The sequence below is a fragment of the Vigna unguiculata genome, chromosome 5 (genome assembly GCF_004118075.2).
Source record: "Vigna unguiculata cultivar IT97K-499-35 chromosome 5, ASM411807v1, whole genome shotgun sequence".
NCBI lineage: Eukaryota > Viridiplantae > Streptophyta > Magnoliopsida > Fabales > Fabaceae > Vigna > Vigna unguiculata.
In genome coordinates, this window is record NC_040283.1 from 14,832,516 (window position 1) to 14,904,604 (window position 72,089).

At 29.4% G+C, this 72,089-nt stretch overlaps 2 protein-coding genes and 1 pseudogene across 7 annotated transcripts; 2 read left to right on the forward strand and 1 right to left on the reverse strand.

The window, feature by feature from the left end:
• Positions 1–39,204: 39,204 nt before the first annotated feature.
• LOC114183603 (cyclin-dependent kinase inhibitor 4) lies at positions 39,205–42,283 on the forward strand. 2 transcript variants are annotated; one of them, XM_028070684.1, is made up of 3 exons: positions 39,205–39,779; positions 41,564–41,752; positions 41,860–42,283. In XM_028070684.1, exons 1-3 carry the CDS (start codon positions 39,403–39,405, stop codon positions 41,927–41,929), a joined length of 636 nt encoding a protein of 211 aa, XP_027926485.1. In that variant the 5' UTR covers positions 39,205–39,402; the 3' UTR covers positions 41,930–42,283. The 2 variants fall into 2 exon arrangements, with proteins under 2 accessions (XP_027926485.1, XP_027926484.1); XM_028070683.1 differs by having other exon boundaries at positions 39,209–39,779; positions 41,561–41,752.
• A 2,919-nt stretch (positions 42,284–45,202) lies between these two features.
• LOC114183132 lies at positions 45,203–48,699 on the reverse strand. 5 transcript variants are annotated; one of them, XM_028070030.1, is made up of 3 exons: positions 48,559–48,699; positions 46,202–46,600; positions 45,203–45,622 (listed from the first exon to the last, which is right to left on the reverse strand). In XM_028070030.1, the coding sequence occupies exon 2, from the start codon at positions 46,555–46,557 to the stop codon at positions 46,207–46,209; it is 351 nt and encodes a 116-aa protein (XP_027925831.1). In that variant the 5' UTR covers positions 46,558–46,600; positions 48,559–48,699; the 3' UTR covers positions 45,203–45,622; positions 46,202–46,206. The 5 variants fall into 5 exon arrangements, with proteins under 5 accessions (XP_027925831.1, XP_027925830.1, XP_027925832.1 ...); XM_028070029.1 differs by having other exon boundaries at positions 45,203–45,636; XM_028070031.1 differs by lacking the exon at positions 45,203–45,622 and adding an exon at positions 46,822–46,907 and having other exon boundaries at positions 45,871–46,600; positions 48,559–48,692.
• A 7,391-nt stretch (positions 48,700–56,090) lies between these two features.
• On the forward strand, positions 56,091–59,461 carry LOC114184389 (annotated as a pseudogene).
• Positions 59,462–72,089: the final 12,628 nt, after the last annotated feature.

A 72,089-nucleotide genomic window follows, 5' to 3' on the forward strand; every position in this document is an offset into this window, starting at 1 on the left:
TATTTTGAATTAAAAATAATATATTAAATTATAAATTATTAGTATCCATAAATGAAATTATTTTGCGATTTTAATGAATAACTTATAATTTAATTATGAGAACTTTGATTATATCGTTAAAATAAAAGTGATTAAAATACTATTATAATTGACTTTTAACAACGGTTAAAATGATATGACGATTTATAATCATCCTAATTTTAAGTATCCTCAAAAAGTGTAAAAATTTGATGATAACTGTATCATCATTGTTAAAAGCTCAAACAAACAATAACGATTGGATGAGAACCATTATCGAAAATATGTAGAAAAAAAAAACTAGCGTTTTTGTTATGTCAATTGTCGTTAAAAAATGTACAAACCACGAAGGTTTATTCAATAATCATTGTTATAAGTGTTTTTTTTTTTAAATTTAACATTTGTTTTTGCTAAAGTCACAATCCTACATAAATTTTCAGATACAAATTCGTTTTGCAACCATTTAGGACAACTTTTCAATATACTCTAAACAAAACATAATAAAAATAGTTCTAAACAAAGTTTAATACAAATAAAAGTTCTATGAACTAATTATCTACTATCCTATCCTAAATTGCTATATAAGTTAGCAAAATGCTTAGTGCATGTCTTTTTGATACAAACTAATGCATTTGAGTCCAATGATTGTGTGCTGTTAAAAATCTGCAACAAACGAATTGTTAGTATAAGTTTATGTGTATGTAATAAATTATTCTATAAATGTATTAGCGGATTATAGCATATACCTAATCTCTACCTCTTTCAATAACAGTTTGGACAATAATCATCATTCATTGCATGATATAGTAGTCACACTCATAGCCTTCAGTTTGTTTATTGCACTATGTCCATAGTAAAGATGGTTACATCAATTAGAGATAATACAAAAGTAAATAAATGAGACAATTTAAATACCTTGAGGTACATCCACATGAACTTTTGAGATGTTGTATTTGGTCTACCACTCAATGTGTTGTATTCATTGTAAGCACTAAAATAGGAACATTTGATGTTAGATAACATGACATTGTATATTTAAGGTCAATGTAGTTGTTGGCGTTTCTTGAAATAGATTTATCAATCTACTGCCTGTTTAAAGGAACTGGGGGCCTTTTCATGCAAGGAGCAAAATCATGCAACAATATGATATTGGACTTCTATAACTAGGAGTTGCCAATGATGACTGCGTTGAAAATTAGTTACAACATATTTAAATTGCCAAAAGTATAAGTTAACTTACTCAACTATATATGGAGCAAAGTAAATTTGTTTTCCTTGTTTCAGTATGGAATTGCTCACGTATGTATGTGTTTCTGTCTTTTTGTTATTTGATGGGTAATGAGTTTAGGGTCCATAAATGCATATGTGTCCACAAACTATGCAAGTACTTAAATTTGATATATTATTAATACATATATGTAATAAGGTAACGAATAAAAATGATTTTAAAATTGATCTTGCGTCAACATATATGTTTAACTTTTGATTACTTGATACAATATCTACCAAATTGGACATATACATGCAAGACAGTTAAAATAAAGATTATGAGTAAGATCAGAAGGGGTTCATATAGTCGTAAATCGTAATATCGTAACACGGATCGTAGATTTCACTTTTTATAATATATATATATATATAATATTGAATTTTATAAGAAATAGAAATTAATCTAATTTAGTCTTCAAAAATTTTAAATAACATGTATGAAAATAATTAATGTAATAAAATATGAAAATACGAAAAGAATTACAATAAAATAACATAGGAAAATAAATCAAAAGAAGCAATTTGTTATCATTCATAAATACCATTAATATAAATTTCTTTATACAAGAAATAATAAATAGTAATGTTATAATTAATAAATACGAGAAGTAATAAATATTAACGTTATAATTAATAAATATTAAATGTTATTATGCTTTTGAGTCTATACAAAGTTATGGCTGCATAATTGAGAAATTATATTAGTATTAAATTTTAATAGAAAAGTGTTGTGGTATGTTGCAGTTGGATTTTAATTGAATCAATTTTTTATTGAGAAATGAATTTTAATTGAATTAATGTTCAATTTAATTAGATGAAAGGTGGTTGTGTGACTTGAGAATGCATATAACAATGTAAAATTTTAATTATTCACCAAAGAAAGTAGTGCAACAGAAAATTTGACAAAAATAGATGATTTACACGATTTTACGATTTTGTTCGATGATCAAACCGATCCTACTGTATCACGATTATGTGTGGGATCTGACTAATAAATACTATGTAAATTGTAGGATCTTACAATTTTATGATTTAAATATCGATTTTGACTATCTTGTATACATGTACAAGGGAAGCTCACTCTTCTGCCAAAAATAGTTACATCCCATGGAATCTTTACTAGGTCTGTCCTTATAGTTGTAAAAAATTCCTTCAATGTAGCTATTGGATCCTCGTTAGCAATTTTCTTTTCATGAAAATTCGTTTGATGTTGCTACATACAAAGAAAAATTAACATTACTTAGAATATTATATACTACATATGTAACAATATTATTTGAGATACAAAGCGAAGTGTTTCATGTTATCCCCATGAGATGTTTGGGCCAAGCGACATACAATACTAACATTCAATATGGACATAGGAATTAGAGCATCACCATAATATATCTTCTCCACCATAACCTTTACCAAAAGAGAGGGGAGAGACTAACCATGTAACATGGTGGCATTTTCAAAGCACTTCCTATAGGCCACCAATTGGGGGTTAGAGTTACAATCAACTAGTATGTACAGCTCACATTGGCAACTAAAGCCAATGCCATCCCCGGATTGAGCTGCAGCTTAACAACTCTCTTGTGTTGACGTTGATAATATGAGGAAGGTCAAGTTGTACTATAGTGGGGAGTTGATGCGAGAGTAATAAGCTCTCTAGCCGCTTGTCAAACTCTTGCATTAACTCTTATATGAGGTCATCCTTCAGTTGTTTCCTTAGTTCCTACTCCTATATGAGGTCGTCTACCTATTGATTTAGAGGTTAAAAAAAGGAGTGGTTTTATTCTCTATGTGTTCTTTGTGTGGTAATAATGTTGTATTTTTCTCTCATTTGTTCTTTCATTTTTTTTATTGCTATACAGTTGTTGGAATGGTTGAATGAAAATTTTCAGGATTTGCAGTTTTCTTCTTTAAGTTTGGTTGTTCAGTTTATATGAAGTCTCTTTGTAGGGCTTTGCTTAAAGTGATTATAATGACTATTATTACTATAGTTATCTGGATCATTTAGTGGATGAGAACTCATAATAGATTTCAGGATCCAATTGTGTTTCCTTATGTTATTTTTCAAATTAAGGAGTTAGTGCGAATGACTGAGAATAAACCTAAGAAGCATATGAGTAATATTGTCTCTGATTTTATTTTTTTTTTGCTGAAAATTTTCAATATTCAAACTACAAAGGGTTCATTTATGGACGTAATATGGCAAGTTCCATATGATAATTGATTTAAGGTGAATATCGATGGTGCAACTAGAGGTTGTCTTGGTTTGACTTCATGTGCTGGTATTTTTAGAGGAATTGTCAAGTGAATATGTGGGTAGTTTTTTAGCTCTTTTAATAGACTTCTATTTATGTTGAGTTTATGGGGATCATTTATGCTTTGGAGCATGCTTGGAAGGAGGCCTTTCAGAGGCTTTGGGAGTGATTCTCTTTAGTCTGTCAAGAATTTTTGGATCAACGAGTGGTCCCTTGAAGTCTTAGAGGGAGATGACGTCGGTGCTTGCATTTTTTTACGCATATGTAGTTCAAAGTTTCTCATGTTTTTCATGAAGAGAATCATTATGCTTATAAGTTAGATAATTTAGCTTTCATTCATAGAGAACCATATAAGTGATTTAATGTTTTAGCTCCATGTAGTTAATATGTATAGTTGGCCTATGTTTTGTGAATGTAATTTTTATCATGTATTTAATATGACGTGGTCTCCATGCTTTGAAATTTTTATATTTTATCTTTTATTTTTAATAATTTTTATGTAATGACAAATGATTGATAGACTTTGGGGTGTCAACATAGTTGAGATGTCAAAAATCATATTATGCCTAACGTTACCTTATTTGAAAAATATAGTATAAGTGATAGGATATATGGGTGAACATTGATCGGGTTGGATTGAATTAAGAACCAACATGACCAATTCAGTATAATCCAAATTTAATATTTTAAAATTCATATTCGATCATTTAATCTATCTGGGTAGTTGAATCCAAGTTATTCGAGTTGCAGGTTAATTCAATTGAATTAATTTGAAGAAATGACATAAATATAGTTAATCTTTAACTAAAAAATTCACATGTATAATTTTAATAATAATTATTATAATAGAATATTATTTTACATAAGTTACTACTAAATTTTAAGAAAATAATATCATATTAAAAATAATTTAAAATTTAAAATATATTTAGAAATTTAGAAATATTAAAATATAAATTTAGGTTGAGTCAAATATCCAAAGTTTCAATTTACTATCCAAACCTAATCAAAATTATCCATTTTACCCAATTTTATTTAATCAACATTACTCACTTATCTAATCCAACCACCGCTCGTATGGTCAATTTTATTTAATTTTTTTTATCGAGACCTGATAATATATATATATATATATATATATATATATATATATATATTAAATATTTGTTTAAGTTCACATTTTAATCTTGAGAGTTTGATGTGAACTTAATTGGGATGCGCACTTATAAAATTTTAAGAGTCATATAATATAATTATAGTATGAAATATTATGAGTGTTGAAAAATTTTAAAAATTATGAAAATGAGAGATATAAGATATTTGACAGATATAAGAAATATGTTACAAAAGAAAAAAATTGTTATTTTATTTTATTCATATTATATATATATATATATATATATATATATATATATATATAGGGATGTCAACGAGGCGGGTAAGGTACGGGTAGTAGCTCTTCCGTACCTACCCGCTGGATAAATATTCGCCCTACACTCGTACCCATATCCGTCGGGTATCCGTTATGCGGGTACCCGCGTATTTTTTTCATATCTGTGGGTATCTACGGGTACCAACGGATATTTACAAAAAATATTTAAGAAAATAAATATTTAACCATAATTAGTTTTTGGATCAACAAGCTCACTTTCTGCAATTGATTCCTGAAAAACAAACAAATAAAAAATCACTAAGAATTTATATTATAGTTTATTTTTGAATGAATATTGAAGAAATTACTAACTTCATCAATGTCCACATTTTGCTTGCAACATTGTATAAAGTTTCATGGTGTCTAATTTTAATCTAGAAGAGTCTAACAACATAAGTTCATTAAAAATTCCTAACAATCACTTAATTAAAAAATATAAGTAAAAGTGTTAATGTTATTACCTTCCATATTGGTCCATAACCAGTCTTGGGGACACATCAATGCCTCCACAATATTTGGAAGTAATATACTCTGATGTGGAGTAAGAATCTGACCACCATTACTGAATGAAGACTCATAATATTTTTTACTAATATATATATATATATATATATATATATATATATATATATATATATATATGTGTGTGTGTGTGTGTATGTGTGTACTCATTTTTTAAATATGTGTGATATTATATTAAATGTAATGTTATTAAGTTAATATATAAATTAAAAATATATTTATTAAAAATAGAATGAAATATACCAGAACAGATAAAAGAATAACCATTGATAAATAAAGAACAAGAGAAGAAGCAAAGACATCCGATTTTATAAAAAACTTGTAAAAATAATGATCAATTTTTAAAAATTTAATAAATTATTATATTTAAAGGGTAAAATTGGTATTTTGAAATGTGGACATACAAAGGGAATCCCCTTTATATATTGTTATATATATATATATATATATATATATATATATATATATATATATATATATATATATAGGTATTTTTGTGAATTAAAGTTTAGCGGGTACGAGTATCCTCGGGTACGGATACTATGATACCCGTACCCGTCCCGTTAATATGCGGATATAAAAAATACTCGTACTTGCAGATAACGGGTATCCATTTTTAATATTCATTTCCTACCTGTTGCGGGTTTGATCCGCGGTTTCCATGGGTACGGATTTTTTTGACATCCCTATATATAAATATATATATATATATATATATATATATATATATATGTATGTATGTATATATGCGTGTGTATGTGTGTGTGTGTAACAAAATATAAAGTCAAATGACTTTATTGGATTTTTTCTGAAAATAAAGTTGATACGAGAATTTTCCCTTTCCAAATACGGATTTAAGTAAGATATGAACTTAAACGAGTGTGGACTTAAGTAAATGTTTGATGTACTTAATCATTATCCTTTTGTCAGGATAGAGGACGACTACAGGTGAAGTCATCCTCTATCCTATTGGTTTTTTTTTTTTTTTTCAAAAAACAGAATTGTCTTAACGGTGGTTTATGTTTATGAAATAGTAAAGTCGTTATGAGTATCGACAACTTCACTTTTCAGTTTATATTTCTTTCTAAATGTTGCAGTTTTGAATTACGTAATTATGTAATTTAGTAGTAATCATGTTTATATGAAAGTGCGAAGACTTTAATTTATATAGTAGTATAGAGTTTAATGTTACAACAGACCCATTTTTTACACTTTTAACTTTGAAAGGACCTGAAATACAAAAAAGACATTAAATTTTTGTTGTTACTATTTCTTACTGTATTTGTAACATTATTTTACATGTCACTGGTAAATTAGTCATCACATCGTAAATATATTGTGGTAATATTAAGAGTGAAAATGATGATGAATTAATTGTCATTATTATTAATGTCAAACTTTTAATGAAAATTAATTTATTATAAATATTCTTTTCTTCATATTATTAGACATCATTTTGATGTATAAATGTCACAAATTAGTTCCATGCCATAAATAAATATTAATTACAATAAATGAACATTAAAAGTAAAAATTATCTATTGAATTTTCAAAGGTAAAAAATAAATAAGAAAGCCAAAGTTATATTCAAAACGTCATAATATTTAAATTAAACAAGTATTTCAAAAATAACGGTAAATGATAGTATATTTAACAATTTTGATCCTGCAAAATAAAAAATAATAATATTAACAAAAACAGAAGTAACTAATAATATTTTAAAAATATAAAAATATGATAATAGAAATATCAATGAAAAATTTAAATAGTAAAATAAAGTGAGGTACTTCAAAAATAATAAATTTTATGTTAATTAACATTTCATCACTCTTCAAATATCTGGCTTCATTGTTTTAGTCTTGTTGAGCTTTTATATTAAGTTGTTAAACTTTAATTAATTAAGGTTGGGATTATAATTAATTTTGAAGTTTCTTTAGAGCTTCCTCAGTGAGTTGTATTAGATAGTGTTGATGTGTGAAATCTGTTTTTTTTTTTTATATAAGGGAAGTTGGAAAATTATAATAGAGCTAATTGAGTTTTACTTTTTTTATGATGCATGGTTTGATTGATAATATAGTTGATTATTGGAATGGTATATTGAGATTGTAACGTTCCATTTAATAAATAAGTTTAATTAAATGAAACATCACATAAATTATAATAAAAAGAAAAATGTCATTGAATATATGTGTCACTCCTTACAGTTATCCAAAAGATACTAGGAAAGGAATCAAGGCACACCACTATGTCATATATAGCAAAACAAGATTAAAACGTTTGACAGTTATTCAAAATACATGCTCAAAGGACAAAGTAGTACATAGGCCACAATGCCTTAAAAGAGTATTCGAAGCAAGGGAATCCAACCCAAGATTTAGCTACGCAGCAGAGTTTCAATCACCCTGATGACCACGAGGGATTCTCACATCTGCTCACCTAAATAAATTGATGATCACCGCAAAAGGTGAAAGTCACACACAAAACACAAAGAAAAAGGGTAAGCTAGAGTAAAAAGGTTTTATCATACAATTGAGCATGTAATTTAAAAGTTAATAATACATGAATCAACCAAGCATGTGATAACAACCAAGCAGGATTCTAAGACTCAATTATTTGGATACATATAATCAGTCGGATTCACTGGATGCTTGTTGTAACATCTCGTCAGGATATTACGGATTTAAAATAATAAAATAGATAAAATAATAAATACGTTGCATTTAATAATACCTCATTTCTCAAAAGTGCGAGAAATTTAAAATTTTATTAAGGCTTAATTATGCCTTTGGTCCCCATTTTGGAGTCAAAATCTCAAAATGGTACCCAAATTTTTAAAAGTCTCAAAATGGTCCCCTTTTTTGTTGAAACGTCTCACGTTTACCCTTACCGTTAAGTCAAGGTTGATGCCGTTAGAGGGAGTGCCACGTGTCAGTTCCTCGATTTTTTGAATTTTTTTATTAATTTTTTTTATTTTTAATTTTTTTTTGAATTTTTTTTAAAAAAATCGAAAAATTGCCACGTGTCAAGCTGTCATCGTGCCACGTGGCAGTGACAGTGATACATGTCAGTATTACGCCACGTGTCATTTTGTTAATCTCAATTTGGTCCCTTTATTTTAATTTGTCTCAATTTTGTCCCCCTTCAAATTGAAACAAAATTTAATTTTATATAAATGTTATACAAATATTTTTATTAAATTTGATATTTGTATTCAAATTGATATTTTTATTATATATTTTTAACATAGCTAAGTTTAGTTAAAATTATGTTTCACATTCAACTTTACTTAAAATTGTTTTAAAATTTTAAATTTATATGTGTTTTATTGGAACATGAACTAGGTAATTTATGAATTTTTTTCTATTAACATTATTTTCTATTAACAACTTTTAAACCATTTTAAATAAAGTTCAATGTAAAATATTAATTAAATGAACTTAATTTGGTTAAAAATATTTACTTGAAATATCAATTTTGTTGGAAATATTTGTGTATATTTATACAGAAATTAAATTTGATTTCAATTTGGAGAGGGACAAAATTGCTGATTTTTACAAAAATTGGGACTAAATTGAGACAAATTAAAATAAAGGGACCAAATTGAGACTAAGAAAATGACATGTGGCGTAATACTGACACGTGTCACTGTCACTACCACATGGCACGATGACAGCTTGACACGTGACAATTTTTTTAATTTTTTTAAAAAATTCAAAAAAAAAAATTAAAAATAAAAAAAAAATCAAAAAAAAATAATAAAAAAATTCAAAAAATCGAGGAACTGACACGTGGCACTCCCTCTAACAGTGTCAACGTTGACTTAACGGCAAGGGCAAACGTGAGATGTTTCAACAAAAAAGGGACCATTTTGAGACTTTTAAAAATTTGGGTACCATTTTGAGATTTTGACTCCAAAATGGGGACCAAAGGCATAATTAAACCTTTTATTAATGAAAGCCAATATCCATAGTTTATAAAAACTATGGAAAATAGTCTAAAATATCACACACAAAACACACAAATAAACAAAAAGGGTAAGCTAGAGTAACAAGGTTTTATCATACAATTGAGCATGTAATTTAAAAGTTAATAATACATGAATCAACCAAGCATGTGATAACAACCAAGCAAGATTCTAAGACTCAATTATTCGGATACATATAATCAATCGGATTCACTGGGTGCTTGTTGTAACATCCCGTCAGGATATTACAGATTTAAAATAATAAAAAAGATAAAATAATAAATACGCTGCATTTAATAATACCTCATTTTCCAAAAGCGCGAGAAATTTAAAATTTTATTAATGAAAGCCAATATCCATAGTTTATAAAAAGTATGGAAAATAGTCTAAAATATCCCATAAGAGTTTACATTTGATATCAAAATCATAAAATAAATAAAAGCATAAAAGTATCATCAAACATGCCATAAGCCTTTACAATTCATTACTAATCCAAGGTATAAAACTTAACATAAAACATAAAATTCCCAAGCTATCCCCACTCCGTGGCTAAGCATCGCCAACACCACCTGCACCAACATCATCTGCTCAGTGTACCGCATACACGATCATCGCCAAACATAAGCAGATGGGGTGAGCTTAACAGAATAAGCATATAAATATTTTTACATATATACAAAACACACTTATTTTCATATATATATATATATATATATATATATATATATATATATATATATATATATATATATATATATCATACAATCATCCCCAAATGAATTTCCTCATTTGATTCCATAACACATGGCCACAACCATGTTATTCGTGTTCTACATCTTATAGTAATTTCTTTAAAATGAGTTGCTGCCATACCTATCGGCCACAACCGATAGAGCACGTGCAGGAAACCATTGCTACGGATTATACACTATAACGCCAGGTGGAGTTCCCAAATACGAACATAGTTCGTAATGTCCCAAGATTATCAAACTCGTCAGTCAACCATTGAGGATGGCCATCTATCTGGACCCATCAGTACTGGCCACAACCAGCACACTCACACCGGTAACACTCGCCAACCCGAGCTCAACTCAAGGGTTCCTCGTGTTCATCCTCCATCCCGAGCTCAACTCGAGGGATGCCATTCCGAGCTCAACTCGAGGAATGCCACGTGCTTGACCCCTATCCCGAGCTCAACTCAAGGGATATGTTTCGAATTCAACTCAAGGAACACCAGCAATCTCACCTTTGAAGCATCACCAAAAGTCTTGTAGATCACGCCTACAGAAACAACAACCCAAAGTTGCAGCAGCAAAATCACCTGGTGGGGGACACGTACCGCCAGGCACTGTCCACTTCCAAACCGTCTGGCGGGTGACGCGTACCGCCAAGCGCCAAGCGCCTCAGGACCAACGATCACAACAGCCACCGCTTGGCGGGATAGCCCACACCGCTAGGTGCCAACACTCTAGTAGCCCATTGTTTCTGCTTCTATCGCTTGTCGGAACCTCCCTTCTCGCCAGGAGCCACCTGCACCAGGACCCCACTGTTTCCTAGCTATTGCCTGGCGGTTCCAATACCCCCGTCAGGCACTATACCAGCACTCGCACAATACAAAAATTCAAGCACTCAGAACAGTTTGCAGTCGTGAATTTGGCCTTATACATTACAACACTTTCACTCCAATCCAATTAGTTCGCCTCTATACCATTCTCACTCAAATGGATTCGGTTTAAAACCACAAAATCAGTTACTAAGCTATGTTTCCCTCTCTATTCCAATTTACTACTTTGGTTCACTATCTCAAAGAGTTCACAAGTTCACACTCACTATTTCACATTGTGTCATCCACTGTCATGCCACTTTTATGCCAGCATTTCCCACCATTTTATATAATTCCTCAGTCAATCGTTAATGCCAAGACCAGTCTACTCAACCTATGACTAATCCCTCAAGACTCTACTTCATTCACCTCTACTGTCATATAATTAATATCATCATCATTAGGGTTATCATCAATTTACCACTTCCAATTCCAAAAATAACACAAACCAACACTTTTCCAAGAACCAACATTTCCCAACAACTCTCGCAAAGCATAAAATTCTAGTTTCCTGAGATGGCGCCTGCGGCCAGCCCCGTGCCACCAGGCGGTGCATACAGTTCTGGGCAATTTTTCCAAAATTTTTGCACCTGCACCACTCTTCTCTCTCACAATTCCTCCAATGCAAATTCACCCCACACTTCTAATTATTTAACAACCCCAAGTATACTAATCTTTCCATTTGATAACAGCAAGTACCCAAATTAAAATTCCGCTAATTGATTCCATAAGCGACAATTCACAATTCATCAACCTTAAAGCCTCCATACACTGTTTCATTTGATTATGCACTCATTTACATGAAATTAATTACTATATGATCTCAAATTATCCTTTCACTATTAAATTTGGCTTCCACCTCTATCGGAATCATCCAAAAACCATCAGAATATCAAAATCAACTTGCATCAATTAGCGTTGCCTGGCAATTATTCCTCTCCAAGGCTTGAACCCATAACCATACCAATGGCAAGTCAATGACAAACCATCATGGCAATTCATGTTTCTTGCTAACTAATATAATTCAAGTATTATATCATTTCACAACAAGATCACACACATAATTGGCATACATAGGACTTGGACCTTAGTCCTTTCACATAATAAAGTACTCTTAACCACTTGAGCTAGTACTTTTCCATGTCATACAAATCAGAATTTAATGTCATAAAGGCTCCCACTTCCCGCGTTTATTAATTAAATTTCGCGGGTCTTACACTTGCACTTGTGGTGGTCTCCTCTGCAAAGCCATTGTCAATGGGTTTCACCCTACCACGCACCAGGTTAGCCTTCAAACATCTAAGGCCATTATCCTGCCAAAGACTAGGGTCTCTTGCTACTCTCACCACTTGAGTTAGTACGCTCTACGTGAGACTAACTGACTCTTTAGAGCTTCATGATGCAATCCTTACTTGAATCCTTACTTAAGTATATACTGAGGCACCACCATGAAACCTTACTAAGAGGTTCGTGGAATTACGTCCATTACTTGAGGCACCACTAGAGTCGTCAAAATGAGTTATAACCCGCGAGCCAACCCGGCTCATCATGGGTTCGGGTCAGGTTGGGTTAAAAAAAATTACAAATTTCAGTACGGGTTAAAATTGAACCCAACCCGTTAAGAACGACTCATTTCGATTGAACCCGTGATGAGCCGGGTTGGTGAGGCAACCCGTTAATAAATTTTAAATATTAAAATAATATATATATATATATATATATTATATATGTATATTATATATATATATTATATATTATATAATATATATATATTTATTTATTATATATATATATATAAAATATAAAATATATAATATATATATATAGAATATAATATATATATATATATGTTAGGGTATTGCGAAGCTTCTCACTGGAATATAATATATATAGAATATAATATATATATATATATATAGATTATATATTATATTATATATATATATATATTATAAATATATATATATATATATATATACTATATTATATATATTTATATATTATATATTATATATATTTATATATTATATATTATATATATTATATTATATATATATATATAATATATTATATATATTATATTAAATTAAAAAGGTAAAATTTAAACTTAAATTGTTAATCTCTTTAATTTATTATTGCATCTTTTAGTTTGTTGTATCGTTTTGAATCCGCTGCTTCTGGGCTTTACATTATTTGATTGCTCATTATTTTTACGGTTCTAATTTTTATCTCTTATCTCTTTCTTTCACTTTCACTTTATATTTTATTTTGTTTTAAAGTTATGTTATTTGACATTTTTGGTTGTTTGTTTATATAGTTAATGTTTGTGGTGATTACAGAAAAAAATGAATTTTGAAACAGTAGATGATCAACGTGTTAATGATAATTTGAATGGTTCGGTGCTCATTTTAACACAAAATTGGTTGCATGGTTTTGAACTAACAGATAACATTATTGTTAGTACTGTAAAATTAATTTAATTATTTAATACTTAATCTTTTAATATTATTAGTTAACATTATTTTTTTCTTGTTTTATTGTAGATGGGGATAAAGAAGATGCTTCAAGAGATGAAAATGTTGTGGATTTATCCATTGAAGACTCTAATACTATAGTTTGATAAGTGACAAGAATGATTTGATATTAGATAGTAATTTATGTTTTTGTGATTTTGGTTTGTATTTGGAGTTTAACATAATTTGAGATTTTATTTGGATTGTATTGAATTTTATTTAGATTTTAATCGAAATTATAATTTAGTTTTCTTGGGATTGAAGAAAAAAAATTGTGTGTGTTTTTTTTAATTAAGTGAGCCAGTTAGCCAACCCGTTTAACCCGCCAACCCGTGGTGGATCGGGTTGGGTTCTAATTTTGTTGGCTCGCTAATAAGTGAGCCGAGTTGGGTTGACCCACTAAGTGGCCAACTCGTCGCGGGCCGAGCCGGGTTGGGTCGGGTGACCCGTTTTGACAGCTCTAGGCACCACCATGAGCTCTAACCAAAGGGGTCATGGAATTACGTCCATTACATGAGACACCACCATGAATTCTCACCAAGAGGTTCATGGAATTACGTCCATTATATGAGGCACCACCATGAATTCTCACCAAGAGTTCATGGAATTATGTCCATTATATGAGGCACCACCATGAACTCTCACCAAGAGATTCATGGAATTATGTCTTACCCATACCATAGTCATGTCTCACCAACCAATTATAGATTTATCATGCATACCAATCTCATGTCAATATTTAACCAACCATCCAATCATATGTCATTCGCATAATCATACCAAGATCATCAATTCCAGTCCATAAATCATATAATACAGCCATATTCACACACTGGATACTTTAAATAGGATAATCCAATTAAACATACAACCAACAACTGAAAACAACCATAGAGCAAGTTCATGCACCAGTCTCGCTCAAGCCATGGAGCCTCGCTCAGGTGAAAGAGGTATTTCGCTCAAGCTACAGGCCCTCGCTTAGGCGAGACTGCCTACAACAACCCGGCTTTCAACATCAAACAACATTTAAGGTTTTCTAGGCAACCACAAGAGCACACAAGTCATATGAACATGAAATAAAGTTGAAACATGCAAATTATAGTAAAAACATGTGAATCCTAGCTTCCCTTACTTGGACAAAGGATAGCTAACAACACAAGCACTCTACAGAGGAGCACCACAGGCGCAAATTGGCGAGCTAAAAACACTGACACCAGAAGCAAAACTAGGTCAATAAGATAAACCTTAGTCGGAACCACGATAACAGAGCTAGAAAAGACGAAGTATCAGTTGGGGATTAACTTACATGGAATAAACAGAGTTCTTCTAGCTCAACGAAGAACTGAAACCAAACCCTAGCAGAGATCTGTTGGAGAGAGAAGAGAGTGAGTGAGGGATCTGTTTTTGGCAAAGTGTAGAATGAAAGGGAACAAGTGGTTGTAAGGGGGGTCTTAAATGCCCTATAGGTCAGCCTTAGGCCCAATAGATTAGAGCAGACCCTTAAACATTGAGGTAGAAAAAAATAACTAGGCCTTACAGAGATAGTTATAATGGTTGAATGTGAATTTATTGTTTTAAAACTGTTTTGTATGGTATAAAATACATAATTTAAAATAGTGGGTTTTGATCTATCCATGGAGCCACGTCGAACCATTTGAGGCATTTTCGAACTAAGAAATGGTCTTTTAAATAGAGAAAGTGAGAAAAATAATTTGAATGGCACCCTTGATTGCTTGATATATCATATCTACATATGCAAATTATGCTGACTTGTTGAGTGAATATACGAGTTATTAGGCGTTAGTGTGTGTTATGAAAGTCAGAGGAGCATGGGTGACCTCACTCACTAGGCAAGTTTGTGAAATAAGCTCTGAGTGACTTATTCATTGACCGAGTGAGACACTAAACGATAGGTTTTATTTTAAAATCCAGTGGGGTCAAGGTAACCATGGTTGTTGGATGAATTTTGAGGAATTACTCCCAATACTTCGCTGGATGAGCTAAGGCACCGTTGACTGAAAAAAATGTTAACTCAAAAACAACATGCTCTAGTGGTTTGATTTCTTTGGTCGAGTCATATTGCTCGTTGAGTGAGCTCCCTTACAGGAGGGTCTCGTTAGGCGAAAGTATGGAGCGTTGAGGGAAAAGTAAATTTTATAAGGATTATAATTTCAATTTGATTGCTTTTAATTTCATGTTTGTGTAAATGCTTGAGATGAAATATGGGATGAATGAACTATTGTGTGAAAGAATGAGGGTATAATGACTTTCATGTAAGAAGCACTATACTGAGTTGGGTTTAGGGTGTATTAGATTGTGTTTTGATGAGATTGTCTTGACTCTGCTAATATCCAACTCACTTAAAGGAATGTATCTAGTTGTGAGAATCGAAGAATGTTCCTAAATATTTTATTGGTTTATTATAATTGCACTAGCTTACCATGTGTTTGTTTTGGTTTGTGATTTGTTCATCTACTAGGATTGTATGTTATATGTGAGTAAATAATGGTGTAAGTGGAAGTGGTGGATAATATTGAGATTGCTAGTGGACTGTTTGAGAATAGTATATGCACATTTTATATAGTTGTGTTTTGTATATTCCTCTTGATATAGAAAGATTTTGAATTTTAAAATATTATATATATATATATATATATATATATATATATATATATATATATATATATATATATATATATATATATATATATAAATACTTAAGGATGACAAAGCGGGTGAGTCCAACCCGTTTTGGCCCGACTCACATTGGTGGCCCGCTAAGTGCGAACTGGGTTGGCCTACCCCCGTAGTTCAAAAATGGATTTACTTGTTTGGCCCGCCTGTCCCTCGGACCCACGGGGTGGCCCACATTTGTTATGAGCAAAATAAAAAAGAAAAATTTATGTTCCATAATAATTGATATTCATCTCATATCGAAATAATTTCAATTTGTCTAACTGATCAAAGACAAAAAAAATATCAACGAATATTATAGATAAAGTACAATAACAATATGTCACATTGCAAGACAAAGACAAATTTGTTAACCTAAAAATGCATAAAAAATGTTCCATGTTCGAGAACTAAATCATTATCTTATATACAATGATTATACATGATAATACTACTACTAATAATAATAATGATAATAATAATAATAAAAGGAACTTATAGAAACAACATGATAAATAATATCAGAATTGAAAAAAAAAAATTGTAAACGGGTTATCAAACCTATGCAGAGTTCAATGTCCTAACCCGTCCGATATTTTTTCTCCATGTAATTAGGCGCCAGACCCGTCATGAATTACCCTCCTAATTTCATGACCCTCCTAATCAATATGTAACAATTTTTTAGTATAGAATAATAAAGTGTTACAAAATTACACACGTCTTTATCAATCAAGTAATTACATTTTGTTTGTTACGGGTAAAAATTATCTAAAAAAAAAAGTTATGAATATATACATCTACAATGTATATATATTTTAAAAAATATTTTCTGCTTATACGCAAATTTGTTTGTGAAAAAATATTTAGAATACAAGCTAAATTATCATACCATCATATTTAAATTTGATACAAATAAAAATGTTATTCATTTTTTATATTTAAATGACATTACAAAAATTTACAAAAATTAATCATTGCGATTTCTTTCACTTCCTCAAGTCTCGAACTCTGCTCGCAACATCAAAATCCTCACTTCATCTTTTCGTCTCCCTACAGTCTGAAGCTATCTATTGGTAGCAATTTTTTCCATGAAGAAGTTAACTTGTATTATTAAGAATAGGAATTAGTTTGATCGAGTTAATGCTTTTGCTTAATTTATCTTCAATTATGAGTTGTAATCTCATCAAGTTATATGATATGGGTGTGTTCTTGTGAAGAAAATCTACAAACTATGTAAGAAACTAATTTATCTTGTATTAGTAAAAAGGAATACCTTTTATGTTCAATATTTAAAGTTTATTAAGTTAGGTAAGAGTACAACGTAGGAGACATAAATTTACAATGGACATGACATGGTAAAGTCCAATGCCAATTCCATAAAGTTGGGTTTTTTTTTTTTTCCTTTATTTATATTCTTCCTTTAATTTTTATGATGTCAACTTGTTTCCTTAATTGTAAGCATAAATCAGACAAGGAATTTTCTCTCATATACTCTCTAATATAAGCTCAAAATTGCTAGCTTACCATTCTCATCGTTAACCTTGTTGATGACTCTACTTCACTAGTGAAGGCAGGGGAAAAAATGTCGCTTTGTGTTAAGAGACCCAAACCTAGCTCTCTAAAAACTACCATTCAATTGTAATAGAACAATGAAAGTGAGTACTTAGATGCACTTGCATTCCTAAATACTTCAATACTATTAGAAAAAAGGTTTATTGCCAGATGCGGAAGTGTGTATTGCATTTAAATGCTATGGAGAACTAAGACTTTTTGAAGGCACAAAAATTAGGTTGGAGGATTCGTTGAATAAGATGTTAACAAAGGATAAATTACTTGTGAAGGAGATTCATTTGTAAAATAATGTGTGTAAGTTATGCTCAAATTGTTAGGAGAGTGTGTCACACCTCTTTTTCACATGTAGAGAAAGGTTGTGGAATATGTGTGATAGGTGGATGAGGGTGTTTTCCGTGCATAACAATCAATCTAAGGCAAATTTCTAGCATTTCTAACTCCTTAACCGAAATAACCAAAATCTCATAGGGAAAGATATGTGGATAGTAATTAGACGAAAAATTTGGAAATGTATAAATGAGGTTATTGTTAGTAAAAGGAGGGGTGGACCCAGAAGTAATCTTTGGTTTAGCCTAGTTGAGCACGTGATCATGGCTGAAACATAAGATGTCAAATGTTAATTTCTCTTATAGTGATTGGTATTTATGTCTTTATTTATCCTTAAAATGTCTATGAACTGGTAATCTTTGTGTGCTTCTTATTGCCTTAGGTGACAAAATAACATTGGATGAACGAAGGCTTAAAGCATGGTTATAGGGGAAGACACATAATAATAAATATGCAACATTATACTATGAAGTCAAGAAGAAATACAAGAAACACTTAGTCTGGCTACTACGAAAGGCATGTTAAAAACACAAGGTTTTAGGGTTAGTTTCGTTATCTTTGTTGTTTGTTTGGTAAACTACACACTAGGTTCCTAATGTCTTTATGTATCTTCGGTGGGTTTTTCTGGGTATTGAATCATGAGCAAGGTTAATTTGTTGAATCATAACCATGCTCATACATCAAACTAGCTCATGTGGGAAGTTTGTATTTTAAGTAGCTTCTCTTTTGGGATCTTAAAAACTATGGTTAAATATGTTTTTTATTCCTTAAATTTTAGTGAAAATTAGAATTAGTCCATTTTTAGAACTTTGACCCAATTTAGTCCCTCAACCTTTAGATACGATTGATTTAGTCATTTTAATCAATTTTTGTTAACTTTATTTGAAGTTTCAAACACATTTCAGGATAATATTTGACTTAACATTCAAACAAAAATGTGTCAAAGGATATAAACAACTCAAATATTATCATAAAATATGTTTGAAACGTCAAAAAAACTTATCGAAATTTGTTTAAAAGGATTAAATTCATACATTTTTTAAGTTGGGGGGCTAAATTGGTCTAAAATTTTAAAGATAGATTAATTCTAATTTTTACTGAAAGTTAAGGCACAAAAAATCTGAAAAATTATCAAAAAAATGCACATCATCGAAAAACCTTCACATCCACCTAGGGAGGGTCTTCTAAGGGATAGAAGAGCCATGACCCCCCTATTTGTTTTGAAAAAAAAAATTAAATTTATATATTATAAATTTTTTAAGTATTTTTTAAATTGTCAAATTATGTGTAGTATATATTAGGAATTGATGTCAATTAAATTAGGTATCTTTTTATTCTTTTTATAAAGCATAATATTTAATATTTAGAAAATAAATATAAAGTCAAATATAAGAAAGAATAAAACTATTTATTAATATATTTTTTTCTCTTTTGAGTTTTTTACATATTGTATTAATCTTTCACTTCTACTCTCTTTTTTTAAGAAAAGAGAAAGTTAGACATAAACTTACTATTTGCTCTTATTTTTCTCATGTTATCTTTAATTCTTGAAGAAAAAATGTAACTATATCTTATATGTTAAATAGTAGTTTCATAGTTTACATTTTTTTATCTAACGAGCTTTTGTATATTCATTTTTTATTAATATAAAAATGTACTATGTGTTTTTTTATAACTAGTTTTTAATTGTGCCTTGATTATAATAGAGTTTTTTTTATTACGTTTTTGAATTTTTTTATTAGATTATGATAAATTATTTTTTAATTTTAAACTTAAGAAAATAGGTATGTTGATGAAGAATAAAATAATAAATTCATCTTTTTAGAAATGATTAAAAATAAACTACTGTAAAAATTAAAACAAGATAAATTCAACCATTTTACATATTCCAAAAATGATACACATAATCCAATCAAAGAAATCATTTTTTAGAGAAATAATTTTTAAAGGATAAAAAAATTACTGGTGAAGAGTTTGATATTAATGTTTTAAAACGTGATCGAGGAGAAAATCTCAAATATAAAAATATTTAATAAGTAAAAGAGAAAATTTAGAATTACTTATTTAAAAGAAGGTACATGTTAAATACAGTTTAAAATTATAAATTTTTAATTTAAAATTATAAATTTTTAATGTATTATTTTAACTTCTCAAAATTATAAGTTAAGATCATTTACTACATCTACCCAATAAAAACGCAAACATTGTCTAAGAAACCTCTACAAACATGGAAAATGTCGTGGGTGGAAGAGAAATAAAAAAGGGAAAGAGTCGCGCATGAAAGAAGCACATTATGCTAACGTAAACAGATTTACATCAAACGTTTTCGGGATTCAACATTGATATTTACATCGAACAGTATACGTATCTGACATGATTAATATCGATCTTTACGTTGAACCTCAAAGCTCCCCAAAAAAAAAATGCACTTATTTACATAAATGTTATCACACATTTCTTTGTCATTTTTGTGTTGGTCCAACATAAAAAATGTGACGTGGATGGTAGACTAATTTTGCATAGTATTGATTTATGACCCAAAAGCAATTGAGTATATGAAGTAGTATTCATAAAGAAGATAATCATGCACTAGTTGGAATTAATCTAGAAAGTTTCTCTTATAGTACATTTGAAACATTTTAAATGCCACAAAACAAAATATAAGGCTGTGATTAATGTCAATAGGTATGTTTGTTCATGAAAACAAGGATTTACATTGATAAAGTCGAAATAGCATGAAATTCCTTCATCATCATTAGGTTTTTATTGATGACATTCTTTTCCAAAATATAGAAAGGTAAGTAATTAAGTTGAAGTAATTAGTACAAGAGTTGAATCCATTTAATTCGGTTCATTAGTCCTTACTATAGTGGAAGCATAGACTTAAATAGGAATGCCCAAATATTCTTGCAAACATAATGAATATTGTTTGATCTGCTTTAATGTTTAAAGTCTTCATTTACGTTTTGAATGTAAAAAGTTACAAACACTTGTATTAAAGGGTAATATAGCGTGATTCAAAATTATGCATTAAATTAAAGTTACAAAAGGTTATGGCCAATTAGATAATAAATATTAAAAACAAATTGTTTTAATTTATTGTTGTTTACCATTTTGTTTTTCCTATCTTAACATTTTGTTGTATCCATTTTGTTGTTTACTTTGATGTTTTTATTATTCATGTGATTATTCGAATTGTAATACTCTTAACACTAATTCATTCTGTATGTAATTTTTGTCCAAGCTCACTATGTTTGACATAATTTACATCTTTAAGTATGGGAGCAATTTGTTCTTACTAATGTGAATATAACTCTAGTTTGACCTAGAAGTGTCCATTTCGATCAAATACACGTTCCTTCACATTTCCTAATCACAGTAACAATTTTGGTATAAAAAGAAGATAACGAATTTTATTTTCTGAATAATAATTGGTTTTCTTTCGTAAAATTACAATAAGTAATTCATTTGTCACATGCAATTATGCGTTTCCAGAAACCATAGGAATCATTACTGTGGTCAAATTCTTTGAGAAAACGCAGGTTAACAATATTTACAATATATATATATATATATATATATATATATATATATATATATATTTATATAATTTCTTGTATTAGACTAAAAGCAATAAAATAAAACATTGTATTTTCCACATTGAGTGATATATTGCATGCTAGAGTCATGATAATTCAAATTAACCGATTGTAGTTGTCTTCAATATAAATTTAATCATAATTTCCACACATAGTGCGATTTTGACTATGATCATGATTTGTTTAATGCATTTTGAAGAAGGTTTAAAATAATAATTTATTATAAAGTTTGGTTTATTTTGATGCTTCAATAAATAATGTTAGTTATTATTACCAATTTATCCTATTTTGTACGCATTGATTATTTATATATAAGTTTGAGAGTTATTGTGCATAAATGTGTATGAGTCAGTTCCCCAATCAATTGTATAGACTTAGAGAAAAAGCAAGAAAAGTGATAAATTAATTCAACTAATTATGAAGACTTGAGGCTTCTAAAGCCTAAAGAATGAAAGTTAAAATTTGGAATAGATTAATTAATATTTGGAATACACTACAATAGCAAAATAAGTCAAATTTCTGAAAATAAGAATAGGTCAGTCCAATAATAAAGTCATGGTAATCATACTTACTTTGTTAATTAATATTAAGATAACGTGATACGCTTTAATCTTTATGTGTGTTTATATTTTCTTTAATCATATTAATCCTTTGTTTATATACATCACAACAAAATCTTTATTAACAATTAATCTTACTGATCAAAAGTTATTAGTCACTATAATGATCAATTTAGAAAAAAAAAATTGGTTACTAAAATAGTTACTATTATGAATGAAAAATTATAATTGGTCTCTAAATTGGTTTTTAAAATTTAGCTACTAATGTTTTAGCTACCAAAAAATATTGATCACTGAACATTAGCAAGATTTTTGCTCTCAAAAGGAGTTGGTTCATAATTTAGTCTCTAATTAATTAGTGACCAATTATAATTTTTTATTTATAATAGTAACTATTTTTGCAACTAATAATTTTTTATTTTGTAAATTGATATCTAAATTGGTTACTATAATGACTAACAACTTTTGATAACTAAAATTGGTTGTTAATGTGACATTTTCATGTAGTGATAAAATTTGTTTGTGATAAGGTCAATAGAATATTTCCTGGAATATATTATTTGTATAAGTTTCCTTTATGAATATTCACATAAGAAAATATTAAATTAGGTTTAAATTATTAGAGTTCGCCAAATCATAATGTTATTGGACATAAAAAAGGTTAACTACTTTAAAAAGTATTAACAAGCATAAACTAATGTTTAAATGATTTTTTATGTTAATAGAGTTAGTTTAACTAACTCTAAGTTAGGGGTGTCAGAGTGAATCAATTTGGCTGACATGGGTTGGTTGACATGGCTGTCAGAGTTAAAAATTGTAAAAAATTATGGATGGGTTAAGTGAGTCAAGTTCAATTCAACCCACATTTGAAAAAACTGAAATTTTCTCAACCCAACCTGTGATGAGCCGGATTGACTCATGAGTTGGAACCCATTTTGACATTTCTACTTCAAAAATTGTTGTAAAATTATATATATTAGTGTAGTAATAAACATAATTTTTGTAGCTTTTTTTTAAGGAAATTGAATTGATTTTTACATGAAACCAAAACCAATAAAACTGAAAATATCCAAAATAACATATACATTTCAAATGTAATGCTTCCTATACATAATATAAATATATTTCCAAAGTCAAAATTATCTAATGAATAAAAAGATAATCTAACTTAAAAGAAAAAGCTAATCAAAAGTTAATCTTCTACATGGTTCAAGTGACAGCTTGTCCATTCTCATATTATTTTGCTCATGTCCTCCTTTGAGTCAGGGATTCTCAAAGATCTATAACAAGGATACAACATTGTTATGTATAAAATTCCTCAAACCATACAATTCATGTACAAGTTATAAATGTTTATTGTTGTCCATTTTTCAATGACTCCTACGTTAATGAAAGTTTTGATCCAATACATGATATAGTACCTACATTCAAAGGAACTACTCTACGTATTACACTAAAATAAATGAAGAAAAAATTAATACCATACAACTTCTACAAAAAATAATTATGTCACAGTGTGATATCTAATCTTAGGATATATATAAATTGAATTTGTCTTTGTTTGTTTCTATTTAACAATTGGTTTATCGCAACCATAACTCTGGTTAAATTGAAGACATATTAGTCGTAATTGTTATATACTAATTGGATGTTATGAAATTGGCAACATTACCCATGAAGTAGGACTTTAGTTCGTTTTTGGGTTTCTTATGAATAGAACATAACCAGACAATTAGGAACTCTTCGGAAATAAGGACTATTAATTGCCAATTAGACATATAATGAAGGAGAAATGGTTAGTTGAATAATTACCGTGATTAAGAAAATTACATGAAGACTAACACTTCAACGTATGGAGCCAAGTAACCATGTCTTAGTGAGGAGGTCATCCATGATGTCATATATTCTATAATTTGAGCCTTTTTGTTTCTATATCTTTGAATGCTTTAGGACTCAAAAAATGCATATAGCACTAACTAGCTTAGCTCCACACTTCTTGTGCCTATATTTCTAAGACAATGAATTATATATTGAATATAATAATTTTAATATATATTAAATAATTAAAACAATGAGCACAAGGACAATAATATGTCCCATTCACAAATATGGCGTGTTCTTCAACATATTGCAAGAACTCAAAAACTTATTTTCATGTTTTTCACTAATGCGACGTGCATTTGTTCAGCTATGATCCATACCACGGTGGTAACAAACTCTATCATTCTCAAATTTTTAATTCTTCCAAGCTTCGGTCCTACCCATTCAATATTTTTTTTTCATAACACGTACATGAATAAGTTTTTCGTCATAAATTTGATAAAATTTTGGCTATATTTCACATTGATCTTCGAAGTATACAAAATGAAACTGGCAACTCATTACCACAGTCAAATATATATTTGGAGAACAACACAAAAATGGTCTAAACCAAAATTTTATCAAATTTATGTATAAACTTAAAATATACACATATTAACAAATTATAAAAAAAATTCCAAACTGTATGATCGAAAAATTCAAGATTTAGTACAAACAACTCAAGTTTATCCATTTGCATTAAATCTTAAATGAGAACTAAAGATACTTGATGTCTATACTTAAAATTATAATAAATATTCATATAAACTAACAACGTGCCTTAAACTAACAATGAACTTAATAATAATTTATAATTTAATCAAAGATATGATAAATTTAAAATTATATAAACATAAATCATGTAATTAATTAATCAAACGTATAATATCAACTTAAAATCATAAAACTCACATTCAACACAACAAAGGAGGATGTGAAATTAACCTCAATGTAGAAAAATATGTAGGGGAAAGAAGTTTCACAATACACCGCACAAAAAGAATGCCCAAAAACGCAACTTTTAGTCACCAAATGAAGCCCTAACATGCAAAAAATGTTTGTTGTCGTTGAGGATGTAGTTCACTCAAAGGAGAACGTAAAGGAAAATAAAGCACACAATAAAGAAGAATTGGCAATGTAATTCTTGCTTCTTTATTGTTGTTTCATCCATAATATATATACACAAAGATTACATACTAGCTATCTCAATCTATGCTAGTTACATTTAAACCATTCATAAATATAATCTATACAAACATGTACATTTAAACAATTATAACAAATATTATAATTGTGGTTACAAAATCAATTATAATAACATAGAATATTTATGGAGAATATTAGGGAATATCAACAATTATTAAGGGATATCTCATTACCCTCCCTCAACTTGGGGTATATGGATTACAAATGTCCAACTTGGAAAGAACATATTCAAATTTAGTCTTTCCTAAAGCCTTGGTGAAGATATTTGCTAGTTGAGCATTAGAAGGCCTGGTAGCAGTAATTCCTCGCAAAAATTCATCACGGACAAAGTGACAGTCCACTTCGATATGTTTGGTGCATAGAATTGGCGAAAATGTAAAGAGCATATTGATTATAACAATAGAGTTTTATAAGGCTATGATGATTGATATCAAAACATGACAAGAGTTCCTTCAGTCATTTTAGCTAAAAAATGGTAATAGTCATTAAACGATATTCTATCTCTTTCGAAGAACAAGATACGATGTGTTGTTTTTTAGTTTTCCATGAGATGGGTGAATTACAAAGAATAATAAAGCAACTAGTAAGAGATTTTCTAGTCAAAGGACAACTAGCCCAATCTGAGTCACACCAAGTATAGAAAGGTAATTACCATCTTTGCAATAGGAGCAAAGGTTTCAGTATAGTCAAGTCCTTCAACTTGGTTATTTCCTAGTATCACTAGACGGGCTTTAAATCGCTTAACCGAACAATCATATTTATACTTGATTCGGTAAATCCACTTGCTCCCAATAGCTTTTTTGCCAGGTGGCAGCAATTCTAATGTCCAGGTCCCATTATTCTCTAATGCTTCCATCTCGGTCTCCATGGCTTGCTTCCATCGATCATCTTTCATGGCTTTAACAAAATGACTTAGGTTTAGTGCTTGCACTAACAACTGCTAGAAAATTTTTATGGTGTACAAAGAACTTGTAATAATTATCATAATGTGTTATAGGAAAGGTGTACCTGAGGTGTGAGAGGTAGCAAGCAAAGTGGGAGAGGGGTCTATGTTGCACATGGCATCTATCTCAAGACCTCACAGTTGAGTGGATGGCATTTAAGCACGATATCCGTGACCGAAAGGTTACTCATTCACCTCAGTATTGGAGTTCCTCCTATTAGTTGTATCTGTCTTAGTATCAAGAATGTTAGTAAGAAAGTTTTCTAGTTCTTACGGAGAATCAACCTGCACAATCTCTATTTCATCGGTGTTATCAACATTGTTCCAAGGTACAAAACTACTTGGTTTTGTGTCAGACAACTCAGATGCTAAGGATTGTGTTTCAGCATAGGGAAATTCATTTTCTTGAGAACATGACATCTTTGGATGTTAAGAACACACTCAATTCCAAGTCATACACCCTCCAACCCTTTTTACCATACGAATATCTCAAGAAAGCACACTTCTAACTATGACTTGCAAATGTGTCCCCTTTAGTGTCTTGGTTATAAACATAACACAAGCACCCAAACATGTATAGATTGAAAGATGGTGGTTTGTTATAGAGCATCTCCTATGGAGTTTTTCCATTTAATACAATTGATGATGTGCGGTTGATTAAGTATCCTGTAGTCAGAACACATTCGCCCTAAAATTCAATAAGAAGATTAGCTTGGAAGCACAATGCACGAGCAACATTAAGAATATGTATATGTTTTCTTTCTACTCGCCCATTTTGTTGAAGAGTTCCTGTATAAGATGTTTCATGCATAATCCCATGATTTTGAAAATAATTATTCATGCAAACAAATTCTTTGTCGTTATTACTACACAAAATTTTCACTTGTTTGTTAAATTGACGCTTCACCATAGCAAAGAATTGACACAAGCATGTTAAAACTTCATTCTTTTCTTCTAACAAATAAATTCATACAACTCGTGAATAATTATCTACAATGGTAAAAAAATATCGAGCACCGCAATGAGACACAACTCGATAAGGTCCGCACAAGTCACAATGAATTAGTTTTAAAATATCCACTATTTTATTAATACTAGAAGGAAAACTTTCTCAGCATTGCTTTGCTCTATGACAAACATAACAAACTTTATTGCACATTGCATTATTTCTACGAACACCATTATTTAGAATAAGTTCTACAACCTTACAAAAAGGGCGTCAAAGTCTTCTATGCCATAAATCGAAATCATTCCTAAATTTTACTATAGCAGTAGTAAAAAAACTCATTGTTTGAAGATAGTAGACTCTCTCTCTTCGTTCACCCATTGCAATCACCATCCTCGAGACACGGTCCTTGATAACATAAAATTTGTCAATAAATTGGGCCATACAATTAATTCATCAATAAGCTATGATATTGAAATCATATTGCATTTCAAATTAGGCACATAGATAACATTGCTTAATTTTAGTGTTTTACTGAGAGCCACCATTCCTTCTTTAGCAACAAAAAATTGTTTTCCATCTAGAAGCCCTATTGGGAATTCCAAGACATTTCTTGCATTAGTCAAGTATTCTAGCTCTCATGTCATATGACTAAAAACACCTATATCAATAATCAATTGAGTAGAATTACACTTACCAGTTAGCTTTTCAATAGTGCCTAATTTGGCATTAAGAGATCCACCAAAGTCCGCCCTTGTTCATCGTTTAGTCCACCAGTAGCAGAGTTGTCAACATCAGTTATCGTGTTGTTAAGTTATGGTTCGTGCATATAGGCTTGCGCTACATTTCTTTAGTCACCATCTTGCGTCCTTTAGAAACCATAGTCTTTCCTTGTTGTCCAACTTTCCTGCCACTATTGTCCTGTCTGTTATAATTATTTAAATGTACAGATTTGTACATATTATATTTAGGAATGGTTTAAATAGCATAGATTGAGGTAGCTAGTTATGTAATCTTTGTGTAATATTGTGGCTGGAAGAGCAATAAAGAAGAAGAATTACATTGTCAATTCTTCTTTATGGTATCAAAGCTTTCTCTGATATTACCAAAATGACGAACGAAGCGAATGTGAGAAAGACAATCTCACCTTATGATATAACTGTTGCAAACAACCCAGGAAGCCTCATGGCGCATGTTTAATTGAATAGAGAGAATTATGATGAATGGGCTCGATCTCTGAGAAATACGTTGAGAGCAAGGAAGAAGTTTGGGTTCGTAGATGGAACAATCGGGAAACCTGCAGAAAAATCCTCAAATCTTGAAAACTGGTGGACCAATAACTCTCTGTTGGTGTCATGGATAATGAACACCATTGAACCCAAAATGTGTTCAACGATGTTGCACATGGAAGTAGCGAAGGACTTGTGGACAAATGACGCTCCTCGATATCTGATGGACCATGTATACAACAACTTAAAGTAGATGCACTTGTGACCTTAGATCCAAACTAGAAAAGAAGTGTGAAGAAGAGAAAATTTATCTATTTCTCATGGGTCTCGATGAGACTGCTTATGGGACAATGAGATCCAACATACTTGCCCAAGATCCTTTGTCGAGTCTAAATAAAATTTATTCAATCTTGGTTCAAGAAGAACATGTGAAAAATGTTACTGGGCATGGAGGATCACAATCAGATTGTGAACTTTGCTATTCAGAGTGTATGAAGAAATCATGGCAGAATTGAAAGTAAGGACTGAAACATAATATGCAGCAATTGTAACCGCTCTAGACATGACTCTAAGAACTGCTTTAAATTAATTGGTTATCTTAAATATTAGAGAGTATCAACAATTATTAATAAATATCTCATTATGCAAGGTTCTTTTAAGTAGATTTACGTCTGACGCTTTTAGGTTAGACATAAATTCTATTTTTTATGACTAACCCTTGATAATCAAACATAAATTTATGTCTATTCACTACATGTTAGACGAAAATTTTGACAACTTAATTACAAAAATGTTATTACAACATTTTTTATATTTAATTCTTATACGTCAAACTTAAATTTATTGATTTCATTTGTTTTTATATTTGAGAAGAGATAACCCTAATTAATTTGAATATATATATATATATATATATATATATATATATATATATATATATATATATATATATATATATATATATATATATATATATATATATGCATTTGTGATTTTGGGAACTACCACCTTTCTTGGGTTGAATGAGCTGTTTGGAGTAATTAGCATAGTTGTAAAGGATGTTGAATTTATGTCATTCAGATATGAGTTGAAGTATCTCCCATCTTGAAAGAAGTTGCTGCTAAATGGTGCAACATCATAAATGCATCCTTTAAACGTTTAGACATATGATTGAATGAGAAGTTTGATGTTGTCTATGGAGAAATACCAACACTTCCACCACATTAATTTTCTATAATTATATATATAGATAGATAATTATTTTTAAAGTAATTACAAAGCATTCACTTTCTTTTTTTAAGTTTTCGTAGTACCAATTTTATTGATTATTAATTTTTATTAGAGAATGTAACTAATAATTATAATAAAATCTCTTCTTCCAGTAATCAATATTTTTGAAAGACTTAAACTTAAACCTTACTATCCAGTCTTCTCAAAAGATAACTCAAATCAATGTAGAAAAATAAAATGCATTTGAATGGAGAATATTTCATGATAAAATATTTTGTTAAGAAATTTAAATTTTAAATTTTATATAAACAATTTAATTACTCAAAATTAGGAAATTTTAATTTTTTTAAGCTTTTCTTTTCTTACACGTCAATATCTTTCTCTTCATAGTCTTTCACTGTCTCCATTAATACATCATTAGTTTAGTTTTGTTAGTTCAACTTGTAGTTGAAAAATCATCGTCTGGATTAATACCAAGACGTTCTCGACAAAATATTTTCACTTGTTTTAACATTTTTATCCTGAACATCAATGACAATTCTGAGCTAATGTCAAACATGATTTTGTTTTGTTAATGTTAATTAGGGTCACTTTTAGTTTATGTTAGTTGAGCTTTCCTTGGCAACCGTTTAGCAAAAGTACTTTCTGATCAACGTTGGTTGAAGTTTTTTAATCAGTAGTTAAGATTTTTTTTATCAAAATTAATATGATTATTTCTTGATTAATGTTTGTCAAATAATTATGACATCAAATAAAAAATAACATTGATTCAAGTCATTCAAGAAAAACTCCTGTTGTTAAGAATCTAGAAAACTTCAGTAAAAAAAAAAAAAAAAAAAAAAACTTCAACCAACATTCACTACCAAAAAAAAATCCAGTAACGCTATCCATCGATAAAAGAGGGTTTTATGATAGAATATCGACGACATAAACATTGTTGGTAATTTGTTCATCTATAAAATTGTTGACGGATTTAGAAAATCTCTTAATAATTATCGATGACATATATATATTGTCGATAATAGTTAAATTATTGGCAAATTTTTTGATCGATAAATATATTATATACAATCAGTGTAAATTTCTTAATTTAATGCATCCAATCAAAAATTGCCAATATAATATACAAAAAAGTTACATTATAAATTATTAAACTAATAATATTATATAATAAAAAATATTATATCCAATAAAAATTCTTGTACAATGAAAATTCTTAAGAATGAAACTTCTTAACAAAGAAATTTTTTATACAATAAAAATTTTTTTAATAATGAAAGGATTTGCCATCTTAAACTAAATAAAAAATACATTTTAAATTCACAGTGTATATTTAATTAAATGTTTTTCCTCTTCCAATAAATCATTTGTTGGTAAATCTCATCGAGATTTATTAATGGATAATTGAACCACAGTACCTCAACTCATTAAGCGACAGAAACTTTGGATAAAGAATATTTACCATGTAATTAATTTCTTCAGAGAATTTAAAATATTCTATAACTAAATATGTTATTCCCTTACAAGATGTAAAAACAAGTTAAAATTTTAAAAATTTATGAAAATAATTTAATTAATTAGAAGTAGAAATTTCAAATTTCACCTAAGAATTTAAAATTCTAAACACTTCCAAATTTGTAGTGTTTCTCCTCTTTGTACTCCATCGTAAAATTAGTCATTTTATTATCAACTCCATATTGGTTGAAGTAATGAAAGTACTTTCTGCCAATGCAGATTAGTTTTTTTTCTTTTCTTTCAATAAGTGTGTATATTGTTAGTTTTTTAATGAAATTATTTGAATTATTTTTTATTTAGATATATGTAACGGTTGGTTAAAATATTTTTCATATTAATATTTTTTGTTAAAATCAATTAGAGATGTTGAGTTGAACAATGTTGATATTATCTGTCTATTGATAATCAATTAGAGATGTATTTTTCATTTTCATTATTAGTTGTTTTTTTTCAAAATTTAACTAATTTTTTTCTAATATCGACTCAATCTTTTGAAAAGTAAATTCTTCCTAATATTAATACAAGATTGGAAAAACTTGATTTTAAAAATATTGTCAGCTAACACAAAGTGAAATAATGAAAATAAATCTTGACAAAACTTGATTTACAAGTAATCTCTATCAACAAAAAAAAAAAAATAGAAGTTTATAACTTCCTATTAGTATGAGTTTTTTTATTATAAGAGAAGCATAGTAATGGTGGGTCATGAGATTTCATTCCTTGAAGTTGATTTGGACCACCTTGAGCAATTCCACCATGTTTGGCATGGATAGTGATTGAATGAAGGTATGAATGGTGAGGGAGAAAGATGGATTAATTGTGGTGTGGGGACATGCATGTTATGAGAAGAGGAATCCATCATTGTTCTAACAGTTGGATCACAAAGATGAATTTAATTATCTTAATTACCTTGTTTCCTTGCTTTTGGAACTTTGACCCACATACATACTTTAACATCTCAACACCCATCCCAAATTTTCAACTGAAACTATATAAATTAAATCACACAACAAAAATACCCTCATCTTCTTTGTTTTTTTCATGTTTAGTTTCTTATATTATAGAATTTTATAGAATTTTATACAATTTAAAAATTCTTAAGAAGTTAGAATATTAGTGATATAAAAGTAGCTTAATTCAAGTTTTTTCTTTTTAGCTTGGGTAGATTTCTTATTATTAAAAGATTTAACTAAATACAGAGGTAAAAAATGTTTATACCATCTTAACTATTATTCAAAAACTAGATATTTAATTGACTTTATGATTTGTCATCGGAAAAAGAGAGAGAAATAATAAAATATGCATAAATATTCAAAAATGATATTCGCCTAAGTAAATTAGCTAATAATAACTTATATTTGAAAAAAAAAATATGGACACTAAAGTTGCTTGGATTTAAAATACATTGACACTACTAGAACATCCTACTAAAATCATACATTTAAAATTGATGATTAAAATCATAGAATTATAATATCTAAAGACTAAAAATACAACTGAATCTACTTTTATTTAAAATTTATAAAAATAAAATACATTGACACTACTAGAACACCCTACTAAAATCATACATTTAAAATTGATGATTAAAATCATAGAATTAATATCTAAAGACTAAAAATACAACTGAATCTACTTTTATGTAGAATTTATAAAAATATAAATTGACTTTATTAAACCAATAGACAAACCCTTGTAAACATTTGTTTTATTTAGCACACTATTTTTGCATAATTACATATGATGTTTGTTCGATCCTATAAATTTAATATTTTATTTAATTAAGAAATACCGAGACTTATGTGAATCAATATTGATTTATAATATTTTTTTATGTTAATAATAATAATAATAATAATCATATAAAAAATAAAATAATATCATCAATAAAAATAATATTTTAATAATAAAATAAATAATAAATGTTAATGTTAATATATAATAACATGTTTTATTGAATAATTTTAAAATTTTATCTTCAATAAATATTAGTTATCCTTTAGTTTCTTTAATCAAATAATATATATTTTCAATTTTTTTATCTATTCTATAATCAAACAATTTCTATTTTCACCTATTTTGAGATGAGGCAGTACAATTTCATACAAAAGACAAATATTGAGAGAAAATAAGTAAGTAAACAAGAATAAGAAGCAGAATAAAACAACTCGATTAAAAAAAATTAAAATAAAATGTAATATTTTTTAAAATATATTATTTAAAATAAAGAATAGTTTGTAGTTTTTTTTTTATGCTGTGCAGTTCTGTGCTTATAGTCGACCGTTGGAAGTTTTTTCTAGGGTTTAGGGTTTTTTTTCTTACTTGTCCCTCATCAATTACTCTTCACCATTCTTCATTCTACTCTCATTTCTTTTTATAATAACAAGATATATTAGTTTTAAATCTCATTCAGAATCATTTAAGATAAAAAAAAAGAGAGAAAGTATAAATTTAAGATGCATTTAATAGTACCAATTGATTTAACCAAATTTTTAACCTCAATAAATTAATTAAATTATTAATTAGTCATCACAAGTCAAAGAACAAGCAAAGTTATACCAAATTTTCCTTAGAATGCAACTTAAAAATTAATATATTTTATTAAAAACCATCTATTGATCCTTAATATCACCAACGTATTCTAAATATGAATTCTAACATCAAAAAAAAAAAAAAATTCTTACTTTGAATGTCTTAATTCTTGAAGACACAAACCCTAGAACATAGACTACTATAGTATTTAAAACATTTAAAGATGCTCTGTTGCAAGAGCTGACACAGCTCAAAGCTAAACTCACGCTGCGTTCATAGGTGGTGTTTGGAGATGTTCTGGTCCCAAAGCCAATATTGGTGGAAGAAACGGTGAATGAAGGAGCGTTGTTCATCGCAAGCAATAAAAAAGAGACAGAGTTTATAGTTATTGGCGAGTACCCTGGGAAGTTCTATTTCCGAATCCAATCATCACCCTTCTCAGAACCACAATCTAAGACCATTCACACCATTTCTCAACATCTCTGTTTTCAACTTTTCTTTTTCTTCATTTTCTTCACGAAAACCCAAGTCTTACACGTTAACCTTCCCTTTCACACGAAACCATTTTAATGCAGCTAAATGCTTTTTCTCATCGGATTCCATCTTTCTCTCTGCGCTCTTCATCTCATTGGATCTATGTTTGTGTGCCCAGTTGCTTAGTGACAACTATCGTTTACCAGTGTCATACTTTTTCATGCGAGTGTTTCCGAAAAAATCATGCAGCAAGAACAATGCTTTCGTGTGTTCTTTAATTAAGATTCTGATCGGTAATTTAAATCTCTCAAAGGCTAGAAAGTTTTTCTTTTAATGCTGTGTTGTGTTAATAACTCTTTCCTGTGGAAACCCTAACCCTAAAACTTGCTTCACCTGTGTTTAGACATTTGATTTCATTTTGGACATTATTTTAGAATCCGTTGATTTGAAATTAAAAAATATTATTTTGAAATAAATCTTTATTTATATTACTCCTACAAAAAATAAATGAATATATGGTAACATTATATTCAAGAGTTTGTTTAATTGTTTATCCATGGTCTGTCTTTCACACTACAAATAAAATCATCATGTTATAATTTAAAAATAAGAAATATTATTGTATAGTTTATAATTTTTTCTACAATAATTTACACATCTTTACAACAATAACCATAAAAATAATTAAATTTTATTATTGTTATATGATATTGAAAAAAAAATCTCAAACATAATTATTTTTAAAACAAGATTATCTTAACACAAGATGCTTTGCAACCAAAAAATCAATAAAATAAACAAAAAAATAGATTTTTAATTTGTTTGTATTTAAAGATATTGAGAATGACATGTTTAAAGTAACAAAATTAAATTTGACTTGTATATATTTCTCAATATTATAGAAGTGATTTAGTGGTCGGATTAGAAAAATTATTATTTTTTATTTTATTTTAAATTTAAATAAGATTTCATTGTCTATAAAAAAATGTCCAATTTAGTATATATTTTTCCTTAATCAGGGAAGATAAATATTGTTGAAACATCCTCTCCTTCTAGTTTTGAAATTCTAAATAATTTTTAGAGTTTGAATGAAATTGTTTGATGAAAATCTTATTCATAATATTCATAATATCTGAATTTAGTTTCTAAGGTAAACTTAAGAAGTTATAAAATAAATATTTTAAGAAAGTCTTATATTTAAGTTTCAAGTTTAATTAACATTTCTTTTATTTAAGTAATGTGTGACATGATGATATGCTTAAAGTTAAGAGAGTTTTATATAAAACTACGAATAGAATAGAATATATAATATTATTTTTAAGTGAATTCTTATTTTTTTATAAATATAAATAAAAAAGCATAAAAACTAGATTGTTATAAAATTTTGTCATTGACTATGAGATGTGTATTAGATTTCTAAGTTTCTGATAGAATTTACAGCAGAAACATTACTGTCCAAACTCATAAAAGATGAACATATCCATTGGGCAATGAACTCATTTTCTCCAAATTCGCAATGAATGAACCTTAATAATAACAAATAACAATATCTGTCAAATTGAAAGTTATTTGAATTTTCATCTGAACATCAACAATAGCAAATCAATGAGTTTATGCACCCGACATAGCAAATCCAATGAATTGTACCTAAAAACAAATAGTAACTAATCTATTGGCGAGAACCGAACTAGAACATTATAGGGCCAATACTTCATATCAAAAAGGATTCTTGTCTCCTATAACTCTTGTCCTCTTATTACGGTCAAACGAAAAATAAGTTATTTTTTAAAGATTAAAATTAATGTGCCTGAGTACAAAATTAATGAGATTTTTTTCTTTTTTTTCATATTTATATATAAACTAAAGTTAGTTTATGAATAGACTTCTTTTACTTTTTATTCTTAATTTATTCTTTTATAACTGTTTATTGTGAGGGTTTGGTTTATACAAATTATAGTTATAGCATGTGGAAACCCTAAATTGTTCACATCCTTCAACAAGATATATCTTTCTTTGGAGCTTTGGTAAAGAGAGTTTTTTTTTTTTTTTTTTTTTTACGAAAAGAAACAATATAAGTTGAAGATTAGTCTTCTAATTTACAAATAAATTATCAATTATAAAAACTTAACCTATCACATATCTCCTTGTATTGAAGTCTCAAGCAAAGCCATAATCATAAAATCCATGGGTTTTTTATTTCTCCAAATTACTTTTTCATAGATAAAAATCAGTATATAAAATAAACATAAGTTTTTTTCAATTTTACTACATTTTATATATTTGGTTCCTCAATTTTGTATATATCTATAAAATAAAATTTTAGCACTCTCAAAATTTGTTTAAAGATCCATTAATGACCAACACATATAAAATATTACATTTATAACTGAGTGTATGACATATATAAGTGACTTAATGACCAAACAGATAAAATTAAAGTGTTGGTTTAAGTACATATTAAGTAAGAAAGAAGAAATTGAACCTCATGTAAAATAAAAGACTCATCAATTTATTGTCTTTGATTATAAGTGAAGTAAAAAAAAGAATTTGAAATTACTTAAATACAGAAATGGCAGTGAAATGAAAAAAATATAGAAAGCACTAGAAATGACAGGGATGTGTTGTATTTTTCTAGTAAAAGATTCTTGCATCAACATAAGGAACACATAAACATATATTTCTTCTTAGATTAAGATGATAAAACAAGTATATTAGAGATATACATGGGAGCAATAAAAGAACTACACATTGATTTGGCATTCCAAATTGATTCACCATCTTCTTAATGTATTTATTATAATGATATAAGAAAAGATTATTTTGGGTGTGATTATTTAGACCTCCATCTTTTTTTTGTAACTCATAACATTTATCTCAAATTCAATTGGTACCAAATATCAATTTTAGTTTTTGAATTGTTGACTTGCTTTCAGATGTAAAGAATGCGTTATCCACACACAAAAGTAGATACATTTATGAATCATCTTTTACCTTTCTATAATAGACACATGGATAATATCATCTTCTCATGTATCCATTGATATAAAACAGATTTCTTGTATTATTATTTGGATGATAGTTTCAGTTCATGGGAGAATCTTTTGAACTTAGAAACAATGTTTTGTTTATATGTTAAAACCTTTTATATATAATATTTTATTACCAATTAAAAAATCTAATATTCTTTAGATGGTTACATATGTGCTTATATATATATATATATATATATATATATATATATATATATATATATATATATATATATATATATATAACTTTTATTGTTTGGTGTGATTACTATAAATTTGCATTGTTTTCAAATTTTTTCCTTTAAATTGTAACTATCTTGTACAATAGTTGTGTGAAATTTTGTTGCTTATTCTTTCTTTTTTATATTATGGATATAATCATGTTTTTAGTTTACCAAGTTATATAAATAATGAATCTAAATTTAATTTTTCAAACTTTAAAACAATTATATTAATTTTTAAAAATTTTAAAAGTACAATTGTCTCATAAGTTTATTGATTGTGGACTAAGATTTTGAAAATAGTATTGTGGACCAAGCATTTAAGAACTAAAATTGTAATTTTTAAAATTTGAACTAAAATATTTCATTAAACTAGATTACTAAATTTTCTAAAAATTTAATTTCTATATATATATATATATATATATATATTAAATCAAGTTTAAACGTTCCTCATTATAAAAAAATCAGCATGCGTCTTGATTAATTTATCTTACTTTTCATTAAAAAACTACAGTCTTTCAAAATATTTATTTGTGAGTTATTTTTGTTGTGAAATTTGTTTATTTTTGTTTTAGAACATCTTAGCTCAAACAAAGATTCCATATTATAACTTACTGATGAAAATATTCCTAAATTATTGTGAACTTTTTATTCTAGAAGTTCAGTTCCTTTCAATTTAAACACACATCCCATAAAAGTTAATTTCAAAGTAAACTTTTACAAAGACACTAAATTAGATCATTAATTCGAAATATGATGAAAATAGTATTTTTCTAGTATTCCCATAAGGTATTTGTGTGTAATCAACAATAAATGTATATCCAAAAAGTTTTTGTCTAGAACTAGCACGAGCTTCACTAAAGATAAAAGAGCTTAAGAAAAGAATTATTAAAAGTTGAAAAAGACAATACTTATTGAACTCATAAAAAGAATGGGATACACTTTTTGTTTGTAAGTGAAGAAAAAGAGACTTCAAAAGTGTGACCCAAAATACAAATTTTAAGGTCCCAAAATAAAGTATCATCATATAAAATGCATTCAAAATTAATCAACTTTTGGTACCAAAAAATAACCTTATCTTTACATATTATTTCAGGAAGAAAATGTGAAAACAAATATTAAGAACTTACTTAGTTCACATATATTTTTAATATTAATTCAATTTTTCATAATATTAATTCATATATGTTTTAATTAGCACATTACAAGAATATGTTTTCAGATATGTATAACTAAATTAAGAATACGTTTTTTCTCTAATTTTTTTTCTTTTTAATTTCAAGATGGAATAAACCTACAAATTCAAGTAACTTAAATCACTTATCCTCAATTCTAACGCATAATAACTAACAATTATGTTAATTAATTCATTCACTCTATTAACCTTTACTTCTAAGCAGCAATAAATAAACATATGTGTTTATAGAGTAAACTTTTAATATCATAAATCAAAATAGAAAAAACAGCTTAAATTCATGAAGAAAATAGACAAAAAATTAATATTAATATAAGAGTACAAATAATGAAGTTTCGAGAAAAAAGAGATAAAATCAATCAAAATTGAAGAGAAATAAAATACAATTATTGTTTTCCTATCTTGCACAAGTCATAATTTGAGCCTAATATTTTAGAATAGAAATATGGATATATACAAAAGAAAAAAAATAGATAATAATGAATTGAAGAATAAATGCAATAGACATAAGAGAGAGAAAGAGAAAGAATGTGCCCCTAAAACCCCAAAGTAAGCCCCCAACCCTAGAATAAAAGCTCTTCAATCCTTCCCTTCCCTCTCACACACACTTACGAATTTCCCTCTTCACTTTCTCTCTCTTCTTTCTCTCTCTTAGCCCATGCCATTTTCTGTTTCACTCTGAATTTTCTCTTCCTTCACCATTTTCCCTCTCAATCAAATGGGAAAGTACATGAAGAAATCTAAAATCGCCGGTGACGTCGCCGCCCTAATCATGGAGTCACCGCCGCCGCACTCGCACCTGGGCGTCCGTACGCGCGCCAAAACCCTCGCGCTCCAGAACTCGCCCCAAACTCCCGACTCCGCCGCCTACCTCCAGCTCCGCAGCCGCCGCCTCCTCAAGCTGCCTCCTCCCATCCCTGAAAAGCCCCGCCGCGGTGCCCCCGTCGATTCCGCCTCCAATTCCCGCCTCTCCCAAACTGCGCTCTCCAAAACGCCGTCGTCCCGCTCCCCTGAAAAGTTCGCGCCTTTAGATGACGACAACGCTGAATGCTCCTTCGGCCAAAATTTCCTAGACGTCGAAGGCAGAGACGAAAGGTATATTCCCTTTCTTCAATTTCCCCCTTTTTTTTCTTCCTCTGCTTTTTCCCTTGAGTTTTTGGATTTTGTTTTCTTCGTGTGTTTTGTTAAAATTTTGTCCTTTTTCTTGGCGACGTGATTCTGGTACTTTTATTTGAGGTTTTTTTTTTTCAATTGTTTTCTTTGCATGTTTTTCTTTTAGGTTTTTGCTTCCGAATCTTACTGTTTTTTCTTGCTTCATGCATTTGTTGTTGATTTTTTGGGGGTTAAAGTGTGTGTTTGTAATAAAAAAGTATTTCAAAGTTCTATTTTAGTAAAATTTAGAGACTTTAAAGATGGGTTTACTTATGAAATTTGAGAGGAAAAACATTCGAACTTTTTCTATAAGCATTGTTTGAAACTAACATCTTAAAATGATTTGAGGGATTATTTTATCTTTTTTATCTGTTGCATGCAACTGTTACCTTGATTTTTGTGACTTTTCACGAGTGTGTTTATTTTCTTTTCAATTTTTTGGTATTATTTAATCTTCTATTTTCTCCCTAATTGTGTTTTTAGTTTTTGAATTTGCGTTTGCTGAATTCTGGTGATGCTAAAATTGTTTCATTCTAAGTGGAGCGGAACCATGTGAGTTGGTGGAAGGATATTATTGGGTAAAAAAAAATGATATTCTGTATTGAAATTTACCATTCTTTTGATTCTCTTGTTTTTTATTGTTGTTTTCATTATTAACCTTCGTTGTTGAACCTCTTGAGGTCTTGGTCCCTTAATTTTGGGTTATTTATGTCTATGATTTGACTCTGTCAAGTCTAGCCAATGTGATAAAGCTGCGTTTGTACAACGGGTTGCTGAGATTTGAGACTTGTGTGTGACTTGTGATGGGTTCTGCAGCATGCATGTCCTCAGGATAGTTACTGCAACTTGTATTTATCTGCAGTATTAATGTGTGTATGTCGTTCTTTAATTTCTACAACTATCCTGCATATTGAATCCTTCGAACCACCTTCGAACCAAACATGTAGTGCATTGATCAATTTTCATTTTTTTTTCCAAGTAAATGGAACCCCTAAGTGGAAAATGAGTTTCGTAAATTGATTATAAAAGGAAGAACATCTCCAAATGGAGTGCACTTTGATGTACATTAATTGCCTCTGCAGTCCAGTTGACAAATTGTGATTTGGCTGACTCCTTTGTTGTTTCTACTCCATTTTTCTCAACATTTTGATGAACTTAAGAGCTTAGTAATTAGATATGTTTCAGCCGTGACTCCAAAATGCGTTCAGGCTTGGTTGTCCTTGTTTTACTTTTGATCTGCAAAAACCTGCATGACCCTGAAGCTTAGCCCTCTGTAAATGGTCAAGTTGGAAAAAATTGGACTTTAGTAATAGTAGCAGCCGTAACTCTTATGACTCGTGTTAGCAATGATGTGTCATTTACATGGGGCCAAGCAGCAGATTGATGTTTTTTTGGATTCCTATTTGGGTTTGCGGTGAAATGAGAAAAGATTTGGCCGTCTCTTTCTTTGTATTTTTTTAGTGCATGAGCCCACTGAGTCAGAACTTGTCCCAATAAATGCCAGTTACTTTTTCATAGTAGAAAATTTTGTCTCTAGTTCCATACTGAGCTGTAGGAGATTGTTGGAGAAAAAATGATCTGTTTTTTCTCTCACTTATTTTCCTGTCAGCGGTTAGCATGCAATTTCTGGTGTAGAAACTTTTGATTCCAAGTCAGCATTTGTATAATATATGGCTGCTATTTTGTTTTCCCATAAACTTATCTTTATTAACATTTTTAAACAGAAGCACTAGGGAAAGCACACCCTGTAGTTTAATAAGGGACCCAAATGTCATTCATACCCCCGGTTCAACCACAAAGCAAAGGACGCTCCAAATAAAGCATGATCACATACAAAGGAACATTCCACCGGCTCATGAGTTGGAGGAGTTCTTTGCTTATGCAGAGAAGCAGCAACAGAAAATGTTCATGGAAAAGTATGCATCCTTATCCCACAAGTCCTTTTTTGTTTTTTACTTGTTTTATTTTGATCTCTTAATTGATTCATCAATGTAATTATGTCTAAATTTTCTGTATTTTGCAGGTACAATTTCGACATTGTCAATGATGTACCACTGCCTGGACGGTACGAATGGGTCCCAGTACTCCACTAAGATAGATGATAAGCTTCAGTGTCATATGGTGATAATATGGATTTCAAGGATATCTGACATGTATTTTAACAACTAGAAGCTGTCACTAACCATTTACTTTGCTTGAGGTTGTTGTTGAAGAAGCTACTAGGGAAAGGATATGTTTAGGAATTTATTATATCTCGGTAGTTTAGAGTTTTTATGTCTTTCTGATTTGTAGGGGGTAGGGGGTATATGGTATATCTAGTTGCAGCTCTTCTTTATTGTAATTTCATTTTCTTGTGTTTATAGTTCAGTGGGGATCAGATCAGACATTATGTTAATTTAAAGTCTTCTTTCTCATCAATTTAAGTTCCTCAACTTTCAAATTTCGAATACTATTCAATTTTAATCTTGGGGACCATCCTACTTGTTCCATGGCCCCACAGTTTCATGCAACCAGTAAAAGGTTTTTACATATCCTACACTGCAGCATAAACTAATATAACTTTTTATTTTGAAGCAGACATTGATATAATAAATAGCTTTACCTGCAGACACAAAAAGAACACTAAGGTAAATATAGTTTTTGCGTAGTGATGCAATAAACTTTTCTTTGCCCTTAATAACATGAATTAATATTATGTTCAGTAAGTAGTAGTTTGTTTAGTAATTTGTTCTGTGGTCAAATTCATTCTAGCAATGTTACATTTACATTTACACTAAAGCTTCATAAATGTGTAAGATTAAAAGGGGACAATCAAAGGGTATAAGCATTTATGGAGATTGGGCACTGCTTTTTGTTTCTTCCAATGTATCCTTTGCTTCTATATTTAATTTAAGAATTTCTGCAAATTTAATAGATAGGCAGATCTTTTTTTAAAGGAAGGAAAAAATATATATAAACTAAAATTAATTCATGTATTTTTTTATTATTCTCAATTTATACATAAATTAATTTTAGTTAGAAAGTTCTATTATTATTGCTTTATTTATAGAGAGTTCCCTATATATGATTATATTTTTTAAAGGCTTACTATATTATTTACGGATAGTTGAACTAAATTTAAATAAAACTATATTTTTGATTCAATAGTTTGAAGTGGAACTGATTTTCAAAATCCAAAATACTCCGAACGTCTCTTTTATTTGCATTAATGACTAATGATAATAAGTTTTTAAAATATAACCAAAGAGGTTAGCCTTTTGTTGTGTATTGTCATATAATTGTTTTCTCCAAAGGAAACAATATACAGACTAAATGGTGAATAACAACTAATGATCAAGGATATGTTCTTTAAATTCTTTTTAGAGAATCACATTTTTTAAATAATTTATAGAGTTTCCATGTGTTAGTTTTAGCATTTTAAAATGATTAAATTTATGTTAAACAATTTCTCATGGAATCAGGTTTCTTGTAAAAAGAATGTCTTTTATAATAGTAAAACAAAAATAAACTTGAAATTTGTTCTTTTTTAGCTGGTTTCAGTCTCTTATAAAGTAGGCTGATAGAAAAAGCTTAATGATCTCAAATTATAAATTCAGAAACTGTTTTAAATTATCATTGATATGAATTTTAAATAATAAGTATTAAAGGTTTGTTTTCCCCTCTCTGCCTACTGGGATGAGATTCAGTAAGAGTTAAATTTCCACAAACACAAAAAAAGCATTAAATTATTAATCAATTATAAATGGCAATTATTTTTAAAATAAAAAGAGTATTATATATACAAATTGAAATTATTAATGCGACTCCAACAGAAAACAGACAAGAGTAACAGTTAAAGGACCCATTCCAAAGCATTTATTTATTTATATTTCTGATCTCTGAGTTTTGACTATGATTTCTCAGCATACTTATCAGACATGTTCCATTCTTTTAAACCTTTAAGCTTATAAAAAAAACTTCAAAATATTTATGATAAGAGCCACAAAAACAAAACACTTGAAAAGAAAGAGAAAAAAAAGGGAAAATTGGAAATGTGGCATAATGGGTTTATTTTAAGAATATCCATAGGATCTGTCCGTAGGAATTAGATAGTGGTCACATGTCACATGTGGTTTTTTGTAGCAAACATCATTCTCAAATACGAAACAATTATTAACACCACAATCACAATCTATGTCACTGTCTTTGTAAGTATTTGAAATTTGACTATGACCCATTATTAGAGTGACCCAAATCATTTTGTAGATTTGGATAAGATTTCATTAGCATCCAATAATAATAAAGTGTAGACAAATATATCAAAGAATATATTATCAACATTCTTTCACTGTTCAATACTTTGGTAACCATTATGTCCCTCTCTATCAATCTCTTTCCTTTCTTTCTCAAGTAAGAAAAATATAGTTTCACATTAATAAGCACTTTATAATATGGTGCATACTGTTTTTTTTTTTTTCATTATAATTGTTAGAAAATAGATTTTCAATGAATTAAATATCAAGAATGTCACTTTTAAAGTAATTATGTCAATGACAGACTTTAATAGTGACAGATCTTACTAGGAATGAAGAATCTGAACTCTAATAGATTCATCCTTTTCAATTTTTTTGAAAAATATTGACAAAAGTCAATGTTGTTAGTGATTAAAAATGGTTAATTTGTTTTGTATTTTTTGTTTACTCGTCTATGCAATCTTGTAATGTGAGAAAAATTAACTGTGATGACTCTAAATCAAGAGTTAAAATTACTTTCAGTTTTTAGTAAATTATTTTATTTTCAAATCAATCTCTTATACATACAATCATATATGAAGGACCGTGGTTTGTTTCCCTTAGTCTGTTGTGTCGGGATAATTAAATTATAAGGACTTTTTTTTTTTTTGTAATAGTTTTTTCAAAATGTAGTTATAATATTCATATATTAAGTTAGTTTTACTTTTAGAAAAAGCTTGGTTCAATTTTCTAATACTTATTAAGAAATTTATTCAAGTAACTCAGTTGAAATATTGAAACCTATTTAAAAGGTGTTTTGTCATCGCTCATCTGCTCAATGGTTAAGAAGGCTTCATTGGGTTGAACATTCAGGGCTTCAACGCAAATGCATCTTATTGGACAATTGTTAATGTGTGTTTGAAAATCTAAAATGTCCATATCTTAGATTTTTAGATAAATCCTACAATTTATAATGTATTTTCAAATTATAGAATCTATAATACATTTTATAATAATTTCAGATTATACAATTCAAAATAATTCCATAAATTTTCGGATTATACAATTCAAAAATAATTCCACAACCTGAACTTGTCCCACATCTATGCAAGAAGGTAGGAAGTGCTAAAAGAAATTCACCCTTCATGACTGATCGGTTCCAAACAATTCTTTAATTCGTATCTTTATTATACATTGTCAAAGAAAATCTGTAATTTCACTGATAATTAATAACTAAACAGACAGCACCAGTGTTGGCTGCTAGGAAACTCTTTAATGAAGTCACAAATGTATTGTGCAAGGACTGAAGCACTTTGCTTTTTAGCAGAATCTCTATTGTTACATTCCAGTCATTGTTTTTGTGTCGTGATGATATATATATTCAAGAACTAACCAAATTAAATTGCCTCGGGAGTTATAAAGAGCTGCTACAAAATTACCTTTTTATAAAATTATAGACAAAATCTGGGAGGTGACCATGACACCGGTGGTCCACACTGTTCCCTCTGCTGCTGACAGTTACCTTAAACACAGCCCATCCACAGATTTGTTTACACCAGCAGTGAATTTCCAAACCTTCATTATTCACCCTAACGGTCAAAAATATGATATACACCAATTAACAGCACAAACAGAGAATATTGGTATTTTTATTTTTATTTTTATTTGGCAAGGAACATACTAAAACACTGATAGTAAAGTAATGTAGATAATATAAGCAATGTCTTGATAGGCAAATCCTTACAATTATGTGAACACTAAGCAAAAGAGAATATAGCATTTTTTAACTAATCAACACGCGATTCTGAAATGAAGCTCAAATGTATTTGCAATATACAAGTTACCATCATTGTAAATACTATGTAAGAATAACAAAAATGCATTGGCCCTTCTGTAATCAATATAGAAACCGAAGGTCTGTGAACTGTGTACACTGCAATGATATTGTCTCAACTTTAGGAAGAAAGATATCAGATATAGTTTTTAACAATTTGTTAAAGATCAATATAATTGAGTATTTTCCTCTAATGAATGTGTTGATCAGGGGAGTAAAACAAAATCTTATTTCATACCCCAGGCAACTACAACGGTGAGCTTCAGTGATATTGATAGAAGTAAACTAGACAACTTGACCATGATAAGGATTCTTCTTACTGTTACTATTTGGAAGATTTATCAGCAGAAACCTTTTCATTCACTTTGGTAGAGCTGGAAGATTCTTCAGCTTCAACAAGCTTCCGAAGTCTTTCATGAAGTGTTCTTACTCTGTCCTCGGTTTTGCGAAGCTTTCTCCATCTATAGGCAGTCCAGAAACCAAGGCCACCATATACAACAATATAGGAAGCCCAAACATAAGGGTATGTTTCTGCATGCTCTTTGACTTTTAGATATTGATTTTGCAATGACTCTTTCAAGCCCATTGCAGTGCTGGCTGCTTGATCTTCCTCATTGTTCTGGATGGGAGGAGCGGAGCTTGTTGATTGTTGGTTTTGTTTTCGTTGGTTTTCCATGTCTTCTACTTGTATAGTTCCAGAAATGGATTATTTAAAGAAACTGCGAAAACATTGACATTTTTTAAGTATCACCTATTTTGAAAATGAACAAAACTCATTTAGCAAAACTAAGCAAAGGTTCCCAGGCATGCAGAATTCTTCAAACCCATTGCTTCCCCAAACTGAATTACTTGTCTCAAATATTTATTAGTGAAAATTTCCTAATCCCACAAATCCAAATACATAAGCAATAAAATGGTCGTATTTCAAAAGTTTCAATACCCAGCTTTCTCCCACTGAGATGTCTTCAAGTGTTCCTTCTATTTTAGAGCACAAAAGCCAAAAGTCTCAAACGGTGACATTTTCCTCTATGAAGAGCCAAGGAAGCATGGGGCAAAAGGGAGAATAAGCAAGCTAATTTGAACACTTAACAGTATGAAACATGCCAAGACATAACAAAATATATCTCAGCCCAGCATTCGATGTATCAATAAACCAAAAAGATGAGGACGGATATTCACATAAACAATGTTAATGTGGAATATTGCAAATATTTATTTGAAAAGATATGAAACAGCAGGCCAAAATACATCCCAAGCAGACATAACACATTTGGTTTCCCTAGATTTTTAAACAAAAAGGTTCAGATAAAAGGCTTCCAATGACAACGAAGCTAGGATCAATTGTTCAAATGTTCGGAAAAGGTCACCAGGAACACAAAGCTCCTGAGTCAACCAAAAAAGGCAGTTTTATATAAGCAGAATGAAAAATCTCATGCACAAAACACATAAGGAATAGGAGAGGAGTGAAGGAGATAGTAAAAAGAGATTTAACAATCCTGTCCGTAGTTCCAGAAAGTATATGACTGTAATAAAACATTCATACACTATCACCAAGCATTGTATTTTCCGTACTTGCTCTGCCATTGATCATAAAATTCATTGCACCAAAAATTACTGAGTTAAAAAGTTAACATAAAATGGCATCATAAAGCATGATTTCTGGTGGCTAATCTTAGCATTCTCATAATATACATGTTAACTATGTGATCTAGAAATATACTTCCACTGTCCCGGCTGAAAAGACAGAGCAGAAGATAAAAAATAAAAAATAAACAAAACCACAGAAATTGGCAAGAGCATTCCACCCTGATGTCAGTGTTGAAGGACAAGCTCTACATGAAGTGCAAGGCTTCATTTAACTAGCTTTCTCTAAAATAGAAATTGATCAAGAGTCCAGACATGAATCATACAGAAGAGTTTAAAGATAACCTTGCCCGCAAACAACATGCCAACATACTGCCTGAATTATAAATCGTTATGTGCAGAAATAAAATAAATAACTCTCATAGTGAGAAGCTTCTTTGATCAAGAAGGGCACTAAGTAGATGTATTATAAGTTATAAGTTCTAAACATGTGAACTTGGGAAACATTTAAAAGAATGCAACCTTATGTGCACCATACCAATCATCTTCCAATGTAAACTTTACACTGACATTTACCCCTTCAGAGTTACTAACCTAACATACTGTCTTTATGACACAAAATTATGCATAGTAGCATATATATCTACTATGCACAATGCAACTGAAGACAAAAACAATCTAGGTTAATGCTATGTGCATCCATATTGACCATCAAATAAAATTTCATTGCTGTTTAACAATACTTAAAAAGAAAACTCAAATCCATCAAACAACCTAGGTTATGATTAATAACAACGCAATTTCACTTTAACAACTTCCGAATCTATTTGGATCAAAATCTCCAAACGCACAAAGAAATATAAATTAAGAGAAAAATGAAAAATCTTAAAAATACATTAAAATTAGCTCTTAAGCAAACTAATTTATAGAAGCTTTTACATGCCAGTTCAATCTTGTTTTCAAGTCAGCAAGTTTCAGTTAAGGGTTAGAGAAAGACAGGTTCGAGCAAAAAAGTTCACTGCAACATTGAAAATGTTTGTCCAGAACCACAGAGAGAGACAGAATCACCACAAGAGACGACAAAGAGAGGTACCTGACGGTGAGGCCACGGTGGCGAGCGGCCGAGCTAGCTTGGTTGTGGCTATTGCAGTGCGGCGAGGAAGCTAGGGGTTTTGGGCACTGGGTAAGGCCTAGGTTCAATTTCCATAATTAATCGGAAAAAATTTATTATTAAAATTGTTTTTATTGGTTACAAAAGAACGTTTTACAATACAGAGACTTTTCTTGTATATATTGTATTATTAATTTTATTGAAGAAATTTTTTATAATTTTGTATTTAATGAATTATTTGCTAACTTATTCAGCATCATAATATCACTTCTATATCACTAAAATTTATAATTGTTCTAAATAAAAGCAAAGACTGCTAATATTTGATTGAATTTATCTTAATATTGTAATAATATTGTACTGTAATCGATTTTTAATTTAAATTAAGTATTTTTTTCCATTGGAAACACATTTGAATAATTTTTATAATTCAAAATTACAAATGTAATATTAAAAAATCTTTTATTAAGAGTTTACTGAAAAAGTTGCTATAGTATATTATAAAAAGTATATTACAGTACTATATATATATATATATATATATATATATATATATATATATATATATATATATATTATACTATACTGAAGGTATATTTGAGATTTTCTTTAAAGAAAAAATAGTATTTTTAAATTGAATCTATTAAACGTTTTTATAAATGTATTATAATGTTAAGTGTGTGAATGGATTAATAAAACAATAGTTTAAAAGAAATCATATAATAAAGTTTTAAATCGTATTTCATTTATTAAAATTAATATGGGTAAATTTAAAATTTTATAAGAAAGTAATTAATAAATATTTTAAAAATCATTGAAATTTGTAAATTAGTAATAGACATAAATACTTTATTTGGTCCCAATTTTTGTGAACTATGTTTCGTTTGGTCCTCATTTTCTCGAAATATTCAAAATGGTTTTAATTTGTAAATTGTAGTCAATTTGGTCAATTTTACAGACGTCATTTAGATCGTTAACAGATGGTGAATAGTGACTATCACGTGTCACTTTGTGTTTTTTTTAACTTTTTCTTTTAATTTTTAAAAGGGTTAAATATGTTTTTGGTCCCTCAAGTTTCAGTGAATTTTGGAATTAGTCCCTCATCAAAACTTTATACCAATTTAGTCCTTCATCTTTCAAAATGTGTGAATTTAATCCTTTTAACCAAATTTTGTTAAGTTTATCTGACGTTTCAAGCACATTTCATGATAGTATTTAAGTTAACATTGAAGAAAAAATGTGTCAAACAGTGTAAATAATTTAGCCAAACATTATACTTTACTATTTGTTTGATAAGATTTTGCTTGGACAGATAATGATATACTTTGTGTAACAAATAATAAGCCTAGAGTATTCATGATACATATTGAAAACTTATAAATGTTTATTATCTTTGTGCAATGAATGTTTGTCTCTTCATTTCTTCTAAAAAGATCTCGTTTTGAAGTATCAACATGATCTCTTGGAAACATACAAACAACTTTTTTTAAAGGACTAAATGTTAATGTTACAGAGTTAGTAAGTTCTGTTAGGTCCTATGCTTTATGCTAGAGTTGTCTACCTTAGACCTCATAAGTCATGTTGTGTATGAGAATAGTTGCATAAACAAGCAACATGCATTTAATGTTGCATGAAAAACATTTAATGTATGAATGTGCTTGAACATGGTCACATTGAAGAAGATGAAAGCTTGTAAATTTCACAACGGCCCCAAAAAGGATTTAAAGGTTGTTAGATAGCGCAATGCCTCCAAATAGATTTGTAATAGCTCTTTTCTTTTCAGCTCTATATATTCTCATTGAAGAATAAGGTTGATGATGCTTACGAAATACTTCTTAATGCTTTCAAGTAATCCTTAGCCTTGTGTTTGTGAGGAAGAACATTATTTACATTCATAACAATATAAAAGAGTATTTATCATCTTATATCTATTTTAGGATGTTTATCTCTAGTGAGCAAAATCATGTAATCTTTTAGATCACTCTCTTAGTTCATCAAAATGTTTTAGCATAGAGTGGTTGAGTTCAAATAATATCAATACTTCGCTAGAAGTGTGTACACTAGTACATTTTACACTTTTTAACTCGGACTTTATGCCTCGGTCATAATGAAAACGAGGCATATAAACACGCGGTGGCAGTTTTGTAATTTATGCAACATTTTATGCCCCGGTTACTAATTGACCCGAAGCATAAACTAGTTTTATACCTCGGTTCTAAGAGACCCGAGGCCTAAAGCCTCTCCAAAATTTCCCGCTTCCTGCTTTAAATTTAAAACAAAAATTTTATGCACCGGTTGATATTGACCCGAGGCAGTAAGGCCTTATATTCCTCGGTTATTTGAACCTGAGGCAATACAACCCGTTAAAATGGCCAGCCTTAGGCCCAAATTCATTTCTTCAATCCTTTGGAAACCCTAAAGCCACAAACCCACCAAGCTGCTTCTTCACCCTTCATGCCCCAGACTCCCCTGCTTCTTCATCCTTCATGCGCAGACTCCATCAAACCTAACACTTCTCTTTCTCCTTCATTTCTATTCACCCTTCTCCATAACATGCTTCTTCCATCTTCTTCTCATTTCAACCTCGCAACTCATAACAGCGTGCGTGGAATGCTTATTGGCCGCGAGGGCGCGACGAGTTTGGCGAAACGCGGAGAGGACGACGAGGGCGCGTGCGGGAGGGAACCACTTGCTCAACACAAAACACATAGAAAAAGAGAAACTCACAAATCTGAGTGTGGTTGAAGATTGATTGGACCAGACCCTTCCACATCTGAATCCCTAACCGAACCCTCTAAACCAGGCAATAGCGATGGTTGGAGCACCAAGAACGTTGCTCCTTCGCGAGCCATGGCGGTGGTGTCATGCTTGGTGGCGCATTCACTCTCGTGCGAAGGCGAGGTGGAGATCGCTCTCCGATTTCTCAGGAACGCGAACCCTTTCTTTTCCCCTCTAATCGACATTCACCAACCCCCAACCTTCGACAATTTCCACACTCCCTTCCTTGTCCTTCATTCATCTTGTTTCCAGGGGTAAAATCCAGTAATCAGTATTGTATTGTGATGGTTTGATAGTCTCTGTTTTGGTGATTTTGTGCAGGTGATTGAGATTGGGTGGTGAGGTTTGTTAGGAACCATAACCGGTGATTGAAGGACGCATTCCAGAACCCCGTTTTTGATTTTTTTTTTTAAATTTTAAACGTCTTAGGCCTCGGTTGCATTAGAACCAGGGCAGTATAATAGAGAGATATGGCTTCGATTCTCGGTAGAACTGAGGCATAAAATGGATTTTCTGTCTCGGGTAACACCCGAAACCAAAGTCTAATCCTTTTTGGCCTCATTCTCATATGCCTCGGTTCTAAAACCGGGGTATAATAGCAAAAATAACCGCAGCCAAATATCTTTATTGCACTAGTGGTATGTCCAAAGAATACACGCGTAACTTAGCCAGAAGTGGTTATGTCCAAAGAACACTTATAGCTTATTTAGAAGTGTTTATGTCAAAACAATACTTGCTTTTTATTCAAAGTGGTGGGTCCAAATAATAGTTTCATCTTGCAACGTTAGTCTACATCAGTAGAAATTTGATCAGGTTATAAAAAATTGGACATAATCTTACCTTGTTATACGAATACTTATAAAAATAACTTGCATAAATCTCTTTATCTATTATCTTGTATATTGCATGCTATTTGTTTGGATATAATTAAATTAAAGAAGGAAAAGTTTGAAAAAACTATTTTTTAAAAAAAATGTATTTATCTTGTTAAAGTTATTTTTGACAAAACTTCATTAGTTATCACATGCATAAAACCAAGCTTTGTGATAAGTTTTTGGAAAATTCTAAGTACAATATTCAAACCTTCATTCTATTTAGCTTGTGTTTACACATTAACAAATTTACATGGATAAATCCTATCGTGACCTATCAAAGAAATAAGCAATGACAAAAAATAAAGCTGAAAAATTGATTAATTTAAGGCTCTATTAAGTTTCAATTGCCTCATATATTTGAGTATATTTTCAATTGAATTTCTATTAAACATTTTATCATTTTTTGAATTCTCAAAATTTATATCTTTTTCAATTGAGTCTCTACTATTTAATTTTTGCATTAAATGTGGTTATTATCTAGTCTGTCATCTTGTTTACTTGTCTCCACATGCTAAAAAATGTTAATTTTCATGATTAATATAAACGATATTAAAATTAAAGTAAAACGACAAGTAAATTTTATTTCTTTGATTGAAAACATGTTAGAAAATAAGAGATAATGCTTGTCACCTATATCAATGATGGTGACAATTAAGGCTTACCAAAATGAAATGAACTACACTACATTGTTAAAAATTGCAGTGAACTTTAAAATAGTTCACTTGAATTGAACTGGACTAAAAAAATAGTTCAGACAAACTAAATTATTTGTTATTCTAAGAAACTGAATTGAACTGCATTAAATTACACTACAATAAGAACTGAATTGTTTTCTGAACTTAACTATTTTTGAACTAAATTGCATTATTTTGTAACCGAATCGCAATATTTTGAACCAAATTGCACTATATTTGAACTAAACTACACTATTTTTGAACTGAATTGCACTATTTTTGAACCGAACTACATTATTTTTTAATTGAACTGCACTAGTTTTTACCAACCTTTTCTATGCTCAGTTGACGATGTAGCGATACAATGAGGTAAAGGATAAATTCCAGAAGTAGTTGGTGTAAGAGTTTCTACAATTTCTGGCAAATATTAAATCCATCTGATTCATCTAATATTAATTGAGAGTTTGGGAACTGTGTCATAGATGGAAAGATGTAACCTTAGTGCATTATAACCAATCCAATGGAAATAAATGTAAAATAGAACAAAGTTTGGAAGGGATTATATATAACAATTAAAAATATTGTCATTGCGACAAATATCTAATTTAATGATTAAAAATACTATGAAACTATGGAATGAGTTTATATAAACTACTTTGGTATTTTCTAGTCACTTTTCTCTTTTTCCTTTGAATGTTCTATAATTGACCTAATTTTCAATGTTTTTTGCATGTATTGTCCACAAAATGTTTAGTCAGATGAGAATATAGCCAACCAATTTGTTACTTAATACATTTTTAGTTAAATTTCCAAAATAGCAATGTTGGAGATATACTTCAAAATTATACAATTATACACATGCTTATAATATCACTTTTCAGCTTATATCCAAATTTAATCACCATAAACAATATTATACTAAATAGATGTTATTTGACTGAAGATAATGATAGAAGACTATCTCCTAAATATATAAAAGAAAAAATTGAGGATGAGCTTTTAGCATTAAAAGGACATGAGACATGAAGATCATACGATTAAAGAATAATTTATATAATTAAATTTATTAATTAAATTTAATTATGTAAAATGATCCAACTTATCTTTTTTATTATCTTTTGGTATCTTTGTTATCTTTTGATATCTTTGATATTTTTTGATATCTTTTGTTATCTTTTTATATCTTTAATATCTTTTGTTATCTTTGATATTTTTGGATTTCTTTTGTTATCTTTTGATATCTTTGATTTCTTTTTATATCTTTGATATTTTTGGATATCTTTTGTTATCTTTTGATATCTTTGATATGTTTTGTTATCTTTGATATCTTTTGGTATTTTTGATATCTTTGATATTTTTGGATATATTTTGTTATCCTTTGATATTTTTGATATCTTTTGATATTTTGGATATATTTTGATATTTTCCATTTTTATCTTTTATCCTCTATCCTTTAAGGTTTATAAATACCAAGGTCTACAACATTTGTAATCACTTTTTCAGTAATTAATAAAATGAGTTTATTAAAGAGAAGATTCTCTTGTTCTTGACTTAGGCCTCAAGGTTCTTATTAAAGACAAGGATCTTTGTGGCAATCTTCTTTGACTTATCAAAGACTGGGATCTTTAGGGTATCAATATTATTAGTTTTTATCAAAGACATTGATCTTTGTGGCAAACCTTCTCCAGACTTATCAATCTTGGATTGGATTGTGGCGTCTAGACTTATCTATCTTTGATTGTAGTGTCTACCCTTTTGATTGTGTTCTTATCAAAGAGGGACCTCTTGGTAGCGAATCTTAATTTGCTTATCAATCTGTTATATTGTAGCGCATTCCATCTTTGTCTTATTTCGCGTTCTTTACTCTTATTCTAATTGTTCTTTATAGAAGATATTCAAATTCTGAAAAGATCGTCATCTTTCCGGTAAGGATCGTATCATTTGTCTTTGATAAAAACCTAATAATATTGACGCCACAAAGATCATATTCTTTTCTAAGTCAAAGAAGATTCACCACAAAGATCCCAATCTTTGATAAGAACCTTGAGGCCTAAGCCAAGAACCAAGAGAGTCGTCTCTTTAATGAACTAATTTTATTAATGATTGAAAAAGTAATTACAAATGTTGTAAACCTGGTATTTATATGACTTAAAGGATAAAAGATAAAAATGGAAAAATATCAAAAGATATCCAAAAATATCAAAAGATATCAAAGATTACAAAAGATATCAAAGATATCAAGGATACGAAAAGATATCAAAGATATACAAAGATAACAAAAGATATCAAAAATATCAAAAGATATCAAAGATAATAAAAGATATAAAAAGATATAAAAAATATCAAAGATATCAAAAAATATCAAAAGATAACAAAGATATTAAAAGATAACAAAAAATAATAAAAAAATGTTATGATGGATCATTTACATAATTGAATTTAATTATATAAATTATTTTTTAATTATATGATCTTCCTGTCTCATGTCCTTTTAATACTAAATGCTCCTCCTCAAGTTCTTTTTGTATATATTAGGAGATAGTCCTTTATAATACCTTCCATTCTAAAGGGAGGTTCTCCTCAACTTCGTGTCATATGAAGATTCATTCACTATTGTATTGGATAAAGAGATAATCCTCTATAACATAATGTGTTTACTATGGAAACTTTTTCTTATACCTTTCTAAACCCGGTTGTACTTCCATAAACATAAATCCCTACACTGACAACATCTCCCTTTAATCAAACCATTATAACCTTTCCTTTCCAAACCACTATAATTTATTACTTATTGTTATTATTAATATTTTAGTAAATTTCATTGTTGTACTTTGAGGAAAATGAGAGGAATGTGCTCTGCTTCTTCAACATAGCTAAAAGAAAATTCAACAAACATTTGTCCAAAAATCTAAAGTGCTAATCATAACATTTGAATAGAGAGAAAACACAACAACTAATTTGCAGATTTGACTAAGAAACAAGGTAGGTGTATTTGTAGAACATGATAGAATCACATTGGAGTATTTTGTCTAGTTACTTCTTATTGATGTAGTCTTGTCACTACCATATGTTTTTCGAAACTTCTACACTTTGAATGTGTAGTGTGAGTTTAGATTTTGGTGTTTGTGTATGCTACTTTTGCCATTAGAGGAGTCTGAAAATGTTAGCTTCCAAAATGATAGTCGCAATGATGGATATCGATGGTGACGGTGATGACGACCTCGGTGATCTCACCTGACCAACGCTGAAATCCTCGAAGAATTCGGTACAGAGAACGCATTCTGGTTCCACTGCAACAAGTTCTCAATGTTATTCTTCGAGGAGTACAGTCTGATCAACCACCAAATAAACTCCTACAACCACTACATCAATGTCGGCCTCCAAAGAACCTTCGATGGCTTCGGGGATTTGGTCGTAACGCTCGACTTTGACCCTTCCAAAAAGGAAGTGTCCACGTGTTAGGACGGTAAGTTAAATAACCAAGAGTTGAATATGCTTTTGTGACACACGTGGCTTTAGAAGACGACCTACGCATCGAAAATGAATATCTTGGTTAAAGATTAGGTAGGAAAAATAGAGTATCGGTGTTGTTTTAATGTGTGTGTGGGTAATGTAGGTTTGTTACCTGTGTTAAAGCAATTTCTTATGTGTGTTTGTGTGGAATTGTCGGTGTATGTTCCAAACAAGATTCAGAGTGATAAGTTTAAGACTATGAAGGAAAAGTTCCTTGATAAGGAGATTCTAAAGGAAGACGAGAAAGAGATCATCATTAGGAAATTCAATGTCATGGTCAAGTCAGATTTATGTTGGATGATAAGTGAAATAGATGATTGTGAGTTTGATCATGGAGGTTATTTTCTCATCAAGGGTGCCGAGAAGGTTGGTTTGTATTTAATTTTTAATGACTTTAGGTTGAATTTAATTTCTTGCTTTGATTTTCTAGGCATTTTATTTGTTGAGTTTTGCAATAACTAAATTTAAAATCATATTTAGCAAATTTTCTAAACGTGAATAAAAAATTCTCTATTGATCGTTATTACGTGTTTGCAATGCATTTCTTTAATGTTTAGGGTATGTTTAGTGATATAGAATTTGTTTCTTGTGAAAAATCTTCTTCATAGACTTTTATTGCACATGAGCAATTGTATTTAAAGAGGCTTTGGGTTACAAACAATCCAGGTTGGATGATAGCCTACAAGTCACAGATAAAGAGAAATATGATGGTTCTTAGACTGGTAGGCAATTCTAGGAATGAAGAAGGGGAAAATGGAGACATGTTTCTTACTGTGTATTTTTTTTTTATCTGTTGAGGTTCCTGTGTGGGTACTATTTTTCGTAGTTGGTGTCAAATCTAATAAAGATGTTGTAGATCTCATTGGTTGTGATAATTATAATATTAGAATTCATAATATTCTCCTTGTGTTTGTTTATAATGCTAATGAGAAATGTGGCACATTTTTTAGGGTTAGGAATGCATTTCAATATTTAGAGAAATGTATAAAAAGTGTCCAATTTTTGCCTTCTAAGTCTATTGAGGAGTGCCTTGAAATATATGTCTTTCCAGGAATAGCGGTTTAAACGTAAAGGTGTGTTTCCTTGCATATATGGTGAAGTGTCTCTTGCTGGCTTATACTAGTCGCAGAAAACACGACAATAGGGATGATTTCCGTAATAAGAGGCTTGAATTGGCAAATGAGCTTCTTGACCGTGAGTTGAGAGTGCATATAGCACATGTTTGCGAGAGAATGTCCAAGGCATTGCAAAGGGATCTCTATGGAGATAGAAATGTACGCCCTATTGAGCATTATGCTGATGTGTCAATAATTACAAATGGTTTGCAAAGGGCATTTTCAACAGGAGCATAACCATGTCTGTACAAGAGGATGGAAAGGATTTATGGTGTTGTTGCAATTGTTAGGCGCACTAACCCCTTAGAAACCATTGTTGAGCTAAGAAGAGTGAGGCAACAAGTTCAGTACACGAAAAAAGTTGGGGTTGCCAGATATTTGTAAGTAACTTCAAGTTATTATTATATTATTTTCTTTCTTAATTCATGTTGTTTGTTACACAAAGTTGTGACTTATTCTTTTCCTTTTTTACTTGCTTTAATTTATTATAACATGTGTTTGCAGTTGCAGGCATCCTTCTCACTAGGGCAAGGTTTATTTTCTCTTTACCCTAGATGATGAAAGTTGTGAACTAGGAAAAAATATGGTTGTCACGGGACTAGTAAGCATTAATGTATCTAATGCATCTGAATCTATATTGCCTATATTGTTGGATTGTGGGATGGGAGAACTTGTCAATGATACTAAAACTCATCTTGGAAACAAGGACAAAGTCTTCTTAAACGGTGATTGGGTTGGAGTGTGCCCTGATTATAGTTGTTTTATGGCTAAGCTACGAAGTAAAATACAAAAAAATGAACTACCTAGGTTCACTTTTAATGTGTTGTGTATGCTCTCCTAGTCACATTTTATATATCTTTTGGAACTTTCTTTTAATTTGAGGAATGAATGGATCTCGAGTTGTGGGCAAAGGCTTTTGCTATTGAAGTTATATGGTTTTAATTTTGCCTATAGACCATCAATTCTAGTGAAGGTCAATAGGTTTTATAGCTTAATGCATGACAACCTACCACATAAATGATGCATCATTAAAAGATATAGTTATTGTTTAAGCATTTGGAAACTTATGTCTACATTGGGTAATTTTGTAGATAAGTTTATGTCATTGTGAGAACTATAATTGTTAATGAGTAACATGTGGTAAATGCTTTACCTGCATCACATGAATGGTTTAACTATTTGGACACTCTTTTCTTAGTGAATGATTTTATTGTTTGAAGACACATTCCTCTGTTGGGCTTTCAGTGGTTTATCTCTCTATGTGCATCCATAGCTAGTTGTTCTATCAGGCTTTGTGAACATTTTATTCATGTGATTATATTGTTTTCTGCTTGTCCTATCATTAAGTTTATTGGGGAACATACTTTTTTGTCAAACATTCATTCTCTCACTCTCCTCGTAGCGATATTTGCAATATGTCAGCATGAAGTAGTTTTGCTGATTCTATTTCTTTTGAACCTAGTGATTACTACTCTCCATTGTATATGGAAATCAAGAGACATCAGTCTCAACATGAAGTGTGTATATACTCTGATGCAAGAAGAATTCCACGTCCTCTTTTAGTAGTTGATAATCTCTTAAAAATTAAAAGATTTAAATCAGAATGTTATTTTTTCCTTATTCTACTAAAAGAAGGTGTTGTTGAGCTAATTGGACCTAAAGAAAAGGAAGACTGTTGTATTGCCTGAGGCGTTCAATATTTATTTGGAAAAGAGGGGGAAAGATATGTCAAGTACACGCATTATGAACTTTATATGTCTTTCTTATTGGGTTTAAGTTGTTCACTTGTCCAATTTGCCAATCATGACCATGCAAGAAAGGTGCTCTACCAATCTCAAAAGCATTCCTCATGCTCGTAGCTTCCTTATTATTAAGTTTCTTTTCATCTGCCTTGGAGTGATCTATTAAATTCTCTCTAATTAAATTGAACTTTTGTGACCTTTCTCTAGGTTTTCTAGTGAAATTAGGGCTAACCAAAATGAACTGAATTGCACTGCATTGTTAAAAACTACAGTAAATTAAAAAATAATTCACCTGAACTGAACTAAAAAATAGTTCAGACAAACTGAAGTGAACTGTTTGTTATTCTAAGAAAGTGAACTGAATTGCAGTGAACTACACTACAATATAAACTAAACTGAACTACTATAACCTAACCTGTTTTCCGAACTGGACTGTTTTTAAAGCTAGAGTTTAGCTAACAAGGAGTATCAAGCTAAAAGGAGTTTTGCTAAGTCATATCAAATGTGAGGACAAAAAAAAAATTCTATTTATTTATTTATTTATTATTATTATTATTATTACAATATACTTATAAAATTTTAAGACAAAATTTTACAATGATATCTAATTATACTTAAAATATTCACATATATATATATATATATATATATATATATATATATATATGTATGTATTTACAATATTATATACATCTTATATCCACACAGTTTAGTACATCCTATATTTCCTACACTAGAAGAGGAAAAAGTGTTATTTATTTACATTTCCCCCCTCATATACTGGTTTTCAAATAGGTGGAGAGAAAAGGTTATGGATAGGATTCACTTGGACTGTTGGGGGTAAATAGAAGGTAACTTCGATTTGTCCTTCGATGACAATCGACACGTTTGGAGCAGAGAGAAAAGTAATAATAGAGTTTCTTGTTCCTTGAAATGTTACAGAATTATTTACTGCATTGGTTTGCCATGCATTCCCCGGGAAAACAACCACAATGTCGACGAAGAATGGATCAGGCATGTTTGGAGCAGTCATCTATGATAAGGTTATAAAATTTTGTTTTTCACACACAATCATAAAATAGGGAAGTGAGACAAATATCACATAAAAAATACAACATATCATAATAAGATAAAATAAAATGAAAATTCTCCCAAATCATAAAACTGGATTTTATCATACTTTATAAAGATATTGATTAATTTTGTAGTGACTAGTCAGGATAAATGAGCTCATGGCCAACAAAGTAACTCAATAACATCTCATCTTGAGCAATACTAACTCGTTTAAATCTCCAAGGTTATACCTTCAACTACAATAATCAAATCTTTATTTATCATAAATTTTATTTCAATATTAAACCATATAATTATATAAATAAATAGATAGGATCAATGAATAGTTAAAATAAATATAAATAAATAGAAAAGATCAGTACGAAACTAGAGATAAATATAAATAAGTAAATGAGAATAAATATAAATTGAATAAATATGACTAGTGCATAACTGGAGATGAATATAAATAAATAAATAAATAGGAATGAGAACTAAATATAAATTAAAATGAGGTTAGGGATACCTCACTTAAAGGTAAATATAAAAGAAATAAATTATGAGGAGATAAGAAAAATAAAAGTCAAAAAATAGAATGATAAATGTCTCCTTCCTTTACTTAAAGATTGAAAAATGTCTGAATAAATGTACGATTCAACTCTTATCTCTCCTTTTGAGTCTCAATGTTACGTTTCCCTTCTTCTAATGTGCTTTTCTAACTCTTAGATCTTTTCTTTTTTTTTTTGCTCTTCGCTTTTCCTCGTATGGCTTTCACTGCATTATCTCTTTATATAGATGCTTTGAAGATTCAATCATTAAATTCACCCAATCCTATCTTAGATTTGCAGTACAGGAATAAGAATCTTATTAATTGAAATTCTATACATTACTGAATGTTGTCTTGCATCATTTATTCTAAAAGATAAACTTATATTATATATATACATATACTTTAAAACGTAAATGTAATCTATTATATAATGTTTATAACATTATGATATTAAAATATATATATATATATATATAAATATTATACGTATATATATATATATAATATATAATATTTATAACATTATGATATTAATATATATATATATATATATATATATATATATATTTAAATATTATACCTACATATATTCTGATATATAATATTTATAATATTAATATATATATATATATATATATATATGAAATTTATATATTTTTATAACTGAAAAAAATAATTATAATTAGTTAACCATTTTTTATATTAATATAATGAAAATATTGTGGTATAAATTTTGAGATGTTACCGTATAAGTCTAATATTATTTTATTTCCGGATTCATTTTGTTTTACTGATACATATCACTAATCTGTTTTCTTTTTCTTTAGCCACAGGCAGGTTTTAGGTGCAAATTTTATTTTCTTTAGCTAGTTTGAGTTCACTAACCTTGCTAACCATTTTACTTGGTAAGCTATTGGTGTTAGTTGTTGCAGGTGTTGTTATTCGTATTACAATAGTTGTCTTTAGGATATTATGAGATGTTTGTTTTCTATTTTTGGTTTTTTCTTCGTTGATTTTACATTTCAAAAAGCCATATTAATGATTGTACATCATATACAACTAAGATACAAGTTTTGTTTCTTCCAACTTAGTATTAAAGCACCTAATCTCGAGAGCTGGATTTTCATTGCTTAATATATTGTAACTATCTACATCACATGTAAATATTCAAAGGGATCATTCTCGAACAAACATCATAAGTTACAAAACAAATCACTCTAAAATTAGACAATTACGAGGTGAAAGGGAAAATGTAGAAACTGACTTGTTTCAGAAGAGCTGCCTTTGATGAATATGGTGACCAACACAACAACAAGAATAAATTAGACATAAAATGATCATTGTCATTTAATACTTTATCTAGGGGATGTATTAAATTCATAAATCTCCTGAAATTGAAAAAGATAAGTTAGTGGAGTAAGTTGAAACTAATAAAAGTTTTTACCATAGAAAATTTATCATGCAAGTGATTCTACTATTTCTTCATACTTTACCTCATACAGGACAATAAATGACATGTTTAACTAATAGCCGCTAGGAAAATAAGTTACATGTTTAATATAGTAAATTACTTTGTGGTGGAAAATGTAAATGTCACTAGTGTAAAATAGGCTTTTTATACCGGTTAAAAAAGGCTTTTTATACCAGTTCTAGCATCGATATAAATGCAGGTGGTATAGAAGGTTTGATCTTTCTACATCGGTTCCATGGCAAGTATAAAAAGTTATTTTTTTTATACCATTTCTAAAACCGGTATAGAAAGTCCTCTTGAAAATGAAAAGTCATGTAAGAAAAAATGACTTACTATGCCGATTATAGTTCCAACCGGTATAAAAAATTACACATTTTACACCAAGTATGACCTCAACCGGTATAAAAAGTGATTTCTTATTTTTTATGAAAAATTCGTTTATGCTTCTTACCACATACCAAACCTGTATATAATTACCCAAAACATCCAGAAAACAAATCTCATTCAATTTAATATTTACATGAAATAGAATCTAATGTTTATATAAAATATAATACTACTCCAAAGCGAATTACTATATAAGTCATAAAACACCTAACATCATCTTACATACCGTATATAATTACCCAAAACATCCAGAAAACAAATCTCATTCAATCTAATATTTACATGAAATAGAATCTAATGTTTATATGAAATATAATACTACTCCAAAACGAATTACTATATAAGTCATTTACATCATCTTATATAAACACTTAAAAGAAACGAAGCCCACTGCTCACGAACTTCCTTCAAGACTCCTTGATCCATCGGAGATGTGTCATTGAAAATCTACACAATGAATAGTTGAGTCAACAATCTTTTAGTGATAAACTGCTAAGAGAGAACCAGCTGCTCTCCTAACCCCAAAACTACCTTGAAACTTTTCAAGAATCTGTTCATGCCCTCTCCATTCTTTGATTTTCCCCCCAAATAAACCTTTCTTTATCTCTTCTTAGCATGACTACCACATCCTCCTCTTCCATTCTCAAACTGCCAGCAGTCAATTGTCATTTCGATCCCACTACTCTTTCCTCCTTCTTTACACTTGTTTCTTTCACCTCGTACACCTATAGGTCTATTTAGGCCCATCAATACTAACCCTCTATAGATTCCACCTTGTCCTCAAGGTGAAAATCTGGGAAAACCTTATCCAGAACACTGCTGCCTCACATATATCCAGAACCACTTATCCAGAACTCCAACTCAAATTCTTTGGATAAGCACTTGTAGAAAAGAACTCCAACTCCACCTGAATTGGGAATTTATTGTGATGTCTCACTAAGGCAAAGTTCTATAAAGAAAGACTCAGATGCTACCATGAGAAAAAAAAAATAGCATTTACTATGAGAAAATTTTTGTTTAAATATGCTTTTAGTTATAGTTTTAATTTAACTAAAACAATTGAAAGTTTGTTTGGATAAACAAACTTTATTTTCAAGTAGAATCTTAATCCTGAAAGCCTTAGTTACCTTTTATCCACAAGAGATATTCAGTATTTCTTAGTTATGATAATGTATTAAATTAAACTCATAATGAAATGAATACCTCAAAAATGTGTTCACTGCTCTTGAGACAGTTTCTACCAATTACACAAACTGTTCCGCCTGAACCACCACCAGTTATCTTGGCTCCATATAAAGTTCCACCTTCATATTTAGATTCAACACTGTGCTGCAACTCTTGCACTAAATGTACAAGCCTATCTGTTTCATCAGAGCCAAGTCCACAAGCACTGTAGCTGTAGTTGCACTGCATAAGATAGTTAAAACTCAATCACTTTCCCCGATTTGTGGTTTGGTGTTCTTCTTCAATTCCAATGCCAAAGTTAATATTCAAAAAGAGGACAGGAAAATAATTTTCTATCAAACAAGTAATAAGTCTGTTAATTGCATTTTAATTCAATTAACAATAAATAATATAGACATTCAACTAACTATTCAGATCTTCCTGTTATACAAAAAATGTTAAAAGGAAGTGAATGATTTATTATGGACAGACATTATTCATAAGATGTAAAAAATTGAATTTAAAATACTAAAAATAGGAACCAAAGCCAATATTATCATGTGTTCATCCAAAATTATTATCATGGTAAGTTGATCAACTGAAGCTGTAGATGTACCTGATATAGCAGTTCTCCTAAGGATGCAAGCTGATAGGTTGAAGATGCAGATGATAGAAGTGCTTTGAAGGTCTGCAAAAAATATGATGGATAATTAATTAAAATTCAAATAATTATTATAGGAAAAAGACATATACTTGCTTCATGATACCAGGTGAAAGTTACGAATATGAAAAAATGTGTTTAAGAGTCAACATCTCTTGTAGAATGTGAATTTGGTGTGACAAAGTATTCAAATATACCATCCTATGATCTACATAATATAACAGTTATTTGCCAAATATAAAGACCGAGTTATAGAATCTCACACACTGGCATGACTACATAATTAACTTTCCAAAAAAAAGAAATACAAAGAAATTTTCTGAAGTATAAAATTACGACATGAGAGTTTTGCTGAGACTTGTACATAATAATTGGGCAAAAGAATGCAAAAACTAGAACTAATCATCAGTTACTTGTAACCAATTTAATTATTTAATGAAGTCCTCACCTTGACTCGAAAGTTTTCATAGATTGGATGCGTTGTGGGAGCTTTAACTACGTAAGTACGCTTGTAATCAATAATAGTGACAACATCATTATGATTTTCATGTTGCTCAAAAATGTCTCACCAACAATGGACTCTGGAAGAGACTTAGCATAAAGAGCATCAAATCTGCAAACAAAAGTGAATAATACTTAACTTCCAAAATAGTAAGGATTAGTACTGATATCTAAAAGAGAAAGTAGAAGAGATTGAAAAGGGTCAATACAATGTTTAAGCATAATAATGATCCAATTAACAAGATAATGAGACCATTTTATAATACTCCTCGAAGTCATTGCATAAACAATCATAGGGTGATTATTGGTAAGTATCCTAGTAGTTCTATATGCAGAATTAATTTATCTGACATAATAATCCACTCATGATAACCTTTTTTATGGAAAAGAGAAAAAAGGATTTACCTATGATAAGTGATCTAAACATTAATTTTTATATAACTTACAATCATGCTTTTTAATTTATTAAAAAAATAATACTTAATTATACTTAACAATCACCCACTAATAAAAATTTGAAATTTAGAACTATCACACACAAAAAGTTTACAAACACAGAGAGGGAACTAGAATAAGCAACTAGAAAGCAAGATCAAATGACGTACTTTCAGATGCATTTCTATGTAACTCCATTGGGGAAATTCTGACTGAGTTTTTAGCTATGCAGAAGCACATGCATGGAAAGTTGGTTGAACAAAAGAATGAAAGCCCATTTCCACCGCCCTCATTAACGAGATTCATAAATGCTTCTGTAAAAATCACTTGTTAATTTGCATTTGTAGAGAAAAAAAAGATTACCAAGGAATCTCTATTCCTTCCTCGCCATATCCTACCTCCCATATTGGTAATTGAACCCTGGCATATATTTCATTTGGTTATCGGATTACTCTGCAAAAATAAACATATTCTCCAGAACTACAACATGTAGAGTTCATATAAACCAAAAACTAATTATGCCTTGGATGTATTAGTAGTATTGCCAATGAAGTATTTAGTGTGAAAGCTGCGAAGTTCCACAAGAACTAAGCAATCATTATACTAACAAGTGATATAGGCTGAATTTACTACAGAAAAATTAAAATATATAGATAGTTAGATGAAAAGGGTTAAAAAAGATTTATATTAGTAAATTATTTAGAAATCAAAAAGTCATTAAACTCAATACCTCACTGTAACGTGCATGGCAACGGAAAATTGAGTTTAATCTTTTACAACTAGAAAAGAAGAATCACCAGCACCATCTTTGTTCTGAAATGGGAAAGAAAAGCTACATGTCTTATTCACTTACTATAAGAAATATCACATTCTAAGTGAACCATGAAACAAGATTCTCTACTGATAATTGATACTTACCTTCTCATACACACTACAAATTACCACCAGAATGAGAAACAACGACAAGACCATCACCTCCAGGGACACAAGCAATGCATGTACAACTACTGTTCAATTCAAAATACACCAATTAAGAGTTTCAATCGGCATCTTTGGCATAACGTTCCAACACATTAAATTAAAGCTCTAGAAGTTAGCCATATACTTATAAAAACACACAATTCATATATCTAACTTCTCTGCCACTCAATGTAAAGCATTACAACCACTGATAACAACATTCACATAATTTACCGAGTTAATGAATAGATTTAACACAAATCTCAAGCAACAGAATTCCAATTTCGATCGACCAGCAGCATTCAGTACCCTAACCATCACATTAACAACCATCCATTAAAATTCTACCGTGGTTTCCTAGGGTTTTGAGGCAGAGAGAATTGTGAACTGAAAACCTAAACTTAAACCTAATGACAAATCTTGATAGAGGTACTAATCCGTTGTGACTGGGCTGTTTTTCTGCACGGTAATCGGTGAATCTCAAAAAGGGCGTTGAAGTAAATGATAGATTGGTCGGGCTCAAGCGCATCAATGACAACGAAGCTCGTGACGACGAAGTCGCAAGGCGCGATTATGGAGAACAGGGGAGTCGTCATCATCATCCTTGAGAAGAAAAGGAAATGTCATCGTCGTCCTTGAGAAAAAAGAGACGAAGCGCCAGGCATCATTGTCGTTGAGAGAAGGGAAGCATCATCATCGTAATAGAATTGAATTTGGGTCGATGTTATCTTAAAATCAACTTAACCTTTCTAGCGGTTAAGAAAATTAACACAAAGTAGAATTATTTCTAGCGGCTTACTTTAACCGCTAAAAAGTCATAATCACTAAAAAATATTTTTTTTAGTGTATAATATTTCTTTTAAAAATTAAAAAAGAAATATATATATATATATATACACGAAATTTATACCAATTCTAGCTATAATTGGTATAAAAAGTTGTTTTCAATATTGTAAAAAATGTTATCGCATTAATTTTTATACCTATTGAAAGTATAATTGGGATAAAAGATCTCACATTATTTACAAAATTGTCATCCGTCTCTTATTTTATACCTGGTGGATTTGAACAGGTATAATAATGTAGGTATAAAAAGCTTATTTTGCACTAATGTGTTAACCTTGATTGATTTTGAGATGAAGTAATAAGTGAAGCAAAGAAGTATCAATTATTGGGTCTTTGTTATCTCAACGAAAAACCTAAAAAGTAAATGTTATTTGGAAAGCTAAAACAGAAGTGAAATTGGTGCTCAAAGAAAAAAAAGCAAACACTCTCACAAGAAGAAGTTAGATTGAGAAACCTGGAATCTTACGGTGTTGATGCCGACGAAGAGCAACGGTGGACAGTGGACAACACGAGAAGTGGTTCAATTGTGAATTGGGCAGTTTCTATATTGGACAGAAAATAATAAAATACTAGTTTTAATTATGGACAATTAGCTGAACTTAATTTTCAGGAGTTCAATTTTTGTTAAACTCAATTGTATAATAGTTCAGTTCAGATTTTGTTATATGGTTCCGTATTTATATTTAATTTAGTATAATTAATCCAAAGTTTAGTATAATTCAATTAACATTGTCTTGACAATGTTTTTGGCTAACAAAAAATAATTAGTCACTATAATGATCAATTTAGATATAAATTTATAAACTAAAAATTATTGATAATTAAAATAGTTTTAAAAAATTATAATAGGTCTCTAAATTGGTAACTAAAATAGTTTCTATTATAAATTAGTTTCTAAATTGGTCACTAACATTATTTACATAGGTTTTGGCTACTAAAAGAATTGATCTCTAAATTAATCTATAATTACAAAATTGATTTCTAAATTAATTTCTAAACATATTTTTTGTCATAAAATCAGTCGATATTTAATAATTTTCTTGCAGTGAGATAATGACATGGAAGTCATAAAAAAATATGACGACCTCGTTATCAAACTCATTTTCAATGAAAATAATTAATAAAACTTATTTAATAATTGCAATATCATTTTATATTAACCACAAAAACAAATAAACTAGAGATGACATGAAAAATATAAAAGATTTGTGTATTCAATTGAAAAATAATAATAATAATAATTAAATTAAAATTATTCAAACTTTACAAAGTACTTAAAATTTAATTAATCTTTCAATTTTATCAAAATCTTCGAGGAGAATCTCACTTTACTGAAATCTTAGATCCTTACTTTTATTGACACTAGGATCACTTCCTTTACATTTTCTATTGTTTTGGTACTTCTAAAAAAAAATACTTTATTCTTTTTTTTTTTAGTTCTGAGCATTTGATGATTGCAGGAGGAAGTTAAAGATGGGGTCATGGTGGTAGAGATCAAAGGATCTTAATCTAGAAGTTGAGGTAAAACTAACCTATTATACATGATCGTTGGTTAAACAAGATAGATACCACATGGCGTAGAAATTGAGAGACTTAACTTATTTCACAAAACACCAAGAATCTCAAAAGACAAAGGAAAAAAAAATGTACATGTTACCAATTTATGGAGCCAGAAAAATAACCATCCCTTCACTGTTTTTTGATTTCTACGTTGAATGATACCTTAAGTTTAAGGTTCTTACGCATGCTATTGGGTCTTCTTAAACAAGATTTCAACCCAGTAGTAATGTTACAAACTCCATGTTCACTTGATACAAACTCTAAGTTAACCCCATTCTTGAGGTCTACCATTTCAGCCCCCATGTGCATGCTGTGATAGTACTCTTCATAATATTTCAAGGCTTTGTAATAAGTTCTAAACTCAAAAGGTGAAACTTTGATGCTTTGATTGAGCATTTGGGGTGAGAAACTCATTCCATCATCACAAGCTTCTGGTTTGAGTTGGTTGTGCATATGGTTTGTGAGAGGTAGGTTTTGTGTTTGAAGTTGTGATTGGATGCTGATGCTGATGCTTTGTGTTGTGCTAGCCTTTAACAGGTCATAGATTGTGTGATGTGGAACAATGAGGAACACACTTCCAGGAAGCAAAACTGATTCAGGTTTTACCACAATCCATGGAAACTTGAACACATCTGGTCTAGTTATGCAGTGTCTAGGGTTCTTTCTCATAACCTCTTCTGCTCTCACTGGCTTTCTGTGAACCTCAACATGTTTACCAGGATGCACCAGTTTCAACACCCTTCTCTCTCTTTTGATGCTTCCCATTCTCAAAAGTTATGCAGAAAACTTTTTCAAACAGGAAATGTGAGGTAATGTTAGTGTAATGTGTTAGAAACAAAGTAGTGCTTGTAACATATGTATCATGTCATGACATAGCAAGTGAGAACTCCTAGGTATGATCTTTGGAGAAAGGGAATCTTGCTCTAAGAATTGGTCTCATTGGATGATTCACTTTCTTTGTTAATTTCCCTTTTTGTATTTTGTTTCTTTCAGTTTCCTCAAGGGGAATCTTTGATTAGAAAAGACAATTTTTAGACAAACAGATCTTTCCCAAATCTCTTTCATGTTTTTGATATTATTAACGTTAAGATCCTAGTAACAAAACTAAGCTTAAGATGCAGTATATCCAATTTTTGTGTCACGTGGTCATTCAGTTTTTGTTCTGAGATAACTATTTCTTCAGAAGCTCGAGGAAAGTTACACAGATTTAGTAAATAATTTCAATATATTGTTAGTCTTTTACGATTTAGATTTATTAAGGAAGTAACTATGTAAGATGAATAATGGTATTTTAATTTATTTTTTTTAATTTATTTTTAATTTATTATTTTAATTATTTTTTAATATTTTTTTTATTTTTTTAGTGGTGTAATGTAATAATTTAAAAATGATTGAAATTATGGGTTAAAAATGAGTCAAAAGAATGAATCAAAATATCATTATCTTTTCAAAAATAGTTACTCGTTTTTCTATATATATATTCTGAATTAATTTCTTGATACTATTTATTTTTGTATAAAAAACTAACAATGTAAATGAAAATAATATATAATCACATTTCAATAGTTTAATCTATGAAATTTATATTTGCACATAAAATTACTGCAGAGATTATATAAAATGCTAACTTAAACTAATATAATTTACTATTTTATATAAAATTCTGTGGCTATATTCTTATGAAAGTTATTGCACTGATTTCTATATATATAATTCTAGGTTTTGTTTGATCTTCTCACTTTTGTATAACTGTGTGTGGCATAAATAGAAGAGAAATATAACAAAATGGATCAAAGAATTGAAATTGTAAAAAATATTGGAAAACATATTATATGAATACTATAAGTTAATATAATAATGAATTTCTTTCTCACCTTTTATAACAAGAAATGTTGATGCATATAGTTGGCATAAGGGTAAAAGTAAAAATGTTATTTGCAAGGAGATAGAATTGTTCGGATTTAACAACCAACAATGATGGTTGAAATTCAGAATTGATTAACACAACGTTCACCGTCACGGTGTTAACAATGAATCTAAAGAAATTGATATGTAGATAATTAAATTCCAAATAATAAAGCAAGGATATGAGATTCTTTTATAACAGTTATATTTTTATAAAATGCTGGTTTAAGTTTTTTTATCAGAGTTAAGAAAAAAAAACAGTATTTTATTTATTTTATGACTTAAATACACATTTGATCTCTATTTTTGTGTTTGTTCAATTTGTTTCTTATTTTCGTTTTGCAAGTTTCTGAACAATGCGTCTCACGTGTCAACTCCTGGTTTTTTTAATTTTTTTTAATTTTGTTTAATTCTTTTAATTTTTTTTTAATTTTTTTAATTTTTTTAATTTTTTTAATTTTTTTAATTTTTTTAATTTTTTTAATTTTTTTAATTTTTTTTTATTTTTAATTTTAAAAAAATTATCCACGTGTTAAGTCACAATTGTGCCCCACGTCAATGTTTGTGTTACGTGTCAATGTCAGTGTCACGTGTCAGTTTGTAGTTGTATTATTTTTTTTGTTCAATTTAATCTTAATATTTGTTATTTTTGTTCAATTAAGTCCCTATATTTGTTATTTTTGTTTAATTTATTTCAAATTTTTGTTAAAATTGAATAATTTTTTCCTTTCAAATTGAGACCAAATTTATTTTTTTATAAATATTATATATTTATTTTCAAAATTTACATTATTATTAGTTATTTTTTAAATTCAATTATCAATTATTATATTTAATTATAAATTGATATAATTCTTAGATTCAATGGTTAAATAGAATATAATTATTTAAAATAATATTAAAATATAATTATTAAATATTTTAAAAATATATCAACATTATTTAAATCTAAAATATTTAATATTTTTATTGCATTTTAGATATTAAAATCTAAAATGTTTTATATTTAAATATTAATTTTATAAATATTAGTTTAATTTTCTAATATTTGAAATATTTTTAAATATAAATTTTAAAAGTATAAGTATTTTAGAATATAAATATTAGAAAAAACCATTTAGTAATTATATTCTAATAATATTTTAAATAATTGTATTCTATTTAACAATTAAATATAAGAATTTTATTCAATTCATAATTAAATTTAATAATTTATGATTGAATTTAAAAAATAATTAAATAAAATTTTAATTTTAGAAAAAATATTAGTATAATTTTTATAAAAGATATGAAATTTGGTGTCAATTCAAAAGGGACAAAATT

Excerpts from the sequence above, each read along its gene's own strand:
- LOC114183603 (XM_028070683.1), top strand. The coding sequence starts at position 39,403 with ATGGGAAAGTACATGAAGAAATCTAAAATCGCCGGTGACGTCGCCGCC. Across the intron at positions 39,780-41,560 it reads GTCGAAGGCAGAGACGAAAG|AAGCACTAGGGAAAGCACAC; the intron begins GTATATTCCCTT and ends ATTTTTAAACAG. Across the intron at positions 41,753-41,859 it reads CAGAAAATGTTCATGGAAAA|GTACAATTTCGACATTGTCA; the intron begins GTATGCATCCTT and ends TGTATTTTGCAG.
- LOC114183132 (XM_028070030.1), bottom strand. The coding sequence starts at position 46,557 with ATGGAAAACCAACGAAAACAAAACCAACAATCAACAAGCTCCGCTCCT.